This window comes from Acanthaster planci, linkage group LG19 (genome assembly GCF_054643075.1).
Source record: "Acanthaster planci isolate LZ-2023a linkage group LG19, COTS_SCS, whole genome shotgun sequence".
In the NCBI taxonomy this organism is placed as follows: domain Eukaryota; kingdom Metazoa; phylum Echinodermata; class Asteroidea; order Valvatida; family Acanthasteridae; genus Acanthaster; species Acanthaster planci.
In genome coordinates this window covers 3,275,107-3,344,694 of record NC_141795.1, presented here as the reverse complement: position 1 = coordinate 3,344,694, position 69,588 = coordinate 3,275,107, and the positions used below count along the sequence as shown (strand labels likewise).

Genomic DNA, 69,588 nt, shown 5'->3' with positions numbered 1-69,588 from the left:
TGGGGGATATCCACCTGCACCTGGCGGAGGTTACCCACCTGCCCCAGGAAGCAGCAGCTACCCACCTGCCCCTGGGGGATACCCGCCAGCCCCCGGGGGTGGGGGATATCCACCTGCCCCAGGGGGTGGGGGATATCCGCCCCCATCAGCACCAGGGGGATATCCGCCTGCACCGGGAGGCGGGGGTTACCCGCCAGCACCAGGGGGTGGGGGTTATCCCCCAGCACCTGCCCCAGGGGGTTATCCACAGTCCGGATACCCACCAGCACCCCAGCCAACAGGTTATCCACCAGCTCCAGCTGTAAGTAAGAACACCAGTAATGGCAAAAGAACAAAAAAAATTATGAAAGCATATCCTTGTCCCCACCTCCATGTTTTTGGGGAAAGAGGGAGCACGCTGTTACTTAAGATGGACGCCTTCCTAAGAGTTCATGCTTTGCACGGGAAAGGTTATTAAAGTCAGAAGATTTGCAGTAGCAGTGAGTAAGTGAAAAGTAGTTAACACTTAATCTTAAAATGTTGGACTCTGAAAATGTCATGTATTTCGCAACTTATGTTCACAAGTTGGAGCAAGTCTTCACACTGACTAGTTATTTCCACATCTTTGTTTGAAAATCTGGCCTTGTAAAGAAACCAGATGGTGAAGTCACTCAGCCGGTAAGTCGGACATCTTATTTGTCTGAACAAAAGTGGCTGACGCTGCACATTGCCACTCATCTGACATTGATCGATAGTAAACTAAGAGCTGGCGATTTCTATGCACATTCTGTCTGTCAAATTTGCCCTCTTAGAATCTGAATTGAAAGGAAAATTGTGATGGTGGTCTCCGTACATCATTCTTGTCTTGTCTTGTCAATTCAGGCACCAGCTAGCATGCCATCTGCTGACTATGGTACTTCAAGTGGCTCTGCTGGGCTCCCATATAACCCCAATCCCACCGGCATGGGCTTTGCTGTAAGTTTGAAATGACCTTTGAGATCTCACTCCCTCAGTGGTTGACACTGTAACCTTAAGTTCTGTCCTGTTCCTTAAATATCACCCATTTATTCTCAGGTGTATGCTCCAAATCTTCTTGGTTATACAAAATCAATCTTTAAATCTGATGGGCTTTGCCATGCTTGAAGGGGTTAGGTAACTTCTTACATGCTTTGTATGTGGATATTCTTCCTACGTGCATGAAATCATTTCTCTTGAATCGCACTTTGAATACTTTTCTGTACAGTCTGGCAGTTATTTTCTTGTCATATATGCAAGCAGGAGAGAGCTTTTGTAGACATTAATGCTTACAAGTAGGAAGTGGTGATGAATCTTTTTGAGAATGACCTATGGCTAAAGAATGTTCACTGTGTGTACAGTTTCTTACAAGATAATACCTGGGTCATGTGGTGACATCTAGCCATTTTCCTAACTTCCCAAAGATGACTCTTGTGGAATTTTAAGGAGAAATATGTAAACATATAAACATAGCTTTTCCTAGTGTTTAAAAAAGTTAATTGATTTGAATGAGACATTAAAAATTGCTGAGATTCTGGGCTTGGTTGGCGACAGTTTTCTGGTAATGAGTTGTTTGAATGTCATTCCTACATGCCATAGGCCAGTTAGACTTCATTAGCACGTATGTGGCCTTCTTTGCTTGCCCTGGAGCGTGGTGTATTTTTCCATTCTGTCACTACAGGTTCCGCCCACATCTGTGCAATATAACGATCCGTACGCAGCCCAGCTAGGCCTTGGTGTAGGTCTTGGCATGAACTGATGAACATGTGCTGTGCTTCTTTCTTGTTTGGGATTTTTGTGCTGGTTTTCTTGTTGCCTGCTCAATTTGTTTAGTTTTTATTTTTTGGTTTATTTTTCCATTTTGATTGTTTTGTTTTGCTTGTTGCACAAATTCGTTGTTGCGCCCTGGAATTAGAATGGCATCTTGTTGGTCCTGCGTGTTGCATTTAATCCCAGACAAACCTCTCTGTGATAGGAATCTTGACGCTTTCCCAAGGGCCGCTTCATTGCCAGATAATTTTCTGGACCGTTGTGTCACAAAACAGCAGTCATCTGATAAAGCTAAGAAAGTCGGACTTTGATCTGCAACCAAATTTTCTCCTCTATTTACAATGTGACACAAGTGTACAGTACATGTACATGAAGCACACAGAGGCAGCATTGTGTAGCAGGTCATGTAGTAATTGTATGATCATTCTTACATTAAATCCCTGTAGTGTGCCAACTGCATTGAGATTTTAATCAGCTTAGACAGTTGTTGCTTGTATGCACATGTACGTGGGCACATGTAAACAGTGCCATAAGTTATCTCCAGTGAGCCAGTTCTGTATTCCAACGATGCATGCCCAGGACAAGGCTATTCGGGAGCAGCAATGCACCAGCTGGATATCGGCGTAGCCATACGCTGACTCATGCACACGCTGTGTTCCCGAAAGACCTTGGGTTTTTGAAATACTGAACAGGCTCAATTGCCGAACATGAAGGAGGAACTCAGTATCTCATGGGGATGCTCAATGAATTTACATGCAAGTTTTACTTGGGTTGGGGGAGTGAAGAGCAGAAAACTATCAGGGTTCCTGCGGCCTGGAAAAGCCATGGAAAAGCCATGGAAAAGTCATGGAAAAGTCATGGAAAAGTCATGGAAAAGTCATAGAAATTTTCAAACACAGTGTGTGATTTCTATTACCAAATACAAGTACATAAAATATGTGATTTTATTCGCAACTTTAAAAGGCTGGATAGTCCAAGAAATTACGTTATTGGGTCATGGATTTTCATAATTTGGTCATGGAAAAGTCACGGAAATGTCATGGAATTTATTTATCCTTTAGGTGCATGAACCCTGACTATGTTTGTCATGCACAATGCTTCTCTGTGGGATGCTTGCTGTGAATGTATTTGGTTCTCAATTTTGATTTTCGAATTTAACTATTTGTCCCCTGTCTTAGCTGGTGACCTTGCCACCTGGTGCAATATACTCACGTCTGTGTGGACACTTGTATCCAGCCCTCCCACTGCTGCGACTTAAATTATTTCTGTAGTGTGTTGCGCCTTCAAGGGACTTTCCGTGCATAAGGCGCATAAGATTGCATGCCTGCCTATCAGGGATAATTTCCTGAGCTTTGATGTGCAGTGCAGTGCCATGACTAGTAGATTAATCTCGTTGCTCCCGCACCTGTCTGCCATGCTTGAGTGGGAACGTCACGGATGATGGCTTTTAAATGGGAATTGGCTGTCATGTTTTATGGGGACTATGACAAAACTGTTAACACGTACATGTACACGTTAAGTGGCTGGCCAAAAAACATAAAAGGAGAAACCTTAATCAATGTTTTGCTCAATTCTCATCATAAAAGTTTTAGTAAACTAGTGCTGTTCAGAAGGATGTGATTATGCACTTCTCCTTAGAGAAATCATGTAGTTTTTTTCAACCCTAACCACTGTCCTCGGGTACATGTATATTGTAAACAGTATAATGTGTGATCATATGCACCACTGTGTGACTGATTTTAGTACTTCACCATTCATCCTCTTGCTGCAAAATTTACATTTGAATACTTGTACGTGTACAACGATGCATTTGTTAATTTTGAGTAGCTTCCATGTAATTCTATTATTTGAAAACAATGATATTTCAGAGTTTTTTTATCAAATACAGGAGAAACTGTTGCCAAGATGGCACTTTACTCGCAAGCATGACACTGACATTCGTAAACTTGACATACGTTCCTATGAAGGATTTGTGCATGTGTTATCTGCTCTGAGCAGAGCAAAAGAGGGCATGTTTTTTGGTTCTTACCGCATAGTAGGTGCACCACAAGGCGCGCAAGTATATGCGCGTTTGACGCGGAGCACGCTGAGTACCCGTAACTAATGTATTCCGGCATGTATGGTCTTTGCGTACACGCAGAATGCGTGCAGGAACCCGCTTGTAACCACGTGTCTTTCTTTTCACCGGTTGGGGGTGCACTTCAGCTCAGGGCAGATTAGAGAACCTTACAGGTATTCGCCACAACTTGGAGACTCACATGGCATTGATTAATGAATAATTTGAAACTCGGGCACATTTTCTTCCGTTTTTGTGTAGGGAGCGGCTTATGCTGCGTCTGCCTTCCGACATCCCACTGCTGCCCCCGCCCCTGCTCCAAGTGGTCCGCCCATGCCGACACCTCAGTACAATGCGCCCCCAAGTCAAGGGATGCCGCCCCCACAGTCGTCCCCTGCTAAGCAGGTGAGCGAGAGAACTCACAAATTTGAGGTTGCAGAAAGCCCTGACAAATCACCGTACTTTATTGCTGTCATTGGTCTCGTCCCCCTGCTGGATGTTTCTTGCATTCCTCTTCATCACCTCATCTCAATAATAAAAATAATAATAAAGAGAATTCCTAATGCGCCAAATCCGTCACAAGTGACGCTCGCGTTGCAAAACACTTTTACAAAACAAAAATACACGTGTACATGAACGCGTCAAAAACAATATGACATTTACTGAAAGGTCCTAACAAATATAGATACATGTACGTGAAAAAAAATCTCACCCTGATCATTAATTGTGGCAAGCCCGATACATTGGATTTGAACCAGCTAGCCGACCCAGTAAACTTACCGGGAGCCCAGACATTTGCAGTGGTTCTTGTACTCTGAGAGTTGTGGGTTTGAGCCCCAAACAAGCAAGGATGTAAATATATGTCTCCCCCAGACATCTGACAAACAGACTTTGACTCAGAATGTTAGCCAGTGTAATGCGTAGACCTGTGTACAGTACCATATTAGAATAACTATAATTGTCCTTTTCAGTGTCTCATGAATGGGATTTTTGCCTTGCTTAGTGATGTCTGCATAATTTTCAGTTTTCATATTTTCAACGATTACACACGTCTGTTGAATTTCGCTTCCAGTTTCAATGAAGATCGAGCAATATACATTCAAAAGTATATGACATTGTTTAGTTTATTTCCACATCTTATATAAAATACTCACATGAATTTAATATCAAAATAACAGAAATGATATGAGGATTCCAGAGAAGAAACAAATGCTCTACAAGGTCTGGAACCCGTTTCTAGTTACTTAAATAAAATTATATAAAATAAATGTAAATCTGGGTATGTGAAAGTTCCCATTTGTTCACTCACCATCTACATGTATATGTAGCATAGATGAGACGGTTTACTGTGCTCGTTTCGAGGAGGGGTTTCCAGACACTGAATGGATATATATAATAAACCTGTACATATGTACACTTTGCTTTTCTTCATTGAAATCGATGACCTTGGTTCTTTTGACTGGTGTACGGCTTATTTACGTTTCACTGTTCCTGTTCCACATGTAAATGCCATTCAAGTTTCCTACCAGCAGAAGTATTGAGGGCTCACTGTGAATCTGATCTACATGTCCACAATGCACACATACATATACAGGTACACCCAATTGTCGGGATATATTTCTGTGAAAAATTACGTCTGAAAATTTAGTGGAACCAATTCAGCCAAAATGCCTGTAACTGCTAATAGCTTAGTTGCAGTTACAGGCAAAATTTATGTAAGTGGGAAACTAAAATACATACTCCTGCTTTGAATAAACTTTCAATTTTGTGGCACATTAAAATTGACCTGTTTACCCAAACGAGCGAGGGGGCTCCACCTCTCAACAATTTTTCCTGATACCACCGCATTGCGTTAGGAGTTTTTCCAGTAACTCTTTGCGGTCATTTTGATAACCAATTTTCTGAAAATCTCACACAGCACTAGTTTTTCCGAGGCAGGTCAGCCAAGAGTGCATTCTTTTCTTCCTGCTACGCTCAAAGCTGGCGCATGTGTGGCCTTGAACTTCCAAATGACCGTAACAACAAAACCGCACCTCACATTCAGTTGAAAGTTCACATTTGTACTGATAAAAAGTGCCTGTAGCACCAGGCCAGTGTACAAAAAAATTTGAGGATGGAACAGCCAACTGTGAGATGGTCCACAATTGACTGCTCTTTTAGGGTGAACTAGTCGCCAATAGCGTATTGCTGTAGCTGCCATGACGCACTGCAATTTGTGTTCATTTAACTTCCACTATCCTTCTTGCACACAATAAACTCCCCGTTTGTGAGGAAAGTAAATCAAGCGTAACACAGGGTTTCATTGTTTCCTCAAACTGAGCCCGAGTCTGAATCTTGTGGCTGGAGTGGGTAGGATGGACGTGTACCGGGTTGTTAACCGTTTCTGGCTCGAAATGCATTCATGTACACACATACTTGTTCCATAGTTGTGTGGGCAAACATGCGACATGTCACCTATTTTGTGGGGACGGAAAACATTATGGAGACAGAGAAATGTCCCTGCAACTCAGTCCTACTTTGCCTAACTAAAGAAATTGTCCCCTTAACCCAGTGAAGGCCTACCCACGTGCACATGCGGGGAGTACATGTACATGTAGATATATTTAGCTTAGGAATATCTGGACACGGTGTGAGGCCTGTGGACTGCTGTAACTCAAGCTGCTCTGGAAGGCTAAGTTTGAAAAAAATGTTGGGCGGAATAAATATTTCGTTGTTGCTAGCTACTAGTCATAAAATATAAAATACAAGAAGGGTTGCAAACTGATTACTGGCTACAGTGACCTAAAAATGTACATATTGAAAAAGTTAGACGGCCGATGTTTTCATCCCAACGGAATCTGTCTCAAAGGCAAACAATTATGTACTTTCCACATGCATTTTTGAGTTGGCCAGTACAACTCGAGCAGATGTAGACATCGAGTCAGTTACTGTTATTGGAGATTGGTTCTTTAAGCTCATTTTATTCTGATATTTATTTCAAAGGCACCTGTTGTACCAACTCAGCAGATGGCTACTATGACCATAGCGCCTAAGACAATCAAGCGGGTGAGTGTGGATCTTTTTGAAAATCACTATAATACATGCACCGGTACGCGTTCTTTCTGCAAGAAAGCTGATGCGTTATGCCTTCATCATCAAAAGAGACATCGTTGTTTGGATTCATCATGCTGATGTCGTCCATCGTGGTCTATTAGTGAGAGCCACTAGCCGGTGGTGCACATAGGGGAAGGGGGCCCTGGGACCCCCCCCACAGGTTTTCAAGTTTTCATTAAAAAATTCTCAAAAAGGAAGATACAGTGTAAGCCTGCATATTTACTTGCTCTTATATAAACCATGCATTCCATTCCTGTGACACAACCCGAGGGAGGAGGGAAGGGGGCTTGAGCATTATCATTTTGGGGTAAATTCCAGTCAAATAGCCATCCTCATGACAAATCCTGGGTGGGCCACGGTTACTAGCCAAAGGTCGCAGTGTCTTCCCATAAACAAGTTTGTTACCACCATCTGCCGCCACCAAGACTTAAGTCAGTCGCCTTCTGTCTTGGCCAGTCTGATATTGGTCACAGTGTAGATAATGTCCGGAGTTTTTTCTTATCGTTGTAAAGGGAACAGGAACTGTGAAGGAGAAGGTCAACTTTAACGGTCAAAAGGAAGCGGAGATTCTCAGGAAGGCAATGAAGGGAATAGGTGAGTGTCTTCTTATTGTCCAAAGTTTCCTCTGCTGAGATTCTCTGTAGACAGCCAGCACCATGTGGCCTACTCACAGTGCTTGATTGCAAAAGTACTTATGTGGTTATCCTTGAATTTGCCTTGAGCAGAAGCACCCCCTCGTTGGTCGAAAAGAGCCGCGTTGGTTGGGAGTGCTCATTTTGTTGGTAGTAGTGTGGCTATAATGCGTGCTTGTCGTAGTTGTTTGTGGACCAGCGAAGTGCAGTTCTGGCCTAAGTAGCCTGCATTGCTAGAAAAATTGCGCCCTCTCTTAGTCCGGTTCGGGGCTCATATGTGCAACCTGTTTTCAGCACAAGAGGGCAGTGTGTCTTCACATAAGAAAACCTGTGGATCAAACAATGAAATGGACATCTGTGTTTATGTCGGGGACTTCAACGCATACAGTAAAATTTGCCCCACTTGAGGGTTTACGTAGCGGTAGCAGTGAACATACTGCTCTCAGTCAGCTATATATTGCACAGTTGCTTGTTAACTCGTTACAATTATTTTTTTATTCAAAAGGTACTGACGAGAAGGCTATCATTAGTGTGGTAGCTACATGCTCCAATGCTCAGCGCCAAAGAATCTTGCTTGACTACAAAACAATGTATGGAAAGGTAATGATTACTTGTTTCTGGTCATGACACCAAGGATTCCTAAAAAGTGCCTTGGGCACTGTGGCTCGCAAGCTGGAAGAAACGTGTAGAGAGGAGACAGTAAAAAAGTAGTTACGGTTTTTAGAGGTGGGAGAAAAAGCCCAGAGGAATAATCTGGGTAAAACCCACGGAATCAGGTAGGGACTGGAAACCCAATCCACATGTGGACTGAGTGAGGAATGGAACCCGGACTGCAGAAGCGGAAGGCAAGGAAAGACTATGCCAACCTGACTCCCCAAACAGAGGGTGTACATAGCAGAAATGCTTCAGTTTATTGGAATTCACTGGAGAAATCAGTTCCTTTGAGATTTCCGACTGGTTACCATGTTGATCGTTATCAAAGTGATAGCCAAAAAGACCCCAATACAAGAATTATTCCACATGTATGACGTCATGATGGTGTCATCATCTGATTTATTCTAGATTTTTCTACATTTATTTCAGCCCATCGTTACGTGACCATGCGTGTAGATTCATGTCTATTTCACGATTGTACGTGCACCGTCCGTTGAAAAGGCCAGTCACAATAAAGACTGATCCAAATAGGTTGAGATCCAAGCAGAATCTTCTCAATAGGTAAAAGTGGACAAGCACTGTTGATTGAATTTTGGTGACGTGATAATTCTTGTGGTACTTGTCGGCAGGACTTGGTAAAAAACCTGAAGAGTGAACTCAAGGGAAAACTGGAGGACGTGGTTGTAGGCCTGATGATGACCCCGGCAGTGTTTGACGCTCACCAACTCAGGAAAGCAATGAAGGTACTGCACTGAACACCACCACTCTGTTTACTGTTTACCTGTTTACTGTTTACTTTCCAAAGTGAACATAATTTTATTAGTATGTTGTGCAGACAGGATCCAAATCTGAAGTTATTTTGAAGTCTCAAATTGTGCCACCCAGACAAGCATAGACTTAGTCATTTCTCAAAGCAGATTGAATGCTGCTGTTTTGTGAGCTATGAATTTGAAGTAAATTTGCTGCATTTTTTTATGATAATTCCATAGCTCGAAATAGACCATTTTAATTAGTGCAGATAACATTTGCAGTATTAAATTAACTCAATTCTTGGCGATTGATTTGTCCAAACGTGCGAACTGTTTACAACTGAGTGGTTGATTCATGTCACTGATTATCACCTAGGGCCTTGGAACCGATGAAGCTATTCTTATAGAGATCCTGTGCACAAGAACAAACCAGGAGATACACACTATCAAAGAAACCTACAAGAAAGGTCTGTAAAGTCATTGTTGTGAATTTAAGCTAAGCCATGATGAATAAAGTCGTACCAGAGTGTTTTTGACAGGAGTATCAAATTTTATAACGTTGTGCTGCACAAAAAGCAATGTACTGCCACATCTGTTTGAGGAGATGCCATAAATGCCACAGTGGCGCCATAAAAACATGCACTTTCTTGGACTTGATATTTGGCAAACCACTACACCTGTAGAGGGTTTTCACGTGATGTAACGTGACCTTCAAAGGCATTTCAGGAAGCGTACCACGTCCATAGAGGTGGTTGCATTTTCAAATCTGTGTAATTCCATGTACACCAGAATATTGAGAGATTTCAAAGGTGCGCGCATTTCTGCGCACATCTGTGGAAATTGAATGCTGACCGTCAAAAATCATGATAAAAATCCTCGGTTGAATAGGGATGTGACACGCGCGTACCACCTGTCCCCGAGCATTGTTTCACCGCAGGTTGGTGAATTACACTGTGCATTTATTTATGTAAGCATGGGCCGAACTCCCTGAAACATTACCTGTGCTTACGGGCACTTGGTTTGACGAGTTGGAGGAAGTCTTTGCGTCATTGTGGGCAATGAACCATAAAGAGAAGCTTTGCCAAATACTTGAGCCATTTCTGAACAATCTGTTGGATTCATGGTGGGTCTGTGTTTCATTCTGTATTCAAAGAATTCTCCAGAAACCTCGAGAAGGACGTGGTATCGGAAACATCCGGCCACTTCCAGAGATTACTGGTGTCCATGACGCAAGGAGCGAGGAGCGAAGACCCGACCGTGAATCAAGCAAAGGCTAAGGCAGATGCACAGGTAAAAAGACGAGAAGGGGATGCTGAAAGACAGGCTGGTGGGCGGGGAGAAGTTGGGTTGGTAGGGGGTGATTAGATGTGCAGGCAGTGTCAGGTGGGCGGTGTAGTAGATAGGAAAAGGACCGATGGGACTGTAAGATGCGGGGAAAGAAAACAAGGCTAAAAAAATCGTGTGGGACAGTTTAAGCAGGGAGAGTGGACCTGAAATTTGATAACTTTGGACAAGTTTTGCTGTGGTTGAACAAAACTCAGTAACTGATGGGATTATTTAAGCCAAAGTGGGTGAAAGCTGACCATCTTTGGGAACACCACAGTGTGTTTTGGGAAGAGTGAGGGCAGTGCATGTGTGATCGTGTTTTTGCTCGGTATTTGCGACATAAAACTGAGACATGAAACATACGTGCCAGACAGTTGCAATGTGAATGACTTTGAACATTTGGCTTGTATACTCCTAGCACTGGCTTCAAATAAATGCCCCAAACCACATATTTCTTGAGTCTATAAGATCAGGTCGCTTTTTCAAAGGACAGGTTTCCGTACTTTCCCCCTCCAAACAAAAATTCTTCAGGCTCTCTGGGACGCAGGAGAGAAGAAGTGGGGCACTGATGAGTCTAAGTTTAACGAGATCTTGGCCTCGCGCAGTTTCCCACAACTGCGAGCGACATTTGACGAGTACAGCAGGCTTGGCAAATACTCAATTGAGCAGTCGATAAAGAGGGAAATGTCGGGAGATCTGGAGAAGGGAATGCTCACCATAGGTGAGTATTAAACGACCTTTAAACTCTTTATCAGAAGTCACTTCTACCCCCGATTGCTGTGCGAAGAGCTCTTTTGGTCTCTAATTCTTGGGGATTGCAGTACTCAGAAAATCACATTGCATCATAATATTTCAGTAACTGAAACAAAATGTTGATGCTCCCTAACGTAACGCAATTGTTCTCTCTCCAAAGTTGACTGCGTGCGGAACACACCAAAGTACTTTGCCATGAAGCTGTACAAATCGATGAAGGTAAGAGATCATCATGTATGCCTTGAAGTTTATGAAACTGTATGGCTTGGGACTAGTACTCGGCTCTTTTTTTGCTTTAAAATTGGACTAGGATTGTTTTCCTACCGTGGGCTCTACCCGCGAGGGTACATGTACATGTACCTCTGAGCAGAAGCCAGCACAGTTGTTTGACTGTTATTCAAAACTTCTCTGAAAGGTATTGCTCATACATCAGGATTTGTCTTCAAGATTCTGGTTTGTTAAGGAGAAATCTCCTCTTTTTTGGCAGGGTATTGGCACGGACGATGACACACTGATGCGAGTCATCATCTCTCGCAGTGAGATCGACATGATGGAGGTCAAGCAAGAATTCCACAGGGATCACAAGCAGACCCTGGGCAAATTCATAGCTGTGAGTGTCCTCCATTGGTTGGAGCTAATGTGTATCACCCCACACACCAGCCAATCAGAGGCGACTTTAGACACTGTGATGCAGGCTTGGGATTGAAATATGGCCAAGGCCATAAACTCATAAACTCAAGATGAAAAATGAAACTGCAGCATTCTTACATTGTAACTTCTTTGGCCATTCTTTTTCCAGGGGGACACATCTGGTGATTACAAAAAGATTCTCTTGGAACTGGTTGGTGGAGAGTCATAAAGGCGCCAGACTATCCGTTCAAAGGTAATCCTGAGTGTTACAAGGTTCCATCTTGGAGTACAGCTATACCCTCTCAAGTTCCAGTTTGTTTGGTTATATTGTCTTCATGTTGTCTATATATTTTTTGTGGTATGTCAAAACTTGATGTGTATTTACTTGATATCAGTGTGAAGTGTGTCTAACCCTAACCCACCCAAATCCTCCAAATTCCTTTTCTGCAAAGTGGAGGAATTAGGGGGATTCAGGGTGTATGGAAAAATTGTATGGCTGATTTTGAAGGATGCCATACATGAAGGTCTTGGATTGGACCTTATCTTGTCTGTGCTTAGTCAATCTCAAATTCAGCCCGATATTTCTTTTGAATCAACCGCACAAGAATGCCATTCGCACTGCCTTAACATAATGACAGGAATTGCTGGAGGATTTTGAACGATTTGGGCTGAATGCAATTTTTTCATGTTGAAAATCAGAGGATTTCGGAGGATTCGGGGTGGTTCCTAGTAAAAAGGCCTAGGGGGTTAGGGTTAATGTAAGACATGGTTGTTTCATGTGAGTTCACTTGTTGTGAACTCACATACCTAAACCACAGTTGGTTAAAACAATATTGGTAGTGTTATTGCAATATTAATAACAAGAAATTCCAGTCATTCTCTATTCCCTGTCTTGTTGAAAAAATGATGTATACGTTTTGAGAGAAAATATATCCTAATCAGCTTAAATGTTTACAAAAACAAAGTCCTATTTTTGTTTTATATTTCAGTTTAGATGTTGGACTAGAAGTCATCTGTCTCTTACACGTAGGTTGTGTGAAAGTATATGTAGTCTTTACTTAGCTCGTTCTGTCTAGTTTGAAGTTATTTCTAACTGTAGTTGACAGGCAGTAACAGTGACATTGAGATGAAGTTCAAGGCCCTCTAACTTCCAAGCTTTGTAAATATTAGCTCATTCGAGCCAGTCGGCAATTTGCAGCAGCTTTTTCTACTTTATTTGTGAGGAAGCAAATAAGTAGATAACAAAGAGAGGGTGATATGTTTCTTTATCAACTTGCGCCAACCTAGCTACTCCTTCATCAGCTTTTGGAGCCTACATTTATCATGTGATCCTATCAATTCCTTGAAATGTAAGTGAACTCCTATTCCGGTCGAAATAAGAAGTTGCTTTCTGTTTTCAGAGTTCACTGTTTATAAGTCACTTAGAGAGCCTGAATCATGATCAAAATGAAAACAAACTTTATACAGTATATTTCGTTGTGTGCCTGGAAGGACGTAAGAGCTTACGCCCTTTTGCTGGGAAGCATAATCGCTGCCCAGCCAAAAGTTTTCCCTGCAAAAGGACGTACGTATGCAACTGCTTTTTTCTGAATGATATATAAAGATCTCTCTGCAAAAAGTTTTTTAAAAACTTCCCCAAGTGGTTTGACAAGTTGTTCAAAGGTTGCTTTTGGCGCAGCCTTTGTTGATTTTGAAGTAAATTGTACCCGCGTTTACTAAATAAGGAAAGTATGTTTCTTATGCCCATTTGCCGGGAACGATTTTTTTGCGTGACCATGCTTCCTGGCAAAAGGGCATAAGCGCACTTATGCCCTTTTGCCGGGCACACAACGATTTATTTTCGTTGTGTTCGTAAGATATTTTTGTATATTTATAATATTCCTTGTTTCTCCAACTGTAAAATGGAATTTACATTATGGGACTCGGCGACAGGGGTCAATTCCTAGGTAGGCAATTGACTTCTGGTTGGAGATAAAGTCACTGATATTATTTGGTTGATTGAAGCCCTCTCACAGTGACAGCACCATGTTCACCCTTCAGAACCTTTTAGCCAAAGACCAGACTAGAAAGACCAGACTAGCTGAGTTAAGCTGCTTGTTCAGTGAGTTCTAAAGTAAGGAGGCAAAGAAACACAGAGAGGGTTTGGAGGGTTGTGGACTAGAGGGGCTGAGAAAATATGAGGACATTGTGTAGGTTTGATTGTATGGGCATTTCTGTGATTAATGAATGTAGCTACACCATTTTAGGTGGACTTACATTGTAATGGTACTCTCCAGAGACAGTTTAGGATTAACGTTGGAACAGATGTTTTCGAGTAGCTTCCCTGGGTTGACCCAAGTTTGCCCTTTGAGTTGTTAAAGTATAGCTTGCAAACACGGCTCTATGAAATTGTTCCTGCTTCGAAGAAAGTAAAATTGCTGATTTTGTTTTAGAATGAGTGCCATTACATTTGGACCGTCAGCTCAGTTAACAAAACAACTTTTGGTTAATGCCTTGAAAGTTTGTACATACACTGTACTTTGTGCAGTTTCACCTTAAATGGCCTTTTAAATTTTTACATCAAGTAGAGTCAAAGTACCTGTATATCTAAATGGATCATCTAATGGATAAAGAAACTTCTATTTTGAATGGTATATTCAACTTCAACTGCCTTGAAAAGGAAACTGGATATTTTTTGTGGACTCTCTTTTACATGTCTTGAAATTTTTGCCATCGTCAGCGAGCTTGATTTATACGATGACATTGGATTGTAACATACTTACACAAATGAATCAATTTGAATCTAGAAATGCTCGAATTAAATTTATGAACTTATTCAAGCTTTGCTACTTGCTGTATATAAGGGCTATTTATTGAGGTACAAATTATACCTGTTACTGCTTTAATTGATAAACTAACCAAGTACTAATAAATTTATGCATGATTCTGAGTCTATTATGTACAGCAAGGCTCGGTAGCTCTATAAAAATATCTACAAATTTTAGTTAAACAAATCCCTTGGTTTGAAAGCCAGAATCAGTATCGTTTTATAAATTTCAAACTTTTGCTAAAATCCTTCCGCGGTGGTTTGGTTCCTTGAGAGGAAAAGTTATGAATCATTTTCAGGAAGGAGTCGTTCTGAAGGTGGTGACTTGCGTTTATCTTCTGTAATTTTTCTGGTAGTTACAGGGGAGTCTTTATCTGCTGTAGCTTGAGCAGAAGTTTTTCTCCGTTTTTCCAGCTGACAGTTTTCCATCTGAATAATATACTCTCGACATTTTTCATCGATAAGCATTAATGTTTGCTGTTTCTACTTTCACGCTCATCTACCTGATCAAGTGAATAAAACTGTACAAATTTGACATGTGCTCCTTGCTTGGCTGCTTATTTTTGTGTCAATCTGCATAAATTTGCATAGAGTTCACAAGGTAACTTCCAAAAAGAATTGAAGGCTCGGCTATTCCCCATGGCAGTATTGGTGAGTATGGTGTCAACAAAGGAGTTGAATCAAACTAGAAGTGTCTATCAACTGAAACAATTAGTGCCAGGAAGTTTTGTATCACTTCTGTGAGTTTTTCACTCATTCTCACTTTCACACTTTGCAACTGAGAAAAGATACCGCCTTTTGTCAAATAGAGCTGCCCCCGCATTGTAGTGAATGGTTAAAATACCTGTTTGTATTCTGTTGTACATTTTCCTGCCGCAATTATGGTTTGTTGATCGCAACTTCGTGTTTTTTTCCTATTTGAAAGATAGGCATATTATTCATTAACATGGATTTGTATAAGTTTTAATATCTAGCATTTTGACTTGGGTTTTTCTTTTAAATAGAACATTTGCAAAATCCCCAACAATTTAGTTTATTATTTTTTGTAGCACAGCGCGGGGATTTCATAACTTGCAATTTACATGTATTACTGTTCCAAAAAAAGCATGCCATCCTCATGACAATGTTGAATAGCCTTTTTCTCACAATATTGATCATCGATAAGGGCATGCTTCGTTGGTGTATTAACCCTGAGTAAACAGGTGGATTCACCGCTCCTTATTGCCTGTGTAATGCATCAAGGGGCCATCTCGTCATTAATAATTGGATGACTCCAAAGTCCACTCCCGGCTTCGCTTGGCAGAGTCAATCTTGGCAATTGACACTTGCCATGGGAACTGATCGGTGCAGCTTTTAGGGGTGTGAGAATTCAGCTTTTCAACTGATTTGAGCTTTATTGTTCACATTTTTTACCCTAAATTTCAGCTTTTTTTGTCCACCTGTTGCAGGCAAGACTATCAAAAATGTTGAAATTTCAGGTTTTTGCTGGCTGTTTTCAGCTTTTTTTGTATGTGGCTACTCACACCCCTGCATTTTGTTCAGATGTTCTCCAGCCACTTTTAGACACAACCATGACTTTTTTGTAGTGGCAAAGTATTCACTAATACAACATAATGTAAAATATAAACTTGGCATCACAAAACGTTGGACTGTCACTTAAAATACATGATCTACATAGCCTGTTTCAGGAAGTTACGGCTATGGCTACATTTAGATGTAAAACGTGCATGCATGGAACACATTAGCCTAAAAAGGGTCTACACCCATATCCCTTGGACACTTAAGTTTGTGTTTGAGCCAAAACTTGAGGTACAATCATATGCACATGCATCTGTGCATATGTATTCTCTAAATTCAGAGGTGGAAACTCACTCCTTTTGATTGAAGCTAGGGACAAGACAAATGCAAGTGAAATTCAACCAAGTGAACAGAAATTGAGATATCTCATTCCCACTGGACGAGGGTTTTTTCTGAACTATTTCAATCAACATTCAGAGTGGTTTTTCACTCTGAAATGGTCAGTCTGTATTTTCACTCTTTCGGATTTAGAGCGTGCAAACCTTTGAACGGCAACCCCTCCCCCTTGTCAAATGATTTGTAATCCCACCCCTCCCTCAAGCCCTGTGTTTTATTTTTTTATTTTCCCACGGCTAGGGAACTTATCATGCAAGCTACGTATGTGTTAGTTTTGCACTTCTTTTCATACCGGACATCTGGGGTTGGTTATTAAAATGGCATTAGGTCTCCACAATTCGAGGCTTTATTTTCATGTGGGGAATTTGAAACTCAACACAAATTAAAAATATAAACTTCATATTTTGTTCTCAATTTTTTCATGCTGTTTAGAAATAAATCTTTAATTAGCATTTAAATCCAGTTGACAAAATATACAAATAGTACAGAATGAAGTTACATGCTTGATAATTGCACATGTATAGAAATACAAGCTCATATCAAAAATAAGTCTAATGTGCAGTTCAAAGGATTTATGCAATAATTTTGTGAAAAAGGCCAAAATTGTCTTCGTAATATATCACATGCCCCGTTTGACACTCACACGAAGGGGTCTGCACATGCTCTGTTTGACACGCACCAAAGGGGTCTTGCTTTCCACCATATTTTATACTTTTCTTAAATTTTGAAAACAAAGTTATTCAAAGACCTCATTCCATATCATAAGCACAGCACACTGTAGTTGCAACAGGTATCAAAATATTGCAGAAGAAAAAAAAAGTTAAGTTAAAATTTGCAACCGTAGAAAATCAGAATTTCAATAACCAATCAAATGCCACCGATCACTGCATAGCACACCATGCATTTACAACATCGTTGTCGAACTTCTGCTTATAAAAGGAACTGCACATTCAAATTTTTTCACACCATCTGCAAAGGCTACATGCAATTACATTGTAAATTCAACTTTCATTGAGTATATAAGTTTATAAAGAAATATCTGAAATCTCTGCATAGTTCATTGCATTACATGTGTAAAACTAAAAGTGAATGTGGTTACTCAAATGATTTATGCAAAGTTTATGCATGCATTAATGTGCCAAAGTACTGCATAGAAAGTTCAAATATGTACACTTATTTTACCAATACTGAAAAATTAAGGTATGGATGGATTCTGTATTACAGACCAAACCTACATATTAACACAAAAATAAAACACATTTTAGTGACAACTTATCAGAAAAATGTTTGCACCTATGTCGTCTAAACTTTGCTTCAGTATTTACTCGTTGAGGAAAGCTCACATAACAAAAACCGCCATGCTTCCTGTTTGAATCTTTCACATGAAGCCTCTCTTCCAAATGCAGACAGCTGTGTGTATGTACTCAATGACCTTGTTTTCTCTGCAATTCCGTTTCAATTGAATCTGGATAATATCTTCCCTCACAGTTCTGAATGTTCTGTAGTCACTGAACTCATTTCTCAAGTGGCGAAGCAATACACTTTGGTCAGTGTTATAACGACGTGGGTGGGTATTGTCAAGTAAATCAGTCGAAATCACGAGCTCTGATGTTTCTTTCTTACTATTCACTCCCGTTTGTTGCTAGGTCAATGAGAGCTCTTCAAAATTAAAGACTTTACTGTTAGTTTGCTTCCAGCCTTTAAATTTATACTTTACAAAATACACACTGAATAAAATCAAATTAAGGGTTTCCTTTCACAGCCTTGAGGTTCATCAGTAATCTGGATTACTGGGTGAAGATCTGGAAGAAAATTGGTGTATAAAAATAACCACAATGAAAAGTCTTCGCAGCAGTGAAAAGCAGAAAAACGCAAACTGTGAGTGTTTCATAGACAAAACCTATGTCATTTTAAAGCACAAACATTTCTTGTTGGGGTTATAGAGTGCTCTACGCTTTTCTGTGCTCTGCCACTGGTAAATTAAGTGTAAAAACTGCGTACTCTACATTCTATGAATGTTCACTTGACACTTAAGGTTGAAGGAGGGAGTTGTACATTAAATGCAGGGTGTTCTGAATATTATATTTAAAAAAACTGGAGTTGTTGGCAGTATTTAGTCAGGTTACTCACCTGTGAGAAGCATTGCTGTAGTCAGTGACTTGTGTGGCAGAGGGTGCTACCCCAAACCTCTTCCGACTGGAGCGAGAGTTTGTAGAGACACCACTCCCTCTCCTGCTAGATGCATGCTGGGATTGTGATCCCGTCTGCCTGTCGGAGGACGAGTAACCGCTGCGTAGGCTGTGCATGCTGGACGGGCTCTCGTAACCAGAGTTGCTCAGACTGTGTGGTTTGCTGTGACTTCTAACAACGGACTGGTCGCTCCCCGAGATGACAGAATGATGGGCGCTCACAGGCCGACTGCTGCCATCGGAGATACTGGGAAAACTCCCATGATGCTCGGGCTGGTAGGAAGCCACTGTGTGAGGGCGGCGTACATGATGGTGTTGGTGCGGGACATAGGGGTTGGCAGTGTGGGTCCGGTAATAGTTGGTATGGGGGAACATTTTTGGGTAATCTGGGTGGTTGGGTGCTGGGTACCTGTTTAGGGCAAGAGGAAAAGGCAACAAAAGAAAATAAGTACCACAATACTAAAAATTAATTTTTTGAGCAATTTTTGAGCAACCACTGACTTTTGAAGTTGGAAAATGCCAAAAAAAGCAGAAAATAATGAGAAAGTCCCTGCTCGTGCATTGTTGTTTCTTGGTTTAAAAGTAAAAGGAGATCACCTTTCACACTCTCCATCTACAACTTGTAAATGCTCATGACAACTGCATATATATATTTCTGGATTACTGTTCATTTGAAATTTGTACCAGGAAATGACAATGCTTTGTATCTGCCGTACCTAAATTGCTTCTAAAGTCTACATGACAAAAATGCCAAAATGAGGAAGAAACCTCATCTTCTCAATTTCCTGTTTACTTGCTGCTGGAAGTGGAAAGCAATGACAGTCCACGATACCATGGATCATGTTCATTTGTATAATTGTCTTAACAGGACAGACTGTATATCAGCTTAAGGAAGGATATTGCCCGGACTGACAAATAGTGCTCTATTGCTTATAAAGTGAACCTAGGCAAAACACCGTTTGGCTAGCGTACCATGGTTCTTGAAATCTGTGGGTGTATTTGTCTTCTTGTGCTCTCCTGAAGTCTCCCATCTGTCAATAGATAGAACGTGCGATAAAAAAATACAATGAGTTGTGACTGTGGTGTAGTGTGGGTGGTTAAATACATGTATAGCTCTAAGACTGGCTCAGGTCCAAAACTTGTGTCCTGAGCAGGCTTCAATTTCTCCCTAGAGTTAAAAAGAAATCAAGTTCCTTCCAAAAAGATTCAACATTTCCAACTGCTCTTCACTGTTTTCCTGACAAGATATGCTAAAACCTGATAAACTTCCTAAACATTTGGTCCAAAAATAGTAAGGCCGATATTTAAAAATGTGAGATTTGGGTCTATTATCTGATTAATATGAATTACACTGGATCTGACTTTTGAATAAAGTTTGTTACCATATACACATTTTGATGACAATTCTTAGTTACTACTAGCTTGTTGGCATGGAGAAATCAAAATTCTCTAAGATTTTGTTACCGTGATCTGCTTTCCACTGGTAATGTTCTTCCAGTCCACGAAGGGTGGGATGAGCCAACCCACCTCACCCGCCCACTTGCCCCTTGAGACTGGGTGGGGGGAGCCCGGTGCACCCCTCCAGATGTACCTCAGGTCGCTGGTGCCCTCCCTGGACATAGTGCCAATCCCCACCATGTGGTAATCCGTGACCACATGTGCCTTGTAGTCTCGCACACCCCCTGGACCTAATATGGCAAAATTCATAAAAATGTTCACGTTTTACTGAATGGTGATGCTTTAGCGAAATGAAGTGATTTCCTAATTTAAATATTGAATTCCTGTCTTAAATATCATTTAAAATTCAAGCCTATTTTTTCAGCCTTCGCATTTTTCATGTAAATATTACAAATGAAGCATTGCTGAACTATACAATTTTGCAAAGTCAATGCAACAAAAGATACAAAGTGATTATATATGATTAATACTGGATTGTCAACAAAATTGGCATCACAAAAGGAAATTAAATTTTTTACAAAGGAAATATTTGTCTTCCTGTGTTTAAACAAATATATTCTAAAACAGCTCTCTGATTTCTTAAGTATCTCTGATACAATTGCATTCAAAATGTGCACTTGTCAAAGTGTAACAGGCAAGTATTTCAAATTTTAAAAAAAATGATGAACAACTTTGAGCATTCATTTTCATTCTCGAGAAATAATAAAACCGAGGAATTATTGTTATCGTCCAAGTCATAATCAATTACCTTATTTCCTTGTATACTAACCTGTGAAAAGCATCTGCCCTTTCCCCATGTTGTGAGTGCCTTTCTGAGTCAACCAAGTAGCATCTGATCGCACTGAACTCCCGCCGTGTGATACGGACGAACTACGGCGGGAGTCTGTCACTGACTCCGCTGGCATGACCTTGCTGGACCCGGACAGTTCGCGAAGAGCTTACACTATGATCTCGCCGGTTTGGCTACGAGTTGCCCGACTGTCACTGGCTTTCGTGGGTTAACGTACAAGTACAGTGAAGAATGTGCACATACACTGAAGAGAAAGCAGTTAAAATCACTCTCTCTTCGATGAAATGTTTATTGTGGAAGTTTCTCTAAATTGGAACAGTTCGACTCGGTCTCAAGCCGTCTTGCCATCTTTAAAAATTTGGATATGATTATTTATGACTGCACAGCTCACAGCCGCCTTACATCTGCGGTATCTCTCCATGGTCTCACGCATTGTATTTCCTTATTTTGAGGACCTAGTGACAGACAAATCGACCAGTCAGCTCTTTTGTTTGCTATTGTACTTTTCCTCTCGAGCTATCAGGGCTGTAATACAATAAGCCCACGTGAGGTTCGGTACATGCTAAGTTGGCTCAGCGGATTGGCTTGCTTGACACCGGGACGCTACGGCACACGTTGCTAGGCGATTGACCCGTCAGTCGCACCCTATGGGAGCATTAATCAACGGTGTAATTGAACTGCTCATGCGCAGTAGTTTTCAATGTCTTTCATAAATAGCTAGAGGGCGCGCTGAATAACATCTGTGAACAGAAAATTGTTCTTACATGTATGAATTTGATGGAAAATTTCGTTGGAGAGTCTTGTAGGAATGAAAACATACCTCTGTTAGTCTATAATTCATTCTACTAATGATGCCAATTTTACTGATTTCAACAGCATTCCCAGATTACATTATGTAATAATGTGCCTTTGGCCTAGGTTTAAAAATTTCGCCACACTTTACTTTAATTAAGTGAGCGCGTACAAACTTCTTGTTAATTACGCGTGGGAATGATTTAACATTACAATCCCAAACGTTCGTCAGTCCACAGGTCTTTGGTTACAAAGATCAGAGAATTTTCCAGTAAAATTAAACGAAGCAACAGAAAGTGAAAGATGAAAAGACCCTTCACGTTTATTTGTATCGCGCATCGTCAGTACTTTAAAGATGGACGTCCGAATACTATTTCCTCTATCAAATCTGAATTCCATTTACACCTTACGTATAACCAAGGGCTGATTCTCCAGTCCACCAGAGGGAAATACAGAAGTACAGCAAAGTAATATTGTACTTCGTAAGACCAAGGTATAACAGGCATGCGATCAATTTTATACTAAATGCACCAGCCACATTAAATTCAAAGCGAGGCTAGCTCTTTATTTCTGAAATTTGAGAGTCGAAATTAAAGCAATAAAATTTCACAAGTTATCTAATTTCAAGAATAATTAAGGATTTGTTTTTAGACAACTCTGTTTTCACCGAAAATTAAAAATGAGACTTGGAACGCGTGCAAATCAGAATGATCTGGCACCGTCCGAACACTTCTTTAGTTTATGACGGAATTTAAAGAACGTATGCGAAAATACCTCGAAATAGCTTCCTTGTGAATAACATCTGTAAAGAATCTACAAAAAGGGTTACTTGTATAAAGCCGATGAGACCCAATCATTAACCAGTAATTTCTTTATCCGACCTCATCTATTATGACTTGTTTCTTAACACCCTGTTTCGTAGTTCACAGTACCAGTGTTCTCAGCCTTTAATGTTGATCCAGGTGTATGATTGAACTATTTACAGAATAGCCACTTGTAATAGCGTTCTACAGCGATAAACACATTCGTTACCAGTCCAAGACGAATACCAATTAAACGCCAATAGCTAGTCCCATTGTTGCAACACACAAGAGATTGCTATTTCTTAAGTTTGTCTATTAGCTGTGCCTATTTTATAAATATAATTTAAATAACTTTGTTTTTTTTACATATAAAACAACCTACACCGAAGCCTTGAGAGCTCGGCAAAAGCAATGTGAAACTTCCACAGAAAGTGAAAGAGAGCCGACATTAGCTCCTATGTACCTACTACACTTTATCATTATCGTCGCGCGTGAGTTATCACATCCACAATAGTGCATCAAATAATTTACAGTAAAAAGTAATATTCTGTGATGATCTTTCAACTGCAGGTAATGTCGATCATTTATGTCGACACTACGTAAAACCCTCTCGATGTTATTTCTGCATATAGGCCTACAAGCTTGGATTTCGGACACATGCTCCTCTATGTCAAAGCTATTTCTCATCATTAAACCACTCTTGTGACGTCACCCTGTTCAGTAAAGTGTCAATTATTCTTAAGAACGTACAGTTAACTGTAGAAAGTACAGTTTTTAAGAATGTAGAGTGTAGACATTCTTCAGAAGCGACTTGATACACAAAGAAAAACAATTGTAACATTAAATTACAAGGTCAAACACCGTAAGAAATGCTCTCAACAATAAAGCAGATTGTTTTAGACGTTCAATATGGTTAATATTCAAATTTTTAGATTTGACAAGGTAACATTTTCTGTTGAGATTAGCGATTTTCAATTAAAGCGAACCGCTCCTTACGTTGCACTATATAATGTTTTTATAATGTGTCTCCTTTATTTTTACATACCTTTTGAATTTATTTCCATTTTTACAAATCCATTTTAGTTTATTTCATCTTTTTTTCATTTTAATTTAGATATTTACGTATTTTTTATTATTTTTAACCTTTTTCTTTGTGTAGTTATTTTGAAGTTTACATGTAGCCACTTTACTTTCGGTTAACCCTAACCATGTTGAACCCAACAAGGTTATTCGGGATTTCAATGGTCCCTAGGGTATTACCTCAGTTTTACCCCTTTCCCTGTTTAAAACAACTTTTAAAAACAACTTCAGCAATCACAATTCATGTAAAATTTTACAAAACAGATTAATCGTTTAGAAACTTACGTATGACGCTTCCCAGATGAAGGAGATGATATGCCAAACGCATGTATTTTCCAAACGGAAGAATATCCTTTGGTGACTGGGAGATTTCAAAGAGCAAGCGTGTACTTCCAAAGTTGTAAACGTAATCTTCATTTGAAGAGACAGTAAAGTGTAGTTCTCAAATCAATCACTCGGGAAACTTGCTTGTTGGTGGTGTAAATTAAGGCCCCCAGCTCCGTACAGTCATATCGATAGCCTTTGCTAACTTAAATTTAGCGTATTTCTGCAACTAACATATAGATATAAATCCATATGGACCGTGCCATACACTGATGGTGTCGACTGCATGTCTGTGTGTAACTTCGTGTAAAGCATGTACAGTGACTGTCAATGAGAAATAGTTGTGCACCCAGCCGAGGAGTTACTCAACGGCTTAATTAGAACAGGAATGAAGCTTTTATGTACATGCAAATATACATAGCCAGCCAACGCTTGACAAATGATGGATTCATCTCAAAGCATCAGTAAAGCCTTTTGTTCTTTTGTACAATATGAACAAAAGTGGAGGGAGGGTCGTGGTTTAAGTCGGAGAAACAACTCAAAAGGTGGAGATTCTTTGATTCAAATGGCTTGGATGCTTTGCGTTCTCGCCCATTCGAATCAAAGAATCTCCACTTTTTCGTCGTTTCTCCTTAACTTAAACTCAAATAATTTTGGAGAAAAAAACCGAACTGAGTAGTCTGAACTGGACCCGCCTGGATGGAGGAGAAAAGTATGCAAAACATGCATATTTTTTTTAACGAAATAACCACGAAGTTGACCTATTCTGCGGCTATTTTAGAGGAGGCTACTTCACTTTTGAAAATCCATGTTTCTTCTTGTACATTCTGATAACTTATATCATAAAAAACATGGCTTTGGCTTCCAAAGATTAAGTACGATATTTGCTCCGTTCAAGTAAGGGGCTGTCCACATGTGCGTATAAAACGTCGACTACTTAACCCCCGGGCAGTATTTGTGGCATTATATGGTTCCGATTTCTCTTCTCTTTTACGCAAATAATTCTATGTTTCTCTTTGACGTATTAGACTGGTCTCTTGTACTGAGAACATGTAAATGGTAGGGGAAGGTACTGTATATTAACGATTGTTTATGTGAATGTGCATGATAATGTACGTGATCATGTAACATATGCAAAATTAGAGTTCCGTTTATTTTCCGTTGCATTGCCTCGACCCCTGTCGCTGTAGGTATACACAAAGTCACGCCCGCCGTAAGTTTGGGTACTTCATGGACGGCCCCTAATATCTCTTGTGACCGAAATCTTCTCACTCAGTTATCACCTGGATGGTCATGAAGTCGGCCGTTCCAACACGTCTACCTGCAGATCAATTATATCATGGTAGAAAAAAATGATACGAGGCTTAAATTTTGCTGCAGGTTTTGTACCCAGATAAGTAGACAAGTCGCTTTTTTTTAATTAAGGTATTTTCACCCCCGTCAAGGGTATTTTAAAATTTCCATGCAGGATACCCTGATACAAAATGGTTTTAGGCTTCATCCCCGGTATCAGATTCGCTCTTGGGCCTCCAATACTCAAAGCTAAAACGAAAATGCTTCCATTTGTCGATTGATAGTACACAGTGCAATGAACCTTTTGCAAAATATGAAGCTGAAAACAAATGTCCAAAGTCAGAAGGATTATAGATAGACACTGCTTTCGAATGTGCAAGATCTGTGAGAAAGCACGACATTAATTATTGTTCAACCTTTATACCTGATGCTGACACCTCACTCCAAGTAACAGGCTTCGTAGTGTTGCTGTACAAGATGGTGAACGGTTTTATCCAATCACAGGCAGGCTCCTGACCTGCAGCGAGGAGCCACCCCATGTCATCTGAGCACTTGGCAGAAGATTTGTTGATAAGAAACCTTCGTCCTGGCCTACAAAGAGGAAGGAAATCTGTAACATCGCACGACGAGAGACTTTGAACCAAAAGATATATAGCCCGCTTGCGGTTCAGCACATTGTCAAAGATATATTTGTCTCGATCCCACGAAATGAGCCTTATATTCAAAATTTAACTTATTTTGTTTTTCACCGAGTTATTATGCCAATGTTTTGGATAGAGCATTGATAGAGTACGAGGTTGTAGAAAGCAGAGAGTACCGGTATAGTATGAATTGAATGCTTGCCAGATTGTTACCTACCACATCTGGTTGCCGCTTATAGTAAAGACGCTAGCGAGGCTACCCGGTGGATCGATTTTGAACCAAGGAGAAGAAAGTAGTCGGTGTTTGCTGAACCAGTCAGTGATGTTAGATTTTTTCCCACTGAAGATTAACTGAGCTACTGGATTTTCTTCATCGACGCGGAAAAGGGAAAGCTTCACCTTGAAACCATTTTCAAAGGGATATATGTAACCACGGAGATAAAACGCATGTCGAGTGCCTGTAATAAATACGGGCGATGCACAATAGTTCGCCTCCAAGAGTTTGCAAAGCGTTGGCCAATCACAATGCGCGAAATATGTCCACCCAATGCACGTTTGGAAAGGGTCGACAAATTTCGCGCGTTTCGGACTGTCCAACGCGTTGCAAACTCTTGGGGGCGCACTCTTGTTGAATCAGTATTTATCTGTGGGGCAATTTTTAAACTGTTAATGAAACGCAAGGGTTCTCCAGGAGTCCAAAGGAACCCTTGCTCACACACCTGAAGAAACTTGCATAAAGAGAAAGAGACAATTGCAACCGAAAGAGTAGAAACAGCAACAAGAAGAAGAAGCAGACCGAACCACTGAACCTCTCTTTCAAAACTGAGCCCCAATAACAACCCCCCCCGTCCGCCAGGCGGACCTTGATGCCTGGTGATTACAGTGACGGTACACTGCTTAAAACGTAACGGCAGAAATAGGTGAACCTACCAACTTTATTTGGCCGCTCCGACGGATCCAGGTCTCGTAGATGGAACTATTCCTGAAGATGCCTTCAGCGTCTACGGTTGAGTCCCAGTGAGGGTCCATCCACATTTCATAGAGGCTACGGTTTGACCCTCGTTTGCCCGCCACTCCCTTGAATACGAGCTGCCACTGTGGCGATGCTGTGAGATATCAAAAGAAGACTAGTATAACGCGTTATCACTCCATCAATCCTGCCTGATGAGTAAAAGATTACCAGAACTGTACTTCTGCATCGCTTCTCTAAACAAATCTTGTGCTTAAAACTTAGAACTGGGACTTTTGGACCTCTGAACCCTTTACAATGTCGGCACTTTAATGCCCCAAATCAAGAATTTCAGAAAGGTCACGGGTATAAAATTACCTAGAAGGGGACATATTGACCAAGGTAAATGTGCCCTCACGGACACTAATACCGGGGTGCGATCCGGTAAAAGTGTCCGGGAGGACCATTTTACCGTCTACACTCCCACTTATTATCTGGCGACCGCCATTTAATTAAGTGGCGGCCGCCACTTAGGCCTATTGGTGTAAAAAAATGTACACGCGGTGTTCAAAAAGAAGTTCCCATGCTATCCCTTGGCAATATCCAGTTTTCTTACGAACTGACCGAATAACGTGGCTGCAGCTTTAAGTCGCACGCGATTCTGTGGGAAGCAGCTTCATATTCGATGAACTCATGAGTACTTAAAGACGAGTAATAAGTTGTGTAATAATTCAGACACGGCACGAGATAGTCCACTGGTGTACGTACGCTCTGAGGAGGAGCAGGTGGGAGTCGAGCAACAGTAAGCTTTGGTACGGTTATGTGGCCTCGGGGTATTGGGAATAAGACCTTGGTCGCTGCTTCCCTTTACGAAGTAGTAACACTCGCTTGGGTCGGCGCCGTAGTCCTCACCGCACGGTTTCACCTTGGCGTCTCTCCCTTCTGCATCGTACAAACACCAGTCGTCATCTACAAAGCCGGCATCGTAGGCAGCCTTGAGCTGGGCCAACGTGCAAAGATGCAGGCCATACTGCGAGCAGCCGTCCCGGGCAAGAGACAAATTCGCACTTGGGTACTTCTCTCGGGTTTTGATGAATGTCGAGAATCCTGATTAGAACGTTAAACAGATAAATACTCAGTGCTCATGTGCATGTTTGACTCATTCGATGCGCATTCCACCTATACTAAGGAGCTGTATATGGATATTTTTGCGGTTGTGTCGTACCAAGAATCTCTTTGTGAGTGGGAAAGATTCCGAAAGGAATAGCCAGACTCTTCATTCCGGACATTATGCACTGCGCATGGTTAGGTACTTAAAGGTACAGTCCATCATTTGCAATTATGCAAATGATGCTCATTATGCAAATTATGTGCAATCATGCAAATTATTGAAACGTGAGCATGGAAACCCACAATGTAGAGGCTACACCCATTTCCCATTGACATGTGTGGCATTAGCAGCCGCAGCCAAGAAATTTGGCACGGCTTGTCGCTTAGATATTAAGCCAAAGGAGTCGGAGAACGGTCTCCGTTTGATATACCGTGATCCTCTGACACTGGTCAACTTGACATTTTAACTTGTAATATCAAATCACGCATGACTACGCACCTCTGAGATTCTTATGGTCCTAAATTGAAATGGCCTAGATCCACGCCGGTTGTGGACAGCCAGCAAAGGTTGATGACATTGGTGAGGTTTAGGTGACAAGTAGAAAATAAAGCTAAAGCAAATTTAATGAGGATTTACAACCACGAAGTACATGTACATGTATTGTGATAAATACGGGGATTCCGAATAGTGCACCTCCAAGAGTTTGCAAAGCGTTGACCAATCACCATGCGCGAAATCCGTCGACCCTTTCGAAACGCGTACTTGGTCGACAGATTCCGTGATTGGTCAACGCGTTGCAAACTCTTGGAGGCGCTCCATTGTGGAACGCCAGTATTTGTTGAAATCTTAATGATGCATGCACATTTATGCCACGGTAAAGTGAAACTCGGGACATCGTGATGGGATAAATTCACTAATAATGATTGATTTATCCCATCTTACTGAAGACCTCACAGTCTGATGATTTAAATAATGCCTATTTACCGTTCGGGTAGTTTTCCACGCAAAGAGGCTCTTGCTTTTTAGAGGGAAAGCAACCGAGAGAAACATTGGCAAGCTGAAAAAGGGGTAAAAATACGGAGTCAGAAATTTTGTTTTTCAAAATTACACGCATAAATAAAAATAACAACAATATCATCATTATTGACTTTAAACGCCAACCCATCCCTGAATCCTTTTGCGGTATTATACATCCCTTCTGGCGCAAACGGCTGATTGAAGGCATACAGCCATCTCTACGGGACCATGCAGGTAGCCTTTAACACTCCTGGGTGGAGAGAGACAGGTGAGGCCAGTGAAGTGACTTGCCGAAGGTCTCAAAATCTAACCAGCCGCTGTATTGAACCCCCAACACATACATCTACTGGCCATATTTGAATTAGGAGGGCGTTATTTGAAGTGGGTTCGTTTTGCCATACTTTGAATAGGCTAATTATGTTCCTTCGATCTCATAACTCAGTTCTCAATTCACACATTCATAACAGCTATAGCCGCAACCCTTACGATTATATCGTCCTTGCTCAAACTAGCCTTCCCTACCGTTGCCATGGTTTTGGCACCAGGAAGGTAGGAGATTTATTTTTTAGCTGGAAAAATTATCACCAAGGACACGCACCTGAAATTGCCACCGTCACTCAAAGCATCGCTTACTTCGCCAAAAAAGAAAACCGATCACGCTTCTGTGTTATTAACATTTCACCCTAAGCGTGCAGATAACGTGTACGTGTATTCTCTTTCAGGGGGCAGACCCAGTACACGCTTTAGCTTTTTGTCTGACCCCCAATACTATTATAAATTTAGTTTTGTTAACTTCTATATTAATTAATGGAAATTAACCTGAAACCTGAAACAATTTTGAAGACAAAAACTGTCTCCAAAAATAGGCCTCTACCCGCAAGTTAACCTTCATTAATATTGTCTCCTCCTGTTCTTACACGTCAAGCTTCCCTCAAGGCTCCATTTGTAAATTCTGAATCCGCCAATGCAAAACACCGCTACAATAAAAGTTACCGGTAGTATTTTTCACTAAGAGGTGTTTATAATAAGTTGGATTTCAGTCACTAACGGACGCTTAAAGAAGTACAGTCAGGTATACCTAGAATTACATCCTCCAAATTCACCATTAGGATAAGAAAAGGAAAACATCTTTTTCTGTTGTCGCATCCAAGATATGATTTTGGGCTACATGTATTTAAAATGTCTCATGGCGCAGAAGTATGCCTTTCATGTTTATCAATCACGTTTTGAATCTATAATCCACTTTCTCTCCCAGCTTTTGCTTCTACCAACATCCCAATTTTAGTCATCAATATTCAAGCCTTTCTCCATCTTAGCTGCCTTGCGCCCAGTGACGAATCCAGCGGTGAGTGGGGCGAAGCTGGTAGGCTGCCCCCGTGGAGAAATGTTGCCAATTGTTAAGGAATTGAAAGTACCACCACTGCAGGAACGGTACATGTTCCACATGTTCTTAGATGTGAGTAAAACGATAGCGGTTACACCATGGATCAATCTCTTTCTTGAATATGTGTGGTTCTGAGACGAACCGGGGAATAACTCGACGTTTCAAACAGTGTACTCTGTCCGTCTTCAGGAGACCGCAGGACTGGGAGTGGAGCGTATATGGTGTAGAGACAAGGGATCCAGATGTAGGGATTAGCTCGGTGAAGCGTTGAGGCGGGAACAGTGAAGGCGGGAACAAGGGATGCTGCGCTGGATCCTAGTACTGCATGACCTGAGTGTGTGCTTACTCAAGTGTGTCAGTTGGGGTTTGCAGTGGGAGAGTGAACAGCTGGGTGCCAAGGGTAGAGAAGACCCATAAGGCCAACTAAGGAGGGAACCTAACTGGGGAGTCCTAGGGTACAGGAGACCCATTGGACTAGGATGTGAGGATGGGGCGCCAGATATCGCTGATGCTGAAGCCGATGCCTTGGGGAACCGAGTCATGCTTGATGGTTTCTATGACTTCCCTGATGCGGCGGGGATACCATCGTTCGATGATGGTGATGAGTTCAACTTGGATCCAGTTGATCCGGATCCCTCTTTTCACCATATAAGCTCCACTCCCACTCCGAATCCTGCAGTCTCCTGAAGACGGACAGAGTTCACCGTTTGAAACGTCGAGTTATTACCTGGTTCTTCTCAGAACCACACATACTCAAGAAAGAGATTGATCCATGGTGTAACCGCAATCGTTTGACTCATATAGTTCTTTCACCATGATAACCTTCAGGTCTTATGTTCTTAGACGGTGAATGATTCTTCCACTCATAAATGAAATGTGAATAAGCGTTTCTGGAAACCGCCTTTTAGCCCGGCCTCCCTTACGCCATAGTCTGCAATTACTTACTAATTACTTAGTACTTTTAAACAATGGAACAAAAGGGGTAAAGGGAAGGACTTCATAAAGATATTTCCGAGTGAAATGGAGGTAGGTTTACTTACCTCGTTGTGCAAATACGAGTAGAACCATCCTGGCACCTGCACCAGACGGTCGGGCTTGTTGTGGTGAGAGGCGTTGTAGACGAGTTGGCATCGGCCGGTCAGCATCTCGTAGTTGACGGACTCGCACCAAGGGGTGGCTTTGCAAACACCGTGGCAGACCCCCTGAGTGATGTTCGTCAAGCGGGAGGTGTGGTTAAACCCAACCAAGGCAGAGTCGACTACGCCGCACCACCGGCTAGAGCAGGTTGGAGCGTCGCCCACAACAGCTGAGACAATTGCCGTTAAGAGAAGTGCCGTGAGAACGCACGATGTACCATCTCGCAAAGCGTCCATTTTTGCTAAGAGACAATCTCGGCGGTGAAGCAACAAATTCCCTCTTATTGCCAAGGGCACTGCTGCAGATTTTTCCTGCGGGGGAGACCACTTTTTTCCGGGGGGAAATTTCCTAGGTATCAAAATACTCATTGGCTACGAACTGCTAAACCATAAACGATAGGAGAGGACAATTTTTAGTTTTTTTCCCCAAGCTAATTGATGATTTTCACCCCGTTTCATTTCTTTCTTTTCATTCTGTTACTTTTCCTTTTATATCTTGTTATTCTAATTTATTAGGGGGGACAAACGCCCCTTCATATTTACTATGAACTTCACTCTTTTAGCTCGTCGAGCCGTGATGCCAGCATCAGCAATAGAGGAAAAACAGCATGTAGCCTACATGTAAACAGAACACCAAGGAACCTTATATGGATTAATAACTATCCTCCGAATTCCTCTTTAAAGCACAGTTTGGCTTTTGGTTTTTCCAGTTTAACATCTCTTAAAAATTTGACTTGAAAAGTAGAATGGGAGACAGCCCTATTCCCGCCATCTAACCCTTCTCCCGTACTTTAAGAATCATTCAAGATGTCCGAGTTGTGATAGCCGTATGCAACTCATAACGTATGCGGGCTAAGCCCCACATAGGATTAGGGAATATATGATATATTTTTTACGTGATTGACTGAAAAATTCCCTACACCCAATAACCCGTCGTGTGGGTAATTGGAGGCGAGAGGGAAGTATTTACCAAGTCTCTAATTTTGTGGGAAATAAGGAAGATTTCTTGACTGTGTGCAACCAATGGCCAATCTGTCTATGTGGCATTGGAGATGATACCTTGCGTGGGACCATATTTTGTGAGGACGGGGTATGTGCAGGTTTCACAAACTCGGCTTACATAAAAGGCCCCAATGCACGGCGGAATTACCAGTGAAATATTCATGATGGGGAGAGAGTACACTGTACCTTGGAATTAAATGGTTAAACAGCTAACTGCATATACTTCCTTTGATATGTTTATCCAGGGAATTTTGCACTCTGAGAGCAGCTCCAGGTACCTGTTTGTGGCCCCCATGCAAAGTACACAGAAGACCTCGTGACTGACTTTCAGATATCGATCTGTGAGAAATACCAAAGTCGGGCAATAGCCAGTGAACCTGCCAGTACAGTCATCAGCCATGTTCCGATCGCTAGTCCGCGGTGGTTTCCGTAGCATTCTGCTGGGAATCCCGACACTGACCCCTCCAGTTGTATCCCCTCCATAGGTAGACGGTGTGCGGGTACCAGCATACATGATTGTATTTTGTTATTAACTGGCATTTTGTCACTCAGTAAGTCATTTCCATTACTCGCGAACAACTTGGTATTACGTCTCTCTTAAAATGCTATAATACGCTAAAAGCTTTTTAGAATTTGAGTAAGACCGGAAATGGATTATGGAACCATTCACGACTAAGCCAGATCTGCAACTGTTTGAAACCAGTGGGCCAGTAATGGCGATGTTAAAACTGTTACCGCGAACTATTTTCAAGATGTATTTTTGCGTTGGGGAGATGTTAATTATATATATAATTGTACGGGCAAAACCGTTGTATATATAGTCAAAACTGTTGTAATATTTTTTTACTTTTCATTCACGAGCAAAACGTTTGTTTTGTTTTTCTTTGTCTTCTTTATGAAATTTGGTAATACTAAGAAATCGACGTCATCAACTCAAAGCAAAAAATAAGAATAAGGAAGAAACCAAATAAAAGGTTAGCATTTGTCAATAAAATGGCAATAATTATGCAGGTGTATCAAAAGAAGTGGAAACTTAAATAAAACAAAACCTCTGTATATTAATTATTCATTTGTATGCAGAATTTGCAATAAAAGTACAAAAAGAATTTCGGACAATGAAATTTGCGTTAATGTGCCTTAAAAGGCAACAGCTTTACAAGATCAAATTGAATTACGGTTTATAGATGCAGAGCCCGCATCAACTGTATGAACCATTATCCCTTAACACATTATTTTGGTCGTTAAACTCGCAATCCCCCAGTCCAAAATGGAATCTTCCGACAAATGTCTTGAAGCCTGACTTGAGTGGCTATAAATACGGACAGCCCTTAATAAATTTCTCATTATAGCAACGAAGTACACTCTTCCGGAATAGTTGTCTTCTGTTTTACACAATTTACAAAATGCACGTCAGCACTTTATTACTTCTGGTTTTGGTGGCAGCGGTGGGATACTATGTGGACGGCAAAAATTGTTGTTTTCCATCACGCTACAGGGTGAGCACCGGTAAGCTTCAACTTTTGATAAAATATTCTCTATAAACTTTCTCCATTATTTGATACAGAATTTCATTCTTCTGTGCAATATCCCTCTGTAAAATAATGCAACATATAAAAATGTGAATGGTTTTTGTTGTGAGTCTTTTGAAATATGTATTCAACAATTAAAGTACATCTTTATCTCTGTTGTGTCTTGCCTGCCCTGGTCAGTGGGTGGAATCTTCTACGATCCCGGTAGCATAAAGCCCAGGCTCGAGATCGCCGCTATCGTTGCTCGGGACGCCGCGCGGAATGTGGTGGGGACCAAGAGGAAATCAGCCGAGGTGGAAACGGGCAAGAAATGGGTCACCCGCAAGGTCAAGAAATTTGACGCGGTAGGTAGTACGTTGGCTTCCCGAGTGATTCCGAAAGGGGATTGTGCATTCACAGTCAGTCGTTTTACTAGTTGGCCGTCCAGTTTGCCACCGACACTGGACCAGTCTGTAAAAGATAACATTGCGAGAATTGGCCGCTGAACGCTGATTGACTAATGATTAATCCAAAGGGTCGCAGTCAGAGTCTCGAGACATTTTTGAGTAACCCGATTACAACATTCCGGCCCATGTTTATGGTTAGTAAGTGAGGAACAGTTTACACGGATGATTTGGTTGGAAATGGATGTAAACATGAACAAGGGTGTTCAATGTTTGAAAAGCCTCGTGGTTAATGTCAACTCCATTCACTTGTTTTGTCTTGATGATCGTCCTGAAGAAACAGCCAATGAAACCTCCTATAAACCTTACGCTCAATCATTAATTTTCATACTAAAGTGTGTAAGAAGTGGTTGATGGTTGTATTCCTCCAGAAAACACTGACTGCCAAAGTTTGGACAATTCTCACCGTTGGGAACGAGACAACATGCAGACTTGATGTGGTACCAGGTGTCGACAACCCTTGCATACCCGGTAGGTCATTTGTGGGTTTGACTGATGAGTGTAGAGACCAGGATGAACATTTTAGTGGGGTCATTCGTTTCGCATTAATTCATGGGCATTGGCAGCCCATAAACAGCTTAAACAATTAGTACCAAACGTATGTTTCTTAAACTCACTGTAACAGAATAGTCTGATCGAAGTTTCGTGAGCTGAAATTAATTTCCCCTTAAAACAGACAAAATACGACCTAAATCCTGTGGGCATAGATTTGATTGGAAATAACTTAAAATTGCTGGTGAGAATCTAACTGATGACTATAAGTGATTGAATAATGAAAAGCAAGTATTCATGCCTGGATGGAAATTTCATGCAACCATGTATAGATGTGACGGGAAACCACAATTTTATTCATATGGAGTACACTACGTGAATATGAAAGAGACGATTAACAAAACAGAGATTTCTTCAACTTTGCCCAATATCTCCAATTCCTCAAATTGCATGGGTCGAAATGTTGATATGCACCAACCGATTTCAAATTTTGTCCTGCAGACAGTTTCACACGGCTGGAGCCGATCTGGTACGGCAACCTTACCGGGGAGTCGCTCATGATTGATCGCTACCAGCTGAAGTCCATCGTGCCCAGAGACGGCTCGGACGAATGGTTCGAATACACAGTGTTCGTCGCCCCCAAGCCCGATGGTACTTGCGTTCTCACCAATGAAATGAAAGAATACACGACGCCAGATGGTAGGGGCGGCTTCGTTTCTCTACATTAAAATGCATTAGCACAACCAACTTATGAAGATGCGGGTAGTAGGTAATGGATACATTTCCGGTAATGGTAGTGGTGCAGTGCGTGAGAAACTTTTCCGGGGTGGCGGAGAAGGGATTAACGCTTTCGAATACTACAACAGGCACTCTTTCGGTTCGATGTGGGTAGTTTTTGTTTTCCTCGGGTTTTCTTACCGTACCGAAACTTGGCCTGCCGGTTTAGCCTATGTAGCCTTCGTAGATGGAGATGATGATTCTGATCATCCATGTTTTCAGACGGAGGTTAGATCTACATTTTCATGCCCTCTATTTCTAGGTGTAGCCGGCTATCTCCGTAACTATGGCAACTTTAGCGTACCAAAGACCGATGCTGGATTTGCCGATCTCTTCTACGTTCCGGAGGATATATGCCCAATGGAGGTTAGTTATTCTTGAAACAGTACACAGACGGAACGCAACAATAGGAAGATCTCACAAAGCACTCGCTCTCAATTTGCAATTAACTTTAATTGAAAGAATTCATTACGCATGCGTGATAACCACAGCTTCAGTGATAAATATTAAAGACTTTACCTCAGCTTTCCCGCCAATTAAAGAGACTCCCGTCTACGTGTTGTACAGACTGTTATGAGCAGAAAATTCAGCGCAGACTGAAAGCCATTTTCTCGAGATTTTTTGCAACAGATAACAAGGACGAACTGCCAAATATTGATGTTGATTCGTGAAAAACCAACATAAAACGAACAAGGAGTCGTTTAGGTTAAACTAAACTGACCATAACAAACGGATGGGTATTGATTTGAAATGTTCACGTTTTCACAAAAACAAAAACAGATTCAGTGCTGTAGTCGAGACCCCCAAAGATAATAAGTTTCTAGCTATTCGACAGAGGAGATTAACTTTGTTCATAAAACTGACTGGTAATAACGCCCTTCCATGTGTGTACTTCCATTGACCATTCTGATGAAGTTACCCCATTCTCATGAATCTCTTCAATTTGGCCGGATACAGCTCGATGTCGCAGCACCCAAGAACCTGTTTGAAGAGTACCTGAAGAGCGATAATTGGATGTTCTGAGGACTTCATCTCTACGTAGTCATGGTATCAGCTTTGGCAGACTGCGACCGACAATTTCTCAAACTGCACATTTTTTTCAATACCTGAATGGTCTATAGACGCTGAGATGCCAGACCGACGTCAACGGGCATCTCATTGGACACTGTTTTATAAGCGTTTTCCACTGTTTACATTTTAAGATGAATTCCAAAGTTAAGTGATGTCTCCTATTGTCTTTAATTGTTTATGAAAAAAAGATAATTATCACCCAGATAAGTTAATTACAGGGGTAAACACAATTAGGCAATTATTACAAAAGTAAGGAGGAGTTTAAGCAACTTTTAGAGTATCCATCAGTTATAAAGTCAACGGGAACCAATAAGTGTACAAGTTGTGAAACTACACGTAAATCGAATCTATGAAAAAAGGGTACTTTCCTTTTTGTTGTGTAAAAAGTGGGCATTGAAGAAGTCCTGTACCTTTGCCCTTTCCGATATCCTGAAAAATTTCTTTTCAGTGTCCAAGTAACTTTAAATTGGTCAGTAGTTATTGGTCGATGAACATATTTTTCTCTAATTTGCAGAACGACATATTCTTCTTGGTGTAGGACCGTTAAACTCGAAGGCATCTTGTAATGGTCAGTCAGCTATCATGGTGAATAAAAGTTGGAGACTGAATGCCTCCCGTCGAAAACGCACTGTGATATTAAAAACTTTTCTATCTGAATAATTTAACGGTATGTTTGTAATTATTTCTAACGCTCTATTTCTCTCCTGGTGCCCATCCGCTTGTTTGTGAGTCCTGACATGGGACTCAGAGCCTTGGCTTTAAGCAATATGTGTGCATTGATTTCTAAATTTATGTTTGGGGAGCATATGAACAAGAGGTATGGAAGCGGTGAAAATATACAAGTACTTGTAACCAGCTACAGACTATCACAGACTTAGGCCTAACATGCATAAAGACTCGGTGCTGAGACAATGTTTCCCTATATAGTGCATTCAGGAAAAAAAGGGTAGACCATTTGAGCGCGGAACGCGATTTTTCACCAATGGCCAAGTGTCCTACATAAGTCTTCATTTTTTTTGCAGATTTGTTGGCGGAAAGATTCTATTCAAATTGTAGATTCAATGCTATATTATTTAGTGACGAATACGCTCATTTTGGGTGGAAATCTGTCTTATTGCATACACGATGCTATAGGAACAAAATCATGATTACTATCGGTACATTCACTACACGGATGACAATACCGGCAGGGAGAACCAGAAAGTCGGACTAAAACTACTTCTCAAGCTTTGCTCAATTCCAAATAAAATGTGTTTCATGCAGACATCAAATCACCAGGCAAAATGATTTTATTATTTTTTTTTATTAATGTCGGCCATTATCCTTCCTAACGTTATTTTATCTCAAGCCGAATTCTATCAACATGGCCTTGTTGAAATCGGCATTAATAAGCTCCACAGTATCCATGGTCTACAGGGAGACAAACAGGCAAAGGGGTCAAACCAGCAGGACCATTACGTCAGAATGACGACACGAATGCTACTGCGACAGTGATTCATAGTTCACGGCACATTCTCTGAATTTAATTTTACCAAACTTGAAGGACAGAATAGGCGCAGACCTCGTGGCGCGATGTTAATTTCCATGCACAGTGCCGCTGCGGGCCCCGAGCGGGACTGCGAGAGGGCGCGAGTTTCTTAGCAACGGGGATTTCTTTGGTCGGAACTGGAACTCCTCCCGTTCACGAACGATAGGAAGAACAAAGCTAACAGCAGGATTTGACTGCAGTTATCAGTGGCGATTTGCCATAGAAGTGGGTAAACAATGAAAAAGACCAGCAAAGTTTATCTTCATATGTTCTCAAGACAAAGGCCATGGCGTCGTCGTGGGGGAGGGAACGCTTGCCCCCAGGGAGAAAAACCAAAATATTTCAGAACAGGACCACTTTCACTGTCAATGATTCATCAAATTACCTTCTTCCTCCCCACCGACAATGCCTCAACTAGAGAAAAAAATTCCCAGCGACGTTCATACCGCCGAGTATATACTTACTCTTCGCTGACAGTGGGATCGGTGACAGTGCGAAAAGTTGGAGTATTTCAAGATGGCTCCATACTGGCCTAAATGGAAACAATCAAAGGCTCAAACATAAAACCCAGGTCTGAGTGCCGCAGTCCTGTCTCCATGAACTCCCAACCGTCTCCTGCACTATCCAGATTCACGCATTTTGCAGCTCTCTCATGGCCATTTGAATGGGATTCTCACGTCAAATAACAGTCACGTTCAGTTCAGATTAGTTAAAATCAGATTAAACTGTGTCATCTCACCGGTCTTTGCAACGAAGCCCTCTCGATGTAAAACACAGTTGCTGTCAATGCACATCCAGCCCACGTGACGATCATCCTCAATACTGACGTACCCTGCGGAGCCCGCTGGGCACTCAAGTTTCGTCAGCACGGGCGCCTTTTGGGCTGGCAGAAAACAAAAGAAAGCGGGGAAAAAAAGAAAAGAAATGAACATCACGGTGTGAAAGGAGTGTCCACTGGAAGCCTCACACGTGATTTGAGTCTTTATTCAAGTCCATCCAACAGGACAGGAGTATCCACTGGAAGCCTCACACGTGATTTTAGTCTTTATTCAAGTCCATCCAACAGGACGGTGAAACAAGTTACAATGAGGAAGACAATGACTAATTTATTGTCCACTTTTGGATTTGGGAGAAAGACCCCGGACAAAAATTTAAGAGAATACCCACGGAATCAGGCAGGGACTGAAAACCTAATCCACTTGCCGCCCTAGACGTGATTCGAGCCATGCGTAGCAGAGGTATAACGTGGGTAAAATGGCATAACGCCAACCTGACTTTCCACGTCTCAACCACGCAGTTTACATGGCAATGCTCCAGCGAACATGCGACTGTGACTGTTAACTGGTTTAGCTTTTGGGGATTCGATTTGTGACAGACGCGACAACAGGTCTACTGGACATCAGAGGGATACCAGAAAGTCTATACCAGGCAAGATATGGGACGAAGGGGTACCCCCCCTTACCTGTCCAATCCCTATACACACTCTAGACTACTGTTACCTAACACATCCCCCAGAAGTCTGTAAAGAATTCCTGAGATTCCGATCAAACATGACCAACACAAAGGCAAGAGGGTTCTCTCCGTCCCATATATTTGCTTCAAATGAGAAAGTCCGACAGTAAGTTGACAAGTAATGAAATTTTGAGAGGAATCAGTCATGTTAAAAACATTTACCGCATTCAAAACACATTGCGTCGGGGCTATAAGCATTACAGGAAGCCTCACTTATGAGCCTAAACATAAAATAGCTTCAGACAGAAAACAACACGACACGAAATAAAGGGTACTACATAGCCAAAGACAGTTTTCATTGGCATTTCGAATACAGTCAAACCCTCCTTTGGGGCGGTACTAGTAAGTTAGTGAATGCTTCAAAAATATAGACCATTTACAAATATATTTTACTTACAAGGGAGGCCAACATATCTGAAAGATTCGTGTGCTTCATTGAAGACCGTACACGTCTTTGCATTGAAGATAATGTACGTGCGATGCGACGGCTGTTGGAAAACCAGTCAGCAATTACCAGCCAGTAAATAGGATCTCCGCGAGCATTAGTACTTTCGCCCCCTCCGGCGAGAGAGCGTGTGACCAAACAACCTCAGAAATCATGCGATCTGATTGTTCTACCAACTGCTACGCATCACCTGATCGAACTCCCGTGAGGAGAGGCTGGCCACGTGGAATTATTTACACTGTCTAGGCCCAGCTGTAGTGCTATAATGGCCTTGGATGAGAGAGTCACGGTGTTTCAAGCATGTATAGTGGGATTTTCCCGTGCATTTTTGGTATTGCTGATGCATTTCAGTATTGTTGAATTCAGCACCCCCACTGCAGACCACGCCCCCAAAAAGGACACTATCTTCACAAAACAACTGAGAAGTCTGCCTAGGAAGGTCTCCGCCTGATTTATTTTGAAAGAAACAGAAAAAAGACATTAAATAGGGATCGTTTAACTACAACTAAATCTGAGGCAATTTGGTCACAACGTGCTGAGTTGTGTCAAAAAAAGACGTAGGTGCCTCCTCGGAGGGGGTTTAATTAACCCTAAAACAAGTCACCCACTTGGTCAAAAAATAGAATATAATACCCCATAGTACACTTGCTCGCTTGGTACCAGAGTTTGAAATTATTGCTCTAGAGCTCTCTGTCTCCTTCGTGTCTGGATTACAGTCCTTTTCTTTCAGGGTTTAAATTCTATCCTCCCTCACAATTGTACAGATCTGCATGCCGTGACTTACACTTTTGAGATCTTGGAGGATTCGCAAGGTGAAACCTGGAGACCGTCCATGGATTCCATGGAACATGTACTCCGTGACTCCAAAGCCGATGTTACGACTTTTGGCGTAGATTCCGGTCACCACCTCGACGCCACGATTAGTAATGGCCACAGAGGGATCTAGAAAGACAAACGGAACAAAATGAAATGGGGGTCAAATCACAACATGCCATCTGGGGAGATTTAAAGCGTGTCACGATGAACAACAACGACTGTTTAGGGGCGGGTCCAGGAAATTTTCCGTGGTAGGGGCGTCAGGCCCGTCAGATTTTTTAAAATGTCCGATTATGAGCCCCGAGCTGGACCAAGAGAGAACTGCACTTCGCTGGTTCACAAACGACCATGAAATGCACGCGTTAGCGGCGCGTCGCTACCAGCAAAATACACTCCCGACAAATGGCTGTTTTCAACGGATGAGGGGGTGCTTCAGTCTGCTCAAGGCGGATTACGGACAGGTGGACAAATAGCATTGTTACTTATGCGCTTACCTTTATACACGTAGTAGTTACGTCATCTTGGTTATTATTATACCATCTGTGTTATTGATTACTTTTATTCATTTTATTTATGAATCATTTATTTTGGTGCCAGAGTGGTGGTGGTGGTGGAACGATATTGTCAAACTTTAATTACAGGCATACATATCATATAACTATTATGATACATAAGGATAGTAGAAAAGTCATGGTGAAGTTTTAGAAGTGATAGATGGATTTGTCTGACAAGAACAAGAAATGAACCACCAAATCTGGATACCAACGACCCGACGTCTGCTACCTTACTGATGTGAATGATGAAGTTGTCGGCCTCGCAGCACTGGAATCTTCTCGGGCAGTGGCCACTTTGGGCGACCGGCGACACCAGCATCATCAGGCCCACCAGGCCCCATAGTGTCAGGCTGTGCATCTTTCACGAAATTGAATGGTGTCTAATGTGCTGCAACAGGCGTCGTCTAGCTGCCTCCTCTCTGAATACAAGGGTATTTCTATTAACCATTTCAAATAATTTCTAGACCGGGTTCAGAGGACCGTAGGTTATTAGCCGACTTCCACTGAGCCTCTAAAAAGGGTCAACGTTTGCTCCCAAAGAGACAGAGGTAATACTTCTGGGCCACAATATGGATTTGTGAACTAAGGTACCCGGTGTATTGAACAGTTTACAGGCTGGACTTTATGTTTCTGGTGTTGCTATTATTTTCACGTCTATCAATTTATTTAAAATAACTGTTTGGAGGGGTTTTATCAGAGACTCACTCTTTCGGAGAATGTGTTTGTGTACTCTTTTATAACGAAGGATTAATCTCTCATTCAAGTGACACACACAATGCATTGAACAAGAAACTATAAGAATAGTCTCTCGACCATAAACAAACAAATTTGTACAAATACCGCAGTTTAATCCAGTATGTACACAGTTGTTTCTGAAAAATAACGAAATGCCAGACAGTAGTACAGTGTTTAAAGCCGCAAAGGGACAAAATGATAACAAGTTGACAACATATTGAACCACTATCATTCAATGTAACTGTGAAATTTAATTTAAATAGAGTTGTCTGGTGACCGGCTTTTGGCAGCCAGTCTAAAGCCGGAATGTGTCCCTGTTAAAGGTTTTTAGCTCTTGACTACCGTGAGAAATTAAACCTTGGGACTGTTCGACAAAGTTTGTCGTTTCAAACTTAATGTTGGTTTAGCTTTTCCATTACCATTTACGACAAGACGGTTTTACGAGGAAATGGCGGCACTGTATTTTGCAGGTTTATTAGGCGCCACACGAAAGCCAACTTTTATGACTACTGCTCGCCGGCTTTGAATTTCCATTCAAACAATTACAACGCTAAAACACCCACAAACAAGGACCTCAGTTTTAGGTCCATCTTCAGTTTCTGCGTATTGTTGAAAAACAGCTGAATTCTTTTTCTAAGTTAAAGAGAAAATGGTAACTAATATAGAGTGCGTTTAATACAAGAATACCTTCAAAAACACAGGATACTATAGCTTATGCGGGTAATCGACAACGGCAAACTGATAACTGAGTATTTCTTTTTGCTTTGTTACTGAAGTGCAACGAAACTAAAAGTACTATTATCAAAGATGTCGATTTTCCAAAGGTTACTTTCATACACAAAGCTGCTTCTTAGATTTAGAAAGTAAAGAGCAATCAGGTTGCCTTACAATAAACTAAGAAAAATTGGCACAACCTAAAATACAAAGAATACGTTTTACGCGAAAAGTGTGTACGTTGTAACGTTACACGGGCACACGACAATGCAGCAAAAGGTTAGGCACTTACACAATACCACAAAAGGCACAACATTTAACAATAGAGAACACTGTTGTAAAATAAACAAAATCATTACCGAAGATCAATGAAACATGTATGAATTACCATACAATTACCGTATTGGTTCTATATTAAAACAAATAGAATTTTTTTCACACTGTTGCTAGTCAGCTTATCAGTCAGATTCTCCAGATGTTAGCTGTAAAGTTACTTTTCACATTCTATCCGTTCTTAATTAAATATCTATAATATTTCGACGGACGTCTGAAGTTTACCTTATGAATGCATTCTGTATTGAAGCCTGTCAAAATATACCAATTATGAAGATCCTACTCGTATTTTAATCATGCAGCAATTACGTTTCACGTTTGTATTGGAACTCTTTTATAATGCTTATTTAGACGGTTCCGCTCTTGCACGGTATCTGTGAAGGGTAATTCAAAGGTGATCAATGATCACCCAAATGATTTCATGTTTTCTCTAAAAATCGATTTCCAAGAAAATCGGCACAAAAGCGAAGTAAACCTAATGGGTGTACCGTTGGACAACATCTCTGATTAGTTAATTTAACCTTAAGCTGTCAACCGAATTAACGCTGGTACCCGAAGGTCTAGATGCTAATGGCATTTGGAATCTCTCGTGGATTGAGGTACGGGTATCGAACGTGTCTTTTCGCATCACGTGACGCAATAGTTTCCTCAATTGAAAACAGCTCCTGGTGAAATCTGAAAATAGCAAAATAAATGTATATAAAGCAACTCATCCCCAAATTACTTCTTAAAGAACACAAACCAAAGAAAATTTAAGGCAACATTAATCACCAAAAAGCCCCGAGACCGTACACAGAGCCAGGGTAAGCGTTTCTTGACTGTTGTACACCTCCTAAGGCCAAGGACACAGTCAGAATAAGGTCTATCATCGGGAACCAGCAGTCCAGCATCATAGAAAGAGAAATAACCACGAAGCAAAGATGTGGGTTTTAGGGCAGAAGACAGACAGCAAAGGCAAAGTTCAACGGGGTAGCATCTGCCTTAATTTCTGATAAGAGACGGTGAGCACAGTAGACTTACTCGGCCACCGCCTCCTTCCCGACTGGGTCTGTCTGGTAGATCTTCTCGAAGTTACCGAGCCGCCGCGTCGCTCGTTCGCTCAGGATTCGCGTGAAAGACATTGTATCCAGCGTGCGTTTCTTATTGGGCAAACTTTGTAAGATGTCTTGCTCTGTTCGTGGCGTCTGGGAAAAGGTACGACACGTGATCAAAGTTCCGTTAGTATAATTTAAGTTCTCCACTGGTGTATCAAGGAACTGTCATACCACGAAACTACCACTGTATGCAATAAAATACACACTGAGGTTTCAGCATCTCACTTTGACTTGATTTTGAAAAGGTTTCCAACTAGCCAGCGAAAGCCAGCAACATGGCATGCGACGACCCAGCACCAAGAAGCGCAATGATAGTGCTTGTCCTCTGAGGAAGTGGGGTTTTTAATGGACAGGTCCTGAAGGCCTCCGGGATATTTTCATCTGGCCTTGAGTCCCTGCTTAAGTATGTCAGTTGTACCAAAGTGGTCATTACCTTATCCTTTGGCGGTGTGCCGTTCATCCAGAGAGGTGCATTTGGCGGGAAGGCATACTCGTCATACTGGTTGAAATTGACCGCGGCATGCTGCACGCTGCTAATGAAGATGATGGATGTCAAGACGTCAATCAGCTGGTGGTTGGCGCTGAACCTTCCGTTGCCAGCGACTCCCTTCAGTAAAACAAACCATACTCCCAGATGACTTAACCAGTTACAGTAGCACGCACAAGATTGCAGACAAAAGAGGATATATGATTTGTGATGATACTTACACCTCAACCATTGCGGTTGGGGTCCATGTTGTATGCATTTTTTTTTTAAATTTGAGGTTTACTGGTGGTATGGGCCTACTTTATCATTCTTGACCAGTAGCGAAGGGTAAATGATACTTTCAATGCACAGATTTGAATCATGACTTTTGATTGGCCTACCTTAATACCACAACCTCCATCTTCAATGGGCTTAACGAGTGTTTCGGCAAACTCTTGGATTTCACTGTCCCCGCTAAGAAGTTCTGGTGTGTCTAAGTCACAAGGATACAACAAAGTGGGCATAAATTTTCATGAATTTGTCTAGCAAAATAGAAATAGATTTTTTTCAGGAATCACTGAGGGTCCGGAGGCACTTAACTGTGTCTTATAATCCTATGTTTGAAAAGGAAAAGTCAGAAAAATTTGGAATTACCACAGATAAAAGGTTATAGAGTGGATCTTAAATTAAGAATGCTAGTTTCTATCGTGGTTCAACCTACAATCCTGCTTCCAAAAGAAGGAGTTTCAATGGAGATGGCCGTTGAAGGTGAGTGTTAAACACAGAAGGAAAAGTTAAGAGTACAGATGAAGAGCGTTTGATGGTGCGTTCAAGTTAAAACAGATTATAGATACTGGGGCAAGGACGCTGGTTAGGTATTAAAAAATGAACCCTTGCATAGAAATTAAGGCTTTACAACTAACTCTCACTGGTGTGTTGTGGATAATGACTGTGCCAAGGCACAGAAAATATTGGGCTTACCATATCGTTTGTTAACCACAAACGCTGCGTACCGCTTGATGGCGCCGTGCAGCAAAAGGGCATCGTCCCTGTAGTGGTAACCGGGTAAGACATCCGGGTCATCCACCCCGCGGCTGCGAAGATCCTCTGGGAGGCTGCCCTCAACGTCAAGACGCCACTCGGGAAACACGCGCTCGACGAGTCCAACGAAGCCCTGGGACCCAGCGTTGATGTTCTGGTCCACAATGCCACCAGGATCGATCAGTGTCACCAAGGCAAAACTTTCAGTCACAAATGAATCAATAGTTGTGATAATAAACTGTGCATATAAAGGCCTAACAATCTCTTAATCACCTTTACTTGTTGACGGTTATACTTAGCTCAAGTTCAAACGATGGCGCACTCAGGATTTGTTGTGGGGGATCTCAGACCGGAATTCACTCCCCAAATAGCTCCAGCCCCCCTCCCTTCAGAGGTGCCACAGGAGACTGGAATTTATGGCTGTATCCTGTACCACAGCGACTTTTTAAGGTGACGGTGTGTGTCTTCGTTTTATCAGACAGAAAGAAGCTCAAGTCCCCCAAGGCCCTCCCCTGCATCATAGTGTTTAAACCCTTACAAGTATGAAGAGATTCTATGATATTGTTTTAATATTAACTGGCGGTTTCGATCGGGCTGGCCGCATTGAGAAAAAAATACAAAATCACCCACCTGTTTATAGCCATTACGTAGAGGAAGTGAGGAGCAAGGAGCTTGTAGATGGGGTGGGACGGGGAGAGGCAACGGTTGGCAGCTACTGCCATGGTCTCTGATATCAGATGGGTAAAGCCCAGATGAGCCACTGACTCGTGAACTGCGCCGTCGGCGTTGTTGAACCACAACTTCGCTAACATCCAGGTGTACTCCGGATCCGTGGGAAGGAACACCTAAAAAATAAATAATATCTATAAATAATAATACAATAATAAACAGAATAATAATACAGAATGTCTATAAAAGCATACATGTATATCTGAATTTCTGCTGGCTACTTTACCAGACCTTTAACCGGTAAGTCCCAGATTTAAAGCTCACAGTCTGAGAGCCAAATTAGCCGACACAAATCCCGGAAAGGCAAAAACCTAACACAGAGGAACAAAACCCTTTATCTCTTACAGTGTTGGTTTGGGCATCATTTGGGATGGGTTAGGTTGGATTAGGATGGGTTGGTTTGGATGAGGCTTGGCTGGGCTAGGTTGGGTTGGGTTGGATGGGGCTGGATGGGGTGTGCTGGGTGGAGCTGGGCTTGGTTTGGTTGGTTGGGCTGGGCTGAGTTTGGGTAGGTTGGGCTGGGTTGGGTTTGGTTGGATTTCGCAAGGTTGGGTTGGGTTGGGTTGGGGTGGGTTTTTCTCGAACGGCTGTTTAGGTTGATCCTACCGGATTGTCTGACGATGGTTCCTGGTATAGTTGAATGGCTACGGGCATCAAGGTTTTGGACTGATTGAGGAAGAAGAGCGCAATAGGTGCACACACCTATAAAAGAAACGAGAAAAGACCTATAGCAAATAAGAATCGGTCAATGAAAGTTTCATTCACTTGGCACTTAAACAAGCAGCATAAACGTTTGGCTTGGACACAGTTTTTGTTGAACTGTACATATTTAAAATGTAGTCGTATTGGGTTTTGTGGCATAGATTTGCCACAGAATACCTTTTAAAAGTGATTTTTTTCTTTTGAAATTGGAAGTCCGAAGTTTTGTATTCATAACTACCAGATTTTGGGCCTTCGGTATCAACGAATTAACACAGGAAACTTGTACAAAATTATGTTCAAAATTTCCTGTAACCCATTGGCCACTTCGCGCTATGTTGATTTCAGATGGATTCTGAGCATGCGCAGGTGAACATTATTCTCTTTCATGCGGACTGGTACAAAACAGACAATTTACTGTCATGCGTTGCCCCAAAAGAATGGAATCTTACGATTCTGTTGTCCGTAGTTTGGATGTCTTTCAGAACACTGTAATTGACGATAAAGAGTTTTTTGCTTTGAATGGCCTCTTGAATGCTCATTCCTTCCAGCAGTGGCTTCATCATGTTGTCAGTAACAGCCAAACTGCGACACCGTGGAAAAGAAACAGAATATTGCGAGACAGAAATGTAAACAAAATTGTAATAGTACAGGAACTGTTGTTGGCATTTTTAAAGTTTATTTTTCGCATTTTTCATTGCAAACCTCATGTTTTTAAGTATCATCGTGATTGCCCACAACTCAAAGCAGATGAAGGAGAAAGTATTCTCTACATTAATTTTCAGAACTTTGTGTTGGTATCAAAGTGTAATTTGGCCATTAGAGCCCCTGTTTGCACCACTTCAATAAAAATCACACACCCTTCCAATTTTCAGTCAGTGTTACATCACATTACCCTGTACAGGCATCTGCCGTTGACTTCAAATAATCCCATTGTCAAAATACTTGGAAAGAATGGATTTTGCCGAAAGAAACTCTTGTTTGTATCTGGTCGCAATAACAATTCTTACTTTGCTGGGATTTCTGTGCAGAGGCGAATCTGACAAGGGTTGCACCCGTTCAGCCTTTGGTTGGCAAACGATTCATCACTCCGCCAGTTATCGACTCCCTGGAATACCAGTGTAATTACTATTGTCGATTAATTCCACCAAATGATATTCATAACTGCATATTTATGAACAGTCAGCTCGCAACCCGTACAAGCCCTAATGTGAAGAAGCTAGAATGACATGCAATGACATAACGTCGGCAACTGCTCAACAAGAAGTTCCCCACAATTTAATATGCAAAATGATTGCACCAATTGTCAATGTAACGATATAAACTAGAACTGCTGTCATCGCGTCTCGCAGAAATCTACCATCAAAATGGCTTACATCAGTAAGCAGCTTGGCGATATGCCACGTCCACACATTCTATAGCTTACGTATGGTATGGGTAGCGTCTTGTTGTATACTTTGATGATGTCGTCAAGTGTTTCCCAGTTGTCAGTTGTTAAGTAAGTGGTTAGAGTATCGATTTCATAGATGGCGGCTTGCCTCGCTAGAACATCAAACTGTGATAAAAGAAAATAGAAACGGCAAAATATGTGAATAAAACACGAGTTATTTTCTTTAACTCTAGACATGGTGACTAAAACCTTTGAAGCACCCCGAGGTTGACACCGAAGTCTTAAAGAAGCTATTTACATGGAGACAAAAGTCACCCCGTTCGAAGACAAGGCAAAGTATTATGAACGAAGGCATTCTTTCGTCAACGTTTACCTTTTGCTCTAAAACTTGAAATTTATCTTTGCCGTGAGTAACTTGGGGACTGACTTCTTTTTGACGAGATTAAAGTCGCACCACGTTACATCTTTCTTTTTATATAACCTGCTGAATTTCGCGTTCGCTTTTTTTTACAAATGGAAAAAGCTACAGACTCACAAAATATTTGTTCGAAAATTCCTGTTCGTCCGGTAGCTGAACAACCTAAATGTTAAGCAATAAAAAGAAATATAACAGAGTTAAAACTTTTGAGCAAAATTTTTAAATATATGCCTCGTTTTTGTGTGTGTGTTTGTTTGTTTGTTGCATACTCCTGTGACGGTTTTGTTTACATGTATTAAACTAACAAAGGAAATAATCTTTGCCTTCGAACGCACAGTTTTTTGATATTCAATAGCAGCCATTCATCTTGTGCAGTTTTTTCAGCCTTCGTCCTGCTTACCTGTGCGATGGCCAGCTCCCCTTTAAACTTCCTCTCCAGCTGATAGATCTGCTTCTTCCGGGCCAATTCGTCCAATCGCTGCTTGCGATTGGGGTCGTGCTCGGGTAGGAAGGAGTCATTCCTGGCGGCACGGAAAGTCTCTCCTTGCCTAATCCATCGGTGAAACGGAAAGATGCTACTGCAATACGCCGGTAGGTCCTCGTACTTGACTTCGATGGTTTCCACAAACCTGCAGCCACAACGAAAGTAATAATGAGCAAATTTAGGCCCTCAGCTTCAATAAGTGAGAGAACCAGCTTCAAATGTTTCCAAGTTTTCTTCAACAATGAAAAGTTTATGAAGGGGACACAAACAGTTCGAGCGGCACTTTGGAATGTAAAATGTTTTCCAAGTCACTATAAAAAGTTTAACGCCTGTTTGTACCAGTTCTGACACTTTGACCCCTCGGACAGCGTCAGCTCAATTTCTTCCACGGCTGCAGTGATGCCTGTCTTTTTCAAATAGAATGTATCCAGGCTTCCCCGTTCAAAGTCATTGCTCCAAGTACAGTCAAGCTTAACCTCAGGGGATGATCCAGAGGCGTTATATAATCTCAAGGTGACATTGGAGTCCGTTCCTGAACCCTGGCAAGAAATTCGAGACAAGAAATGCAATCATCAGAGAGGCACGGATCAGTTTGACTAGCTTGTTGGTTGCGGAGAAAAAGCCTTATATCAACATTTTCTGACTTGCAACTCGCTTATGAACTCTGACGTCAATGACGTAATTCACTTCAGCTCTCGTTAGCGTACTCTTTTCGTATGCATTGCTTTTATATCAACGATCTTCTCGCCTGTGGATTAACTTCCGTACTTGTTTACAAAAATTATGTATACAGTGTTTTAAAATTAGATTTTGAATGTTGTTGAACAGTTTTATATGACATTGTAAGACAGTGGCAATGACAGGTATCTAAAGCGCTTTATACACTTTTTGTGAGAAATAAATGGCGATTTATGCAAAATTAAAGGCTTCTTAAAAAGGGCCAATGCTGGTAGCAAAGACGTAAGCCTACCTTGTAGTCACCCGTTTTGATGCAAACAGTGTACCAATTCGGCCTGACCCGAGTAACACAAATGCCCATTGTTCTCTGTGATTGTTCCTTCACACTGCAATAATGAGAGGTTTTGAAGATCTATCATTCGACAAATGCTACCGTTGCTGTATTATTCAACAGCACACGCGTAGTAAAACAATGTGACTGCATTGCAACTCGGCTACATAGGTAAGTGCGCTATCACTTTTTCTTGATTGCATATGGCGACGAGATCACTATCAAGAAAACCCAAAGAAAGAGAGACCACTTGCCGAAAAGGGCTGTTGGGGGGAGGAGGGTTAGCCTAGTTTCTTTCTTCATGTGCTTTTACAGACTAGGTGTCCTTATCCTCTTTAATCCAAGCATCTACAATCCTGGACAAAATTGTTGGGACACGTGTCATTAGCCATTTGCAGGTTCCTCACTCCCAGGGTCCATGTTGTCATCTCCATCAGCTGGAGCGGAGATGGCGCACTGAGACCTAGCATTGAGAGGGGGCCGGGGGTCGGGGCCCAAGGAGTTTTGGCTAGGATTATGTGAATTGGTATATGGTTGTCTATGGGCATGTACATGTACTATGTGGTTTTGCGTGTGCTAATTTCCGGCGTCGTTCTTGGAAAACATAAAATGGCAGTCGCCGGTTGAATAGAAGATATATGTTGGACAAATCGTACAAAAAAAGAAAAAGGAACAAACATACCAATGCTTCATTGTATGTGTACAATCACAATTGCTTTGTAGGAGTTCAATGTATACAATGTAACATGGCATTTTGGCCCATAGGCCTAAAAGTCCAAAATGGATGCGTTTCTGAATTTCATATGCAAATTCTGATACAGAAACAACTAAAAATCTTGTGGGTTTTTCTTATTTCGTCATTCCGTAAAATTGGCTCGAAAATGACTCAAATTAATATAACGATGTGTTGTGGCCCATCGTGTATATCGCACATGCGCGCCGCATTTGTGAGGGCATGCTATGCTCTCTCTTCGGTGAAGGTGAAGATATGCAATCATAACAGTTTTGTCTTGGCGCAGCATTTCACAAACATTTTATGCACTACTAGCTCAGTGTCCCTTAAAATTCAGGTTGTTGCCACTGTTAGTTAACAGAGTTGCGATCCGTGGAGTACCTCGCTGGATACACACATGCATATGGAACGTATAAACTCAGTCTGAATCGGTTCATAGTTGTGTATGTGCATACAATTATATAGGCTACATGTGGTTTTGCATGTGCTTTCCGGCGTTGTTCTTGGGAAACAGAAAACGGCAGCAGGCTGTTGATTAAAAGTTATATTTTGGACAAATTGTTCATCAAGAAAAAAAAACATATTGTACAAAATATAAGAAAAAGGAAGAATAATATCAATGTTGTGTTGTTTGTGTACAATCACAACCGTTTTGGGGGAGTTCATTCCTCCTTACTGTTCGCTCACACAGAGACAAAAATGGTCTCAGCACAGGTATAAAGGGATAGTCAGTGATAGTTTGTGCCCTGTCCTTTCAATTCCACTTTGAAATTCAAGCATTAGATCAATGTCCTACCAGAAAGCTTTTAATTTCTCTTAAAATAACGCTTAGAGTTTGAACACATTTCTAGACACATGTTTGTACCCTCTTTTATACGTTTAACCGCGACATGTTTGGGTTTAGGAATGTGTTGAAATGGTAAACAGATTTCAAAAAGCTATGCACTTTTTAATAAACACGTCATGGGATTGAACGTGTGAAAAAGTAGGCATAAAATAGTGTTTAATCTCTAAACGTTGTTTATACAGTAAACAATACTTCGATCACAATTTTCATGTAAACCGGGATGCTTTCTGTGTTACAACCCAACAATTCACGCACTCCCTAAAGAAGTAAATAGATTTAAGAGAAAGCAGGTGGAATAGGCAAAGTTCTTTTTTTTTCTTGAACTGTATTTTGTATTTTGTATAGGCCTACATATTAATGATACAAAGCCACCCAGGTACAAGTATGATTGCATTGAAGTAGCCAAACTAGGTCAAGGCAAAACTATTCATCTCTTTATTTGAAAGGGAACGTGTAGTGTACAACGTACCCTGCTCGCTCTCACAAGAATTGCTGTTGAGACGATAAACAGGGAATAACCGTGCCTAAAAATAGGGGACACTGTCATGGTAACGGTAAACAACGAGCGTGGTGGTCTCTAAATCGTGCACAGCGTTTTTAAAAAGGTGGTGTGTTGTTTAAATGGAGGAATTAGGGTAACACCAAATGACAATGCATATAGTAGATAGGAATTATTCTGTAATTATCAAGCCAGAAACGAATCAGATCTCTCCTGAATTGTATGACAGATCGATCGCAAGACTTAATTGATAAATTTGGGTTACAGTGTACATAAATTAGATGCATGTTTCGTACGTTATTCATTATGTGCATTGGTGGAATATATTTGAAGCATTTAGTCTTTCACGAATAGAGCGGTGCACTGGTATTTACAATATGATTTTAATTAGGAGACAAACCTCATTGATTTCCAGGTTTATGAAAAAGAACCAACCCTTCAGCCAATGTCAGTTTCATATAACTTGGGTCACATAACATGGAATAAATACGGGTGCACTGGACTTGGAACGCAGTAACAAACTTGTATATTTCTAGAGATCTTTGTCCGAAAATCTAATTGCGAGTGTCCTTCTCGCGTTTGTCTGTTCTCCAGACGCAAAAGTCTCGTGATTGATATAGTTTGTTAGTTTGCAAAAGTGCAACCATTGACAAAATGACACTTACCGCTGGCTCGGAGACTATCTAGTAAAACCTATCAGATGTTTGGACACTGACACGTTAGTTCTATCAATTCCCCACACTTCTGGTGTCACGCTGGTAACTCCACCAGCCTGATGTGTCCAAAACTAGTGGCAGACGACACACACTTCCCCTTAACACCAGTGTTAATTAAATGTTTAGCACCTCTGCAGTTGATCTGGATTTATTGCACTTGTCTGTAACTATTTTCCCCCACGTTAGCAACATACGCATGCGTGTGCGCCAAAGCTAATATAATAGCTAGTGATGTTGCCAAGGCCAAAGTTTAAAGGTGCAGTCACGATGAAGGCCGTAAGGAGATCTTTTGAAAAGGACCCGAAGGCCGTATCCTGTTGCAAGCTAATCAATACACAACCGAGCATGCAAGGCCACCCTGAATGTTTTTGAGTTGCCGCTCATGAGTGTGGATCCTAGGGATTCTGCCATGCATTTTGCATCGAGAAAAAAAAGGCTTTATTGGTGCATAGGCATCATTCTGTTTCAAAGTGTCCATAGGTGTAGACTAAGCTATCGAATTCCGAAATATGACCGAATTCTCAAATATAGTCAAAATGAGGATAAGTTGTCGCTATGTGAAATGCACAACAGGAGGTTTTTAAAAATGAAAAAAAAAATCACCACCAAATTGCACTTTTAAGCTGACCTGTAGTTTCTTCCCCCCCCAAAAGGTTTACACTCACGGAAATCAGGATGTTATACACCATACACCGATCATCGCTACACCGGCCAAAGAGACGGGCTTATATGGAACTCCGCACTCTGGCTTGAAAAAAAGTGCAGGTGCTCTGCGTGACTGAATAGAAGCCTGAGTACTGATGACGTCACACTTTGTTTACATGTGTGCTTTCTATGGTCCTCAGACCGAGTACCCCCACTGGCCCCATAGGAAAGTGCACACGTAAACAAAGAGTGACGTCATCAGTACATAGGCCTATTACGGGTTCAACCCTCGTTGTCTGCACGACAGCTTTAATAGAGAATCTGCTTCCTTTCTAAACGTTACTCTACAGAGGGCGCTAGATACATGCAGCGACTGGTAAACCCGTGATTAGAATAATCTGAATCCGAAACTTACCCGGAAAAAAAGTTGGACACAACATAAAACTTGGGGATGCTGTTCCAGATCTTGGGTTAATGCAGGGTGGATACCAGATTTTTGGCTGGGGGGGCGGGGAATATTTCTTCACATTTGTCATTTTTGCCGTTGGGGAAGTTATCCGTGTACACAAACTGAGACCCCTACATGCTTACCTAGGGGTCTTCTAGCCTTTAGACGATCCCCATCCTCCCCGCAAGAAGGCGCAGGGATGTGACCTCTGCAACGCTTTCTTCTGGATCTGTGCCTGATTAAAGATTTATTGAAATTCAAATTTTTAGCACTTATGCTTTCCTTTTTAAAAGTATTATTAAGAAAAAATTCGGCAGCTGGAACACTCAAAAATAACCCTGAAAATCCGAATACACGTACGTCATACGCAAAGTATTCCAAGCTTGACACGCTCAGATGTAAACCTTGTACAATATCACGTGCATACGCGTCAAGCGAACCGAAAAACGTAAAGGTAATTCATGGCCGCGAATGATTTGCATATCAATTCCTCTGCCAAATGACCTGTTACGCTTTTATGGAACCAATCGTACTCATACTCACAGCTTGTATTTGCCAAAGAATCACTCAACCGTGGAGGCAGGGATCGGAGTGGATTTTTTGGAGCGTTATATAACTCAATGGTATAGTCCCATCATTGAAGTCCTTTCGACTGTGGCTGCGCTCCTACGCACTATTTGGGTGTGAGTGCGTGTTTAGATGTGTTTCCTGGTTTGGCAAGGGAGGGAAAGTATTCTACCAGCAATAAAGTTTTGTGGAGACTATTCAGGTAGTTTTTAGATAAATCAAAGTTCTTGTGTTCAAGTTGTCTGAGAGCGTTGTTGTAAGCCTGGTAAGTGAGTCTTCCTGATGGCGCCCTACGTTGGGAAGCTTAGCTAGTTCACTTATAACATTAGCTGAAACGAAATAAAAGAAAGAATGCATATGCATGCAGTGCTGTCGAATGCATAGCAAAGTGCTTTCCAATTCGGTGTAAGGAATGTATAGCCTTTTGTTACGTTTAGCATAATCCCTGGATCACAAGCTCCAGTTGTGGGATAAAATCTTCTGCAATTTGATTTATTGTGAAATGAGAAAGCTACAGTTTTGTGATGGCTATGTGAGAATGCGGACTTGCCTTCAAAATAAAGACCATTCGGTTTTGCAGTCTCCCTTCCGCCAGACTGAAACACCGACTGCAGAAAAACAAACAACCTCAGTCGCTCTTCAGCCGACAAAATCCTCCAATATTTTCAAGAGGCAAATTCTTCATTCTTACCTGCCTATAGTGCCTCAGTTAAATGTTAATAGTCCCTACTTTTCAACAACTTGTAACTGAGAGTGAAGCCAAGTGGTTTCATCTTGATTTTGAAGTCTAAGAGACTAGACAGGTACTTGTAACACATCAGTGTTCCCATAGTAGGTTAATCAGTTGTTCCTGAAGAAGAAAATTTGAAGGAAAATGAAAGGTTAACCAGACTTTTAAAAGACGGTTAACTAATCTAGTAATAAAGAAGTGCTATGAATTCGGTGAAAATATAAGATTAAATCAGTGCTCTGAAGTATATGATTGCCGAGCTTTCGGTAACTGAGTACCTTTCTTTAGGGCAAGCAGATTCAGTTCCACGCGTGCGTGCTCGGCAATCATATATTTCAGAGCACTGATTTAATCTTATATTCTTGTCGATATTCTGATCACGGTGCTACGCAGCCCTTCCATATTTCTATAAATTCGGTGTGTTTTCTTTTGTGTTTTTATTCACGGTATTTACAGTATTCAGAGTCCCAAATTGTCACACCAGACATCTGCCGCGCGAATTCTGTTGAAGAGTATGATACCTGAGACTAGAATGACAACATGATTGCAATCATGGAAACCAGTTAAGCCGCCTTCATGTTGTTTTGCACCTGGCAAACTAAACGCTCTGTCTTCCTCGTACGATTAACACAAGTTTTGTGCTGAAAATTGCACAGTACATTGCAAGTAGGGTTGCCTGCCACAGAATCGTGAATGGGTGTGCGTGCGGCTGCGGTTGGTCCCTCTCTGCGTGAAATTGAAGCTAGTTTACTTAGTGTACTTGTGGTATCCAGGGTTTTTTAACAAAGAAAAGGCAAACGTTTGCAATTTTGGATAAATTGGGTAAAAATCACCCCAAGTACGTTTTTAGGCAAACTGCAAAAACAATGATCACCTACGATCTACCTTCGCTTTTTATCAGCATTTTGAAATGTTGACACATTTCCACATTTTGTTACATGTTTAACATTTAATAACAGTTTAAGTTAGTATAGACTGACAAAATGTTATGAATCCATCGATTCTTGAGACTTGACAGAAATACCAAGCTTTATAATCATCGCAAGTATTACTCTTAGCTGTTTCCAAACATCCACTTTGGTGTATATTGGGAAAACTGTCCTTTCCGGTAAAACAGTTATCGATCTTATCTGCTGTTTAAGCGTGCATTACCCACTGCTTTGTATTTAATTATGAAGAGTTTCAGATCTGTGACAAATTAAAGACGTCTTCACTCGGTCTATTCATGTACGTACATGAAACTTGTGCAAGACTTGAATCTGAAAACCAAGGCCAATAATTATCGATCAGGAATGAGTCACTGCGTTAGCTGGAATGATCAGTAGGCCCACTTTGTGCCGCACGATGGCATGGAACTAGCTCCAGTCCATAGGCTAGATCATAGGTGAACGCAGTCGTTGTTTGGCCTGTTGAAGTTATTAGCTGCCCAAGCATGGGCGTATCTGTTGCGTAACGTCTCTCTATACATGAGTCCAGGGAATCAATAAGGATTCATAGGAAGTTGGACAAGCAGTCAGCTGAGCCAAGGCGTACCCCTTCCAAACACTTTTGTGAACCTTTTTGACGAGATAATGCAATTTGCATAACCATGGTATAGTGTCAATAGGTTTGGTAGCGTAGGTGTGTGCCGTAGGCCTACGTGTAGTTTACTGCACAGTTTGGCATCAGCCTGAGCGAGCTGCGTGTAGTTATTCCATTCGGTTACAGCAAATCGGTGGCCCTGACCCAACTTATTTCAATAATAGCATTTATGGGGAATCACAACCAAAACAACGTAAGTATAGCTTATAGAAAACAGAAAAATAAGATAAACTTATGTACAAAAGTTACTGATTTTAATCATAACCAAGAATGCGTCTATTTATTACAGTTGTAATCACAGTGTTTTGCTTTCTCTATAGTGTATTTTTCTATTCATAAATCCCTTTTTGGAAAAGAAAGCTAAACGTGCCTTGTAATTACCACTGTTCGCAACTCTCACATAATACCAATAATAGGATAACCCAACGTTGTAAGGAAATCCCGTATTTATCCATACATTTTCTCTAATTAAACTTCTAACCATTTATATTTTCATGGATTGCGTCTCAGTGTTGGATGCAGCGTCAAGTATAAAAAGCAGTGTTGAATCATGACAAGCAGCGGAATTTTGGAACAGCACCGAAAACTGGGACTGCGGAAAAATGTTGACTTTCAATGTCAATCCGTCGAGCTAGAGGTGAGCGTGGCAAGTACCATGTACTGTACGTCTTCCATTGCACAGCTGAGGACAAGACAAAGGGGACCGAAGGCCATGTGTCACTGTCCTCGTTGGTCAGTCTATTGTCCTCGGTGGCGAGTGAATGTGATCAGTCCACAGCAGGATGGAATTATATCCTAACGATCGTTGCGCAAGATTCACTGAGCAAACAGTAATTTTGTACATTATAAAAGTTGTTTAGGAATTAATTATTAGGATACATAAAATCATTTGACGACAGCCCTTGAAGATGCACCTTTGTGTTTCAAATAATCTTATTTTCAATTTGTGTTTTTGTGCCTTTTTTTCAAATGTGAGTGATTATACCCAAGAGCAAAACCGTGATGTCATTCCTGACACTAAACCTCGATGTGGTATTGATTTGTACTCCAAAACTGCTGGAATATCTTTACATTTTGGTTGTGGTAAATTTGCCTTTCTTTTCTCATGGGACCGTGCAAGTTTGAGTTAAAAATTTATTAAATATAAAACGTGAGCTGAAGATAATTCGTTGCATCACAGCATTAGCGCCTCCACGAGTCAAGAACAACTTGGACAATTTGAATGTGATGTTTTAGATACGGAGAGTATAAAGATACACAGAAACTGTGTGTAAGAAATGTTCACAGCAGGGAACTTTTAAAGATTCAAAACAATCTTTGTTAAGGTGTCTCAAAGCTCAACATATCGCTCCATTTCCCAATTGCTCAAAACTATCCATCTATATTGCGTGCACAGCATATAAATATGTATAGGAGTTTGATGGCAAAATAAGTGCGGTGCTTAGTTTCTGAAGATTCTGAAGTTTCCTGCAGTCCACTGGGGCAGATCTATAGTGTTTATGACAGCGTACTCTACCAGTACTTAAAAGATCTACCAACGTTTAAAATTGTCAAATTAAGAAGTTTAAATCCCACATTAACAACCTTCTGTATGCTCACTTAAGTTGGTTTCTTGTCTGTTTCGGTGAATAGGGTACATCTGAACACGTAAGGGTCTCCACGCTGCTGCCAGATGGGAAGCCTATCTCGCGGTTTTTTGAAGGGGTCGAGTCACTCCACGACTGTTTCATGCGTGGTTTAAAACTCTCTGGTGAGTGATTTCCTTTTCTCAAAACGATTGGTAAGGTTACCATCAGGATAAAGTGTGGTCTCTTGATATGGTATAGCGTACAGGGAGGGACGGTTTCAGTTCTAAAGCGCATTATAATACTTTAGACCTCTATCATGAGGCAGCCATCTTGCTTTGAAATTCCTAACATTCAAAGCAACCGACCAAACTGATGCTGGAAGGAAAAATACATTTAGTTTGTTCCCTTATTCAGGATGTAAACTTGTATTAAGATTGCCAATGTATCTAGAGGGACCCAGACGAACACTTTTTGCTGACTGTAGAAGGTGATTGATACTAGTGGGACATGACAGTTTGCCCACCGTGTATATTCCGGGAAGGATCAGAGTAGTCACCCCCCCGGGCACAGTGGTGCATATTGAAGTATTCGAACAGTTTATTTGGCTGAAAAGGGGCCCAAATTAAACCCATGAAGGAAACATCCTCACACGTACCAGAGGACTAGGTGTTGGGGAGCAGAAAACATGTCCGTCCCTATGACGAACGGTGGTATGTTAGTCACAGTACATTTCCCTAACAGTATTTTTTAATCTCTTACTCATAGCTAAGAATCCTTGTTTAGGATGGAGGCCCAAACCTGATGCTCCCTATAGCTGGACTACATACGAAGAGGTAAGCAATTGTGGAGTCTTAGACATAAGTACATATAAATGTAATGATGCTTCTAACAAGTTACCGTAATAAACGCAAACACTTCCATTCTTTTCTCCAATTCACAAAAAGCCTGATTAATTTGAGGAAGCGAGATTAAGTGTTGCTTTCCACTGCGAACTTGTCAAAGACTTTAGAAACTTCCGGTGTTCACAAAATCTTGCATTGACCAGGAAAGTCATTTTTTTGCAAAATTACATCACGGCATCAAGTCTTAGAAGTCATGCAGAAAGACCCACACAAAAGAAAAACAAACTCAGCATTTGGCTTTATTCTTTACGTGGGAGTTTGTCCCCAGTATGACCAGAAATCACGTGATGCGTTCGTTCTACCAAATTTTAAAATTGTTTGCACTTTTTATACATGAAGGTTTACCTGCATGCCAGAAATTTTGGCTCTGGCCTAATCAAGAGCGGCACGCCGGCAGGGAATTCTACTTTCATCGGCATCTACTCCCAGAATAGGGTGGAGGTGAGTCAGCCAGAACATTAACAATTAAATATTGGAAATCATTTATCTTAAAATAATAAGTGATTAATATTACATGCAAACATTGTGTTCGGTAGAAAGAGTATCACTTGGAGATGTTTGAAATTCCTCTTAGAGACCAACCCGTCGTTCAAAATGACAAATATTGTACATTTATGAATGCATAAACAAGAATAGTATTTGAATGTGAAAGTTTTAACCAGTGTGTTAGAATATTCAAAAAGTATAAGCTACCTGCACAAAAGTGTGCTCAGATTTATTTTCTAAAAGTGCGCAAGTCCAGGTGGTTTATTAAAATAACTTTTTTGAACGGGGGGGGGCCTTTAGTGAATATTAAAGCTGGAAGTAACGGGTGAAACAAATTTCATTTTAGACTTAAAATATATCGCATTGCTCTTTCTGTACTTTTGCAGGAAAGCTTATAATGTGTAAAAGCATGACGCCGTAGTCATATGGTCCATTTGAGACGTAGGCCTACATGTATTTAATTTGAATTACACTGAAAATGCTGCAGCCTGATTTGTTCACAACCTCCAGAAACAATCATCTGCTCTTGTTATTCCAGTGGGTGGTGACCGAGCAGGCTTGTAACATGTATTCCATGGTCATTGTGCCACTGTATGATACGCTGGGACCGGACGTGTGTCAGTACATCGTTAACCAAGGTTTGTATTTCGCTCTTGCGGATTTTTATAGGAATAACGCTTTCCTCTCCTTGTTCTTCAACTAAAATTTATTCATTCTGTCATAAGTATTTTGCTTAGGTAAACAAAAAGTTGTGTCCATAATATTAGAAGGTACCACAGATAGATCAAATGTAATCGATGATCAATTGTGGACCAGGTAACCAACGGCAAAAATAATCAGAAAATACAATGAATTATTATTTTGAATCTTTGTGCAGTTGAGTTGACACTCGTTGTGTGTGACACGACGGCAAGAGCCCAGCTGTTACTGGATAAAGCGGCAGATATGCCCGGGCTGAAGAAGATCGTTCTGGTGGAGGAGGCTACAGATTCGGTTGTGGCGAAGGCTGCAGAATGCCTGATCGAGATAGTACGCTTTGGAGATGTCCTGGTAAGTCTTTAACCCAAAGATGTAGAATCCAACAAATCCTATATGTGATTTGCGCTTACCGTCGGAGGAATGTCTACAGATAGTGGTTAGTATTTGCTTGCTCGACCAAAAAGGGAAAAATAATGTCCACAGAGATGTGTCGTATCTGGAAAGGGCCGTGTTGAATTAATTCAGGTTCTGATTCTCTGCCAGTGTTACGTTCGCGTGTTCCATTCAGCTCATTTGAACTTAAAACTTCACAATGATATCTTAAAGTTGACGGGAAAAATACCGGGGCAACTAAGTGGCGCTCCTTATCCGAAAGGATGCAACGCTCGGTCTTCCACGACAAATAAAACAACGGTTGCACAAGATACCAAAGTAGTGACAAACAGTTTTCTCTCTTTCATGCTTCAGGAGCTTGGTGCCAATAATCCGCAGGAGAAAGTGGTAAGTAGGTCAGCTGCAAATATAGGGTACTAGAATCGTGTCTACATCGATATCTGGTAACCACTTTGAGGATATTTTGCGATTATGAAGTTGGTAATACGGAAACACCCGATCACAAGCCAGCGCATTTTCAACTGTTGCAACGTGGCGACAGTATGCGCTCTGGGTTCAGTTCCAGTGTTGGAAATGACAACCATAGAGTACAGGGCTGCCGTCCACAACATGGAAAGCTTGACTTCACAAAGTGAACTGCGCAGTGCTTTTCTTGCCGTCTGCTATCACTTTACCTAGAGTTTTACTATATGGAGATTGTGCCCCTTTATTTCCAACGTTGTATTTACACTAAATCAGAGAAATTAAATCTCAGTCGAGCATCCCATGAGCTGCCTCTTTTTCTTAAGATTCCGTATCAAAATATGTAATTTGAGTTTATACAAATCTACTTCTTTCTTTGTTTAGCCACCGAGCTGGGAAGACCTTAGCACACTGTGCTACACGAGCGGTACAACGGGCAACCCGAAAGGCGCCATGCTATCACATGGCAATATAGTGTCGTCTGTCAGTGGCATGTTTGCTGTGGCTGGGGTGAGTAATACCTTGGAGACAGCAGTTTGCATGGAAAAGCAACGAAGCTCTCTGTTGCAACAAGGAGCAAGTGAGGTGAATTCTCTGCTTCTATATGAGACAACAATCTGCCCCAGACAGTGATAGGCACAATCTTCATCCCATATTACTGGTTACGCAATTTCCTTTATTTTCTTCACTTTTGATTGCCTGTGACAAAAAGTATCGATACCAAATTCCTAGCGACTGCCACTTCTCAACACAACATTCTGTCTCGAAGCAGCGTTGAAAATGTCACAAGGACATTGAAAAAGGTTTGCCTCAGTAAACTACGCCAAGAATACACATTACCTACGTCATTGAACCGTGAAGAGGTATAGACATTATTAAATCCTGTTTTTATAAACTTGACGTTGTGCTGTTTCGTTGAAAACCTTTGATAGGTCAAGAATTTGCTTGAGTTGTACACGGATGATGTGCATATATCTTATCTTCCTCTGGCTCACGTCTACGAAAGGTTTACACAGGTAAGTCGCTCAAAATCATTTTGTCCCTGGGGTGGAACGAATGTATCCGTTTCACCCCTTCGAAGCGCCAAGAATTGGTCATGCAGTAATGATCACATCATTGAGAGGCAATATTTCGAGTTTAGCGGTTAAAGTAAAAATGGTTTTTCTCTACAGATTCGAAGAATGAGGGAAGCACATACTTGTCATTTTTCGTATCTCTTTTGGTAGGCTTGCGTCTTCGCGTGTGGTGCACGCCTGGGCTTCTATCAAGGAGATCCGAAGAAGCTTGTGAGTGACATAGCGGTGCTGAAGCCCACCTTGTTTGTCTGCGTGCCGAGAGTCATGAACAAGATTTATGACAAGGTAGTTCTTGACCCACGAAAGCAGAGGGCCATCCAAAAGATCAGATATTAAAAATTCAACAAGGGACATGAATGATTTACGGGTGGGTTGAGGGTGTGCATACGAGGCCATGCCCCGGAGGGAGTGCTTTCAAGAAAAGAGAGGACGACTGTTGCCTTCTTTTTCTTTCTGTATTGCCCGAAGAATATAAACACCCCCACACTTAACCTTGCGCCTTAGAGAGGCCATAAGTATCACATCACCCAACTGTCAAATATTCACCTCCCCAAAAGAGAAAACTCAAACGTTTTCTGCCCTTCTCGTGAGAAGGAAGTTCTAGATCGAACCTTGCTGCCAATACTGAAGTTCTCTCCCTCTTATCCACGACTTAAATCACCCCTCTCAAGTGTCAATTATATACTTACCAGCAAACTCTGTATTACTTTTCGCTAATCGAACACAATTCATAGGTAACTAATGGAATTGCCCAAAAAGGATGGCTGACGAACTTCATCTTCAGAACGGCACTCCGCAAGAAAATTAAGGAAATGGAAAGGTGAGGACACAGAAGCCGATACTGTAAGAGCAACCAACAGCAGCGTATCCAGCTTTTAGCGTGGGGGGAATCCAAAAGGGAAAGCAGCTTGGGGCTCATTCAATATGTTGTTGTGAAGATAAAATCAAAAGCCTTACTCACGGTCCCGACATCCTTGCTTTTATTTGCTGGATTTGATGTTAAAATTTGACTGATAAATAAACCGAATACTTTCTTTCCTTCTCACCCATTCTTTGTAATGTAAGCTGGATACGCCACCGGCACGCAACAAATATGCATTGATACCAGCGAAGCCAAAAAAAATTACCACAGCCCTGTGACTGTTCAATGTTTTGCCTTTGGCATTTGTGACTTAGCTTGAAATAATTCATCCATTCGTAAAAGGCCTTGAGACAAAATGAGACCGAGTGAACAGAAATGTAACAAAGATATAGGCCTAGTTAAAGATTAACACCAACACAAGTATAAGAAAAGAGTTCGCAATTCTTATCCAATTTTATGAGGCAGATATTATCACTAATGGTCCCAGTTTTAGGTAATAGGTATGGTTGCAAATTATTTTATCTTTATCTATGATTGATTGATTTTTTTGCAGTGGTAAATTTGTCAATGACGGCATGTGGGACAGGCTGATGAAAAAAGTCAGGGTAAGCCACATCAATTTCAAGAAAATGAAATTTGTCAAGTCCTTGTCAGATAATCGAGGTTAGAGTGCCATTATTTGAACCGAAACTGCCTAAAGGTTTCCAAAGATAAAGTAAAAAGCAGAAGACCTTTTGTAAATGTCGTCTGTTAATTCACAGCACACTTTCTATAACACGACAGTTGTGCAACTTTCCATAATAGCAATATGATCTGGCTATTCGTTGCGCCTCTGGCCAGTTGCTTGTTTGCGGATATCGTTCTGTTTAGGCAGTTACACTGACGGAACTTAGTCGAAGTAATTTGTGCGTTCATAATTATAAACAGATCACCACTCGAGGTTTTCAAAAGCAGAAGTTATACTCTCCCACTTTGCCTCATCAACGAGCCAGTTTTTGTTCCTTGCACAGCGCCGAACCTACAGTCTCCTTTTTCTTCTTGTCTTCAGAACCTTTTAGGCGGCAGAGTTCGCTTCATCACCACTGCGGCTGCCCCGGTTTCCCACGATGTTAAGATGTTTTTCAGATGTGCCTTCGGTGCTCTGGTGAGACAACTGTCTTTTTCATTGAGTGTTACCTTGCTGGAAAAAAAAATCCAATCGACAGATCCACTCAGCTAGCCTTGCCCACCGTGCACGTGGGCACTTAACGCGTGTTCATTTTCCAGCTGCGCGCACCATACGCGCGTACTCTCATGTCAGAATTACGTGGTCGGACATATTCAATCCAGGCTGTAATTGGTCAGAACATAATAGGGCGGGCCTGGCTTTATGGATTCTTCTATAACATACCCCCTTTCCTTGAATTCTTAGTTTACGGAGGGATACGGGCAGACGGAGAACGGAGGAATGGCCACATCAAGTTATTTCCGAGATATTAGCCCCGGTCATGTTGGGTCACCTTCTGTGAATTTCCTCTTCAAGCTTGTTGATGTGCCCGAGATGGACTACTACGCTGACAAAGATCAGGGCGAGGTAAGTTACTAGCGTGCCCCCCCCCGGAAAGTTTCTGAAGTGGAATAATTTTAATAACTTTGCGCTGAAAACTTCCAGCGAAACATCGCCGTGTACAAAACACCACAGAGTACTAGCGAAAGGAGCATTGTTGACATTATGAATCGAAGATACGTCTTATTAACACCGAAAACACCGCAACAAATAAAACAGGCCTGACCGTATTCATTTGTTTTGATTGAATAGATTTGCTTGAAAGGGTCTGGCGTATTCAAAGGATATTTCAAGGACCCAGAGAAGACTGCGGAGGCTATCGATGCTGAAGGATGGCTCCATACCGGTGATATAGGGCAATGGATGCCCGTAAGTGCTCCCTTTTAAGATAACATTCATCAAATTTGGGCACACACTGTTTTACCTATCGATGCGCGTTGCTCATTTTTCCTGTTTATCGCTGTAATGTACATGTGTGCGAATTACAGAAATTGCCAATCATAGGTGAGTTGATAGATTGCAGCTTTATTACATAACTAAATGCTTTGTTCGAGAATGTATACAACACGAATGCATATGAATTTGAAATACATTTGTCACTGTTGGATAGAGCTGTTAATTATGTTCCAAGGTAAAACATGCTCTTTTGGCGTTCTCTTTATTCTGGCCTGAGACGCCAGAAACCAGAACGCTCGCAGCTTCAGTCGACACTGCATAACTATGATCCATAGTCTACAAACCTATAGGACATTACACTTACTGCCATATTGAGGGCGTAATTATCTCTGATACAAATTGTCCGTTTAGGGGCCAGAAATTGTTTTCAGTCGCACGTGTTGCCTGAGATTTCTTGTCTCCATTTTTAGAGTGGACAGTTGAAGATAATTGACCGGAAGAAGCACATATTTAAGATGGCGCAAGGCGAGTACATTGCTCCCGAGAAGATCGAGAACATTTATACCAGAAGCGAATACGTGGCTCAGTGTTTCGTGCACGGCGACGGTTTGCAGGTAAGAGGCATTGTGGTTTGGAGCACTGATGAAAAATCAATGGTTTTGTTGTTTTTTGAAAGGCAATTTTGTTTCAGGTTTCCCTGTTCGCTTTATCGCTTGGGATGTAGGCCTATCCTTGTCATCGATTATTTTTCCACATAAAGATGAACCGAAATCAGTTTGTTCTAAAATAAACTGGTGTGATGTTCAAAAAAGGGTATACTCGGGGGTTAATTTTTGAAAGTCAGTCCTTAAACATTCATGTTGTTGAACATTAATTTGGATATTTTCTCCAGTCTAGCCTTATTGCCATTGTTGTCCCTGACGAGGAGGTGCTACCAAAGCTTGGCAAAACCAAAGGAGTTCCGGGAGATTTCAAGCAGTTGTGCGCCAATGAGGTAGGTCACCACAACATGCATGATCGTGCTGTTCTCTTTTATGTGGGGGAAACTCCGACAGGCTTTTTTAAATTAAGGAAACTGGTGTGAATTTATTACCGGTAGACGTGGCCTAAAATAGGTATTGTTTATTCTTACCATTAATAGGTATAGGTGCAGTATATATGTGATGTGCACTGGCCTATCAAGGTTGTCAATCCAGGGTGGGACAAGGTGGATTTCTTTCTAAAACAAAGGCCCAGGTTTTGTAAATCCATCAAAAAATCTCTCCTCAGAATGGTTGGTAGTACAGCCTGTCGCAAGTTTGACCCCATCAATTGCCCAAAAAAGGAAAAGTTTCCCCTTGTTTCCTTCTGTATACGCCAATGACGGAAGAGGCCTTTTTGTGACTGTTTTGTAATAAGGTGTGTGTAAATAATTTCCCACACGCGAATTGGTGAAGACACTAAACGTTTCTTTGCATTCTCGATTGCTCTGCCTGAGAAAGCTAGAAGCATAATTCTGGTATTGATCAGGTCAATGAAGCCATACAGCTTGCTTTAATTGATGCAGACTATCAAGAAGGCGATCCTCGATAGCATGCAGAAAGTTGGGAAGGAAGCCAAACTGCTAAGCTTCGAGCAGGTAGGTTCAGTTTTTATTAGCGGCTGGTAATCATTTCTCTTTCTTTCCAAGTATAACCTGCTGCTACCAGCATGCAGTCATAAGGAAAGTGGGCTTGGTTGGGATTCCTCTCCACATGTGTAGTATAGAAGTATCAATATTTTACCAGTACACGCAGAAACTTTGAAAATACGACAACATTTTTTTAATGGATTGTCAATGACATCTGAAACAGGTGAAAGACATTTATGTGGAGTCTGAGCTGTTCAGCATTGAGAACAACCTGCTCACCCCCACGTTCAAATCGAAGCGTCCAGTTCTGAGGAAACACTACGCTGTCCAGATAGAGGCGATGTACAAGCAAGCCCAGTTCAGCAGGATGGACAGCGTGCCTTACGACACGCAGAATTAATAACAGAATGGAAGAAAGCGTTCGATTAAACAAAAGACTTCACTTTCCTCATTATGCACATTTTGAAAGTTCACAATAGCCGAATATTAATAATTCAAAGAACTCTGATTAATTGAATGACGCAGTGGATGAACGATGTGATGGCCTGATAGAAACATGAAGGTGAATAACCTTCTACCCATTTGTCCAGTTTGAAACAAATTCAATAAATCTGATGCTATGCCTCATTCCGATTATGTAAAAGTTTTGAAGGCCCTTGCCTTTGTATATTATGAGGAATCTAAAAGGCGAATCTCATATTTCGAATCTGTTGTTCATTTTCTGGCAAATTATTTTTCTCTCCAACATTATGTTTAATGAGCCAAAAGCCGCAGTCGCTTTTGAATTCCCCCCCACGCCAAAAGCGGGATACACCGCTGCTTAATTGGCATAGTATGAGTAGAGAACATTGATGGGAAGTCGCGAAAGAGTTTTTCTGTCACCACTGAGCTCAAATTGCATGTGAAATACATGTATACCTCCCGTTTCCGCATCTCACCTTCAGTATATGGTACGAACACGGGATTTGTGTGTCAATGTCCTTCAACCCCCCCCCAGAGGTCGTATGACACTGAAGTCTTTGGCATGAAAAAAAATGGTGTGACTATTTGACTTGAGAGTTGATTTGTTGCGATAAACAACATCTGGTATGTTCTAGAGGTGGTGTAAAAATGGGTACTAACTTTTTAATGATTGTAAAATTATGTTACTGTTAAACATTGTATGTATTGTATGTATGCTGTATAATGTCTATGTCCATCTTGCAGAGGATTTTCAGCCGAATTCCAATGTTTGAAGAAAATTATGTGCAGTTGGCATTTTGCATTCAACCCTTCATTAATGGGTACATTTCTTCGTATTACTTTTTCCCTCCGGAATTATGGCGCCTTACAAACTACATAACCGTTCTGATATGCAGTGTGGATCTATTTTCTGGTTGCAGACTTGCCTTAAGTGGTAATATCTCCCCATAGAAATGTTAAAAGAATTCATGTTCCAAAATGCAGTTGCGGTTGAAACAAATGTTACTGACGGAGTTTATATCAAAATAACCCTTGTGCTGTATACATGTACATATGTTCTGTAGAAACATAAGTAGGCCTAATCGTGTATGCTACCCCAGCAGTTATCCTAAAAGAACACCAGAAGGTATAAGATAATCCTAATTTAGTCTTTAAAGTATCAGAAACGACTTTATTTTACTTTCACTTTCTGCGGTTACTGTTTTTCCCATCCGTCAGGTGGAATACTTCAAGTTATGATTCAAACATAATGGTACAGTGTATAGTTAATCATAATACAAAATGCGTGAAATTTTTGTCAGTGGACTCGTTTTTTCCTTTTGTTGGAAAAGAAAGATGGAAGAGGACAGAAAACGAAAGAATATAAAAAGTCAAAGTTTAGAACCAAAGTTTAAAATAAAGGTTTATATGGGAAATCTATACCTTTGGAATAAATAACCTAGTCCAGTTTGTTTGACTTCGGATGTTTCCTAAACATCTCAAAGACACGAAAAAGATTCTGTAGACCTCAAAATGAATATCAACTAATACGGACTTCATCCTGTTCTGAAGTATTCACTTTACCGCGGAATGCTACTTTTACATCCCACCAGCGAAACTCGGATACTGGAGAGATTGAGCCACACGTTCTACGCGAACGCGAAAGACATTATGAGCACACAGACTTCTCACGTTCACTTTCACGTTTTCTTGCGTAACGGGTTGTCAAATTTTCATGCAAGAAAAAAATTATCTAA

The 69,588-nt window shown here is 41.3% G+C and overlaps 6 protein-coding genes across 13 annotated transcripts in view; 3 read left to right on the top strand and 3 right to left on the bottom strand.

Moving 5' to 3' along the window:
* LOC110980078 (annexin A4-like) overlaps nt 1-14,998 on the top strand; it is a 16,588-nt gene extending 1,590 nt beyond the window's left edge. For 2 of the 3 annotated variants that reach the window (XM_022236530.2, XM_022236446.2), the window contains exons 2-15: nt 1-301; nt 862-954; nt 1,676-1,732; nt 4,082-4,225; nt 6,803-6,865; nt 7,426-7,507; nt 8,051-8,145; nt 8,829-8,942; nt 9,325-9,415; nt 10,102-10,238; nt 10,806-10,995; nt 11,188-11,246; nt 11,515-11,637; nt 11,827-14,998. The exon at nt 1-301 is cut by the window's left edge and continues 107 nt beyond it. In XM_022236530.2, coding sequence (XP_022092222.2) covers nt 1-301; nt 862-954; nt 1,676-1,732; nt 4,082-4,225; nt 6,803-6,865; nt 7,426-7,507; nt 8,051-8,145; nt 8,829-8,942; nt 9,325-9,415; nt 10,102-10,238; nt 10,806-10,995; nt 11,188-11,246; nt 11,515-11,637; nt 11,827-11,886 — 1,609 coding nt within the window. In that variant the 3' untranslated portion in view covers nt 11,887-14,998. The remainder of the gene's footprint in view (nt 302-861; nt 955-1,675; nt 1,733-4,081; nt 4,226-6,802; nt 6,866-7,425; nt 7,508-8,050; nt 8,146-8,828; nt 8,943-9,324; nt 9,416-10,101; nt 10,239-10,805; nt 10,996-11,187; nt 11,247-11,514; nt 11,638-11,826) is intronic. The other variant, XM_022236614.2, reaches the window with a different exon arrangement.
* A 1,793-nt stretch (nt 14,999-16,791) lies between these two features.
* LOC110980230 (uncharacterized) lies at nt 16,792-21,253 on the bottom strand. The gene is made up of 5 exons (XM_087129868.1): nt 20,794-21,253; nt 20,031-20,254; nt 19,539-19,597; nt 18,508-18,975; nt 16,792-18,179 (listed from the first exon to the last, which is right to left on the bottom strand). Exons 1-5 carry the CDS (start codon nt 20,927-20,929, stop codon nt 18,152-18,154), a joined length of 915 nt encoding a protein of 304 aa, XP_086985994.1. The 5' UTR covers nt 20,930-21,253; the 3' UTR covers nt 16,792-18,151.
* Nucleotides 21,254-21,535: 282 nt separating this feature from the next.
* On the bottom strand, nt 21,536-31,581 carry LOC110973408 (uncharacterized). Its single transcript, XM_022224235.2, has 7 exons — nt 31,249-31,581; nt 28,792-28,864; nt 27,465-27,803; nt 26,678-26,853; nt 25,965-26,146; nt 25,531-25,697; nt 21,536-25,134 (listed from the first exon to the last, which is right to left on the bottom strand). The coding sequence occupies exons 1-7, from the start codon at nt 31,579-31,581 to the stop codon at nt 25,082-25,084; spliced, it is 1,323 nt and encodes a 440-aa protein (XP_022079927.2). The 3' UTR covers nt 21,536-25,081.
* A 2,104-nt stretch (nt 31,582-33,685) lies between these two features.
* LOC110991247 (uncharacterized) lies at nt 33,686-37,304 on the top strand. The gene is made up of 6 exons (XM_022256556.2): nt 33,686-33,852; nt 34,056-34,219; nt 34,690-34,789; nt 35,312-35,509; nt 35,850-35,953; nt 36,545-37,304. Exons 1-6 carry the CDS (start codon nt 33,750-33,752, stop codon nt 36,608-36,610), a joined length of 735 nt encoding a protein of 244 aa, XP_022112248.1. The 5' UTR covers nt 33,686-33,749; the 3' UTR covers nt 36,611-37,304.
* A 4,851-nt stretch (nt 37,305-42,155) lies between these two features.
* Nucleotides 42,156-54,224, bottom strand: LOC110975972 (allene oxide synthase-lipoxygenase protein-like). Of its 2 annotated transcripts, none has more exons than XM_022230139.2 (15): nt 54,086-54,224; nt 50,587-50,680; nt 49,956-50,155; nt 49,533-49,761; nt 49,250-49,294; nt 48,751-48,879; nt 48,335-48,432; nt 47,777-47,909; nt 47,232-47,327; nt 46,527-46,741; nt 45,837-46,096; nt 45,257-45,348; nt 44,823-44,996; nt 44,316-44,479; nt 42,156-43,970 (listed from the first exon to the last, which is right to left on the bottom strand). In XM_022230139.2, exons 2-15 carry the CDS (start codon nt 50,653-50,655, stop codon nt 43,856-43,858), a joined length of 2,019 nt encoding a protein of 672 aa, XP_022085831.2. In that variant the 5' UTR covers nt 50,656-50,680; nt 54,086-54,224; the 3' UTR covers nt 42,156-43,855. The 2 variants fall into 2 exon arrangements, with proteins under 2 accessions (XP_022085831.2, XP_022084979.2); XM_022229287.2 differs by lacking the exon at nt 54,086-54,224 and adding an exon at nt 53,370-53,634 and having other exon boundaries at nt 42,157-43,970.
* An 857-nt stretch (nt 54,225-55,081) lies between these two features.
* On the top strand, nt 55,082-69,271 carry LOC110973886 (long-chain-fatty-acid--CoA ligase 1-like). Of its 5 annotated transcripts, none has more exons than XM_022228036.2 (20): nt 55,082-55,196; nt 57,902-58,028; nt 59,024-59,141; nt 59,725-59,792; nt 60,201-60,302; nt 60,886-60,985; nt 61,225-61,397; nt 61,794-61,826; nt 62,286-62,411; nt 62,834-62,917; nt 63,128-63,262; nt 63,712-63,797; nt 64,393-64,444; nt 64,888-64,983; nt 65,251-65,412; nt 65,638-65,754; nt 66,252-66,395; nt 66,674-66,775; nt 67,328-67,399; nt 67,614-69,271. In XM_022228036.2, exons 2-20 carry the CDS (start codon nt 57,942-57,944, stop codon nt 67,788-67,790), a joined length of 2,034 nt encoding a protein of 677 aa, XP_022083728.2. In that variant the 5' UTR covers nt 55,082-55,196; nt 57,902-57,941; the 3' UTR covers nt 67,791-69,271. The 5 variants fall into 5 exon arrangements, with proteins under 5 accessions (XP_022083728.2, XP_022082867.2, XP_086986103.1 ...); XM_022227175.2 differs by having other exon boundaries at nt 55,145-55,282; XM_087129977.1 differs by having other exon boundaries at nt 55,151-55,345; nt 67,291-67,399; nt 67,614-67,753.
* Nucleotides 69,272-69,588: the final 317 nt, after the last annotated feature.

Bases quoted from the DNA above. Each gene is read 5' to 3' on its own strand.
- LOC110973886 (XM_022228036.2), top strand. From the start codon at position 57,942: ATGACAAGCAGCGGAATTTTGGAACAGCACCGAAAACTGGGACTGCGG. The intron at 63,798-64,392 runs GTGAGGACACAG...ATTTTTTTGCAG, and splicing joins AAAATTAAGGAAATGGAAAG to TGGTAAATTTGTCAATGACG. The intron at 66,396-66,673 runs GTAAGAGGCATT...TATTTTCTCCAG, and splicing joins TGCACGGCGACGGTTTGCAG to TCTAGCCTTATTGCCATTGT.
- LOC110980230 (XM_087129868.1), bottom strand. From the start codon at position 20,929: ATGCCAGCGGAGTCAGTGACAGACTCCCGCCGTAGTTCGTCCGTATCA. The intron at 19,598-20,030 runs GTAACAAAATCT...ATCTATTGACAG, and splicing joins CCAGTGGAAAGCAGATCACG to ATGGGAGACTTCAGGAGAGC. The intron at 18,180-18,507 runs GTGAGTAACCTG...ATTTTCTTCCAG, and splicing joins TACAGCAATGCTTCTCACAG to ATCTTCACCCAGTAATCCAG.
- LOC110973408 (XM_022224235.2), bottom strand. From the start codon at position 31,581: ATGGACGCTTTGCGAGATGGTACATCGTGCGTTCTCACGGCACTTCTC. The intron at 27,804-28,791 runs GTAAATAGGCAT...CGTTCTAATCAG, and splicing joins CGTGGAAAACTACCCGAACG to GATTCTCGACATTCATCAAA. The intron at 26,147-26,677 runs GTAGGTTCACCT...AATGGTTTCAAG, and splicing joins GGAGCGGCCAAATAAAGTTG to GTGAAGCTTTCCCTTTTCCG.
- LOC110991247 (XM_022256556.2), top strand. From the start codon at position 33,750: ATGCACGTCAGCACTTTATTACTTCTGGTTTTGGTGGCAGCGGTGGGA. The intron at 34,790-35,311 runs GTAGGTCATTTG...TTTGTCCTGCAG, and splicing joins CGACAACCCTTGCATACCCG to ACAGTTTCACACGGCTGGAG. The intron at 35,510-35,849 runs GTAGGGGCGGCT...CTCTATTTCTAG, and splicing joins AGAATACACGACGCCAGATG to GTGTAGCCGGCTATCTCCGT.
- LOC110975972 (XM_022230139.2), bottom strand. From the start codon at position 50,655: ATGGGCATTTGTGTTACTCGGGTCAGGCCGAATTGGTACACTGTTTGC. The intron at 47,328-47,776 runs GTAAGATTCCAT...TTTCTTTTATAG, and splicing joins AAACTACGGACAACAGAATC to GTGTGTGCACCTATTGCGCT. The intron at 44,480-44,822 runs GTAATGACCACT...ACCTTTTCCCAG, and splicing joins GCACACCGCCAAAGGATAAG to ACGCCACGAACAGAGCAAGA.